The sequence below is a fragment of the Panthera uncia genome, chromosome B4 (genome assembly GCF_023721935.1).
Source record: "Panthera uncia isolate 11264 chromosome B4, Puncia_PCG_1.0, whole genome shotgun sequence".
Taxonomy (NCBI): Eukaryota; Metazoa; Chordata; class Mammalia; order Carnivora; family Felidae; genus Panthera; species Panthera uncia.
In genome coordinates this window covers 39,545,596-39,617,262 of record NC_064809.1, presented here as the reverse complement: position 1 = coordinate 39,617,262, position 71,667 = coordinate 39,545,596, and the positions used below count along the sequence as shown (strand labels likewise).

General features: G+C 46.4%; 1 protein-coding gene across 1 annotated transcript; it reads left to right on the top strand.

Annotated features, from left to right (window-relative positions):
• The first annotated feature begins 41,091 nt into the window (after positions 1–41,091).
• On the top strand, positions 41,092–70,298 carry LOC125918755 (anoctamin-2-like). The gene is made up of 3 exons (XM_049624949.1): positions 41,092–41,443; positions 51,972–52,167; positions 69,833–70,298. The coding sequence occupies exons 1-3, from the start codon at positions 41,282–41,284 to the stop codon at positions 69,946–69,948; spliced, it is 474 nt and encodes a 157-aa protein (XP_049480906.1). The 5' UTR covers positions 41,092–41,281; the 3' UTR covers positions 69,949–70,298.
• The last annotated feature ends 1,369 nt before the right edge of the window (positions 70,299–71,667 follow it).

Genomic DNA, 71,667 nt, shown 5'->3' with positions numbered 1-71,667 from the left:
GAGGGATGAGGTCTGAGAAGTGGCTGGAGACAGGATCCTGTAGGGCCTTGTTGGCCACCGCAGGGCCATTGTTTTTTATTCTGAGTGAGATGAGCAGCCCCTGCAGGGTGTTCAACAGAGACATAAGGGATAATATTTGTCCTATTGGTAGAGTTTTTGTGAGGAGCAGATGAGGTAGCTAATGTGTATAAAATTGCTTTATGAATTGGAAAGTTAGGTTCAGGAGTATTTCCAGCGTCATATAACTGGCCAGGCAGTAACCGAGCCAGAATAGAACACAGTGTCCCTGACCCCCAGGCCACCCTTCTTCCCATGGCATCCGGGTTCTCCCTCAGAAAGCGTGGGGCACAGTGTCAGTCTAGGGCCAGGCTGAACCCTTGAGCAAGGCCAAAGGTACTCTCTCCTTCGCAAGCCAAAAGGCTTTGGGAACCTCATTGACCTGGCAGCATTTGACTCTTGGAAGGAGCTATAGGGGCTTGTGATCTTAAATGGGTAGAATAGAAAGAAGGGAGCTGGAACCATCCAACGCAGTTGGGATTCAGACAGTAGAAATCATCTTAAACACAGACCTCTGCTCAGGGCTGGACTAGACAATCCAAAACACCAGGACTTAAGAGGAAAAACCAACAGTTATCATAGGCTTTGGAGAATTCCTTTAATATCTATTTAGGAAGCCACAGAGTGGCCAAAAACAATAGAGTCCGAATTTGTAAGAATTTATAGTTGTTTATATAGTATTAGGCATGGATTAAGCAGATGTAATAGTGCATGAATTGGGGTACCCAGAAGTGACCTTGTATTGTATGCCCCTCTGGAGGACCAGCTCCATAGATGGTCACATTTGGTTGAGGGCTCTGCCTGGCCCTCCCATCGTGTGAACAGACTGATAGGATGCTGGAGGGTGAAGAGGGGAAACCACACTGTGGTTCTTGGCTGGGGAGCCTGGGGTTAGAGGTCTGGCACCCTTGTCTCTTCACTGTTTATTTAAGATAGGTTTTTTCTCTCCGTCCTCCTCTTTTTCTTCCTTTCTTTCTTTCTTCCCCCCCCCCCCCCCCCCGCCCCTGCTTCCCTCTCTCTTACCGTGGGCAGAGGACATTAACCAACATTTGATTCTCCCTCTATTAAAGTTATAATAGTTCATAAGACAACTATCTACCTATTACACACCCAGAGTCCACCCCTGACAAGCAAATATCATCACAGAATCTCCATTCCCAAATAAAGCATGCCCTATATGCCTACTAAAGTGGTCCTCATAAATCACCAGCTCTTAAGAAAATAAAGTGTCATAATTTTTTTCAATGAAACTTTGTTGGATTCCAACTGTATAAAAGCCATAATGATGAACAATCTGTTAGCGAAATTATGTTTCTTAACCACAGGTATGATTTTCCCAGAAGTGACAGGCAATTGATATTCCAATTTCAATTACTTTAAGTAGGTGAGTTTTAAAAACATAACTACCTTAACGTCTGTGCATTATTCAAATAATTCTTGTTATAAGCTAGGGTTTCTTTGCCTACAGTTCCCTCATATCTGAATCTTGGTAGACTCAGAAATAGATTTCTTTTAAAAACATAGGAAACATGGGGTGCATTTGAAAACATGTATAGGATAGGTTGTATAATACACACACACACACACACATACGCGCACACACACACACACACACACACACACTCATACACATACACACATTTACTCTTGCTAGAGAAGCTCACTCGGGGGGTTTCCAAGGGCAGAATCAAGTCCAAGTGGTAAAAGTTTCAGGGAAGACAGATTTCAGATTCCTCGGGGAAGAACTTTTTTAACAGTCAAATCTGCCCACCAACAGAATTGGCTGCATCACAAAGTTCAGTTAAAAGGCTGGGTTTTTTTGAGAACTTTGTAAATACCAGAAGCTTCCAATGACAGGATTGTTCTAAAAAGAGCATTATTTTATGCCTGCCCATTTAAAAATCATGACTTATAAAAAGTAAAGAAGAAGCTGCTGTCATAGCACATGGTGAGTGTGACCTGCTGAGTGGGAATGACTGGTTGGTGATGTCACAGAAAGCACATGGACAGGGGCAGATATAGGTTGTGATCGATGATGGCAATCTTGATAATGCAGGAGTCACGAGGGATCTCAGACATTTATGTATTCTGGCAAGAGGCTAATGCTCTGAAATATTTAATTGCAATTCTGCAAATGTATTATATGCAATAAGTGCCCCCCATCCCCCGCTCTTTTCCCCCAATCTTTTTGCTCTTTTGGATCTAAGACTGAAAAATTTCAAAAACAGCACACACCCTTGTCAGGTCAGATCCTGGGTATTCCGAATAAGTAATCTTCTGTTGTAGTGAGCTCTCCACTTCTGGAAGTGATCGCATGAAGGTAACATGGATAATCACCAGAAACATTCAATGAGGATTTTCTGCCTTTGTGGCTAGAGGAAACTGATGCTTTTAAAGTTGTGAAATACTTTGAGCACACTGAAGAATTTAAAGAGTAAACTAATGAGTACCTATGTAACTGTGACGCAGCTTTTTCATAAAGCATGCTTTGTCATAAAGGACGTTTTGTTGTAAAGGACGTTTTGCCATATTTGCTTCAGATTTATTAAATGTCATTATGAATATAATTGAAGCCCTTGCTCTTACATTCTTGCTCCTTCTTTTCCTAGAGGTTACTAATCTCCTGAAATTTGTGTTTACTGTTTTCATGGATATTTGTGTGCTTTTATACTTAACATACATGCATACAAATACTATACTGTATTTTTTTGCATGTTTGTAAACTTTATCTCAATAGTATCATACTACACATATGATTTTGTTACTTGCTTTTTTGCTCAGCATTGGTTTTCAGAGAGATCATTTTGAGATATGTACCTCTAGTATCATTGAAACTGAATTACCATATTCCTTAGATTAGTATACTGGCATTTATGTATCCACCGAGGCTGATGTCTTATTTTCTACCACCTGCAATGCAGTTATGAATCCTCTTACACATGTATCTGGGAACATTTATGTAGGAATTTCTCTAGGAATGGAATTACTTACTCCTACAGGAAACACATCTTTGCGGGATATAATCAAATTGTTCTCTAAGACGACTGAACTGATTTCTGCTGCCACTAATGTGTGCATCCCTACAAGCACTTCCCGATAGCAGAATAAAAATTTTGCCAATTGCTAATTATTAAGTGGTGTTTCATTAGTCTTAAATTTAAATTTAGTCAGATTCTTTTTTTTTTTTTTTTGGATTGTGCCTCTTTGTGTTTTGCTGAAGAAATTGTTCTCTACCCTGTAAGATCATAAAGATATTCCATTTTTTCCCTAAACTTTTTTAAAGATTACTTTTCTACATGAATCTTAAATGAATCTTAAGCTACCTGGAATTTATTTTTATGTATAGAGTGCAGCAGGGACCAATTTTCATGGTTTTCTATATGATGGCTTTATTTTACACATCCTGGGTTACTGATAAGAATGAGCATCTCTTCCTAGGCTTATCATCCATGTGAATTTTTTGTTGTTTTCGTTTGCTCATTTTCCTGTTGAATTGTTTGCCTGTTGATTTATAGGATTTTTTTTATATATTGTAGATACTATCTTTATGTGTCGTATGCATTGAAAATGTCTTCTTCCAGTCTGTGACTTGTTTTTACCATGACTATGGCATTCTTTGATGAACATTGACATTATTTTGGTTGATAGAACTTGTGAAACGTGGCTCTGGTATGTATTGTTTAATTTCTTAGATCAAGTGTGCCAACTGTGGTTTTCAGATTTTCTGTAACCTGCTGAAGTTTTGCCTTCTTGCGTTGTCAGCTACTGAGTGCGCTAAGTTGAAATCTCCCCGGTGACGGAAAATTGACCATGTCTCAAGCAGGAGGCAGGTCTGAACGTGTTTTTACAGAATTTGTATTACAAAGATCACATTTCCTGAACACAGTGCAGTAAATTCAGAAATGATTTCTAAGGGTTATCAAAACTACCCCCATATCTTTAAAATGGAAAAGAAAATGTCTTCCAAAAAACTCAAGGGTTGAAAAGCAATGAGAAAAGGATTGGAATTTAATGACAGTTAAATATTGAAATTTGTCAATTTCTCATGTAGTTCTAACAATTTTTGATTGTTAGTAGTTGCCTATTCACTGAGAATTGGTGGATTGGTACATTTATTTGGAATTGTTTCCTTATTGTAGCGCCAGTTCAGGCATACTTAAAGATGTTTCATATATTTTCACAAGAATTAGTGTGTTTTCCATACTTGGAAGAGATCTGCTTCACATTTTGTTTACCATGCTGTCAGAAATGGGAGTGCCTCTTCCATTTTCTGTTCAGTAGATAGTCACATTTTCTGCAAACAATGACAATTCTATTTTTTTTCTGTTTTAATTTTTGTATTTTATTTGTTTTCTACTCTGTGGCCGTTGTTCTTTAGTACCATGTTCACTAAAAATGTAGGCTTTTATTTTATTTTGTTTCTGATTTTCAATGGAATGCTTTTAATATTTTATTCACCAATAGGAAACTTGCTGTGGTTGTTTTTTGTCAAGACCATTTATCAGATAAAAGAAGTTCTCTTCTGTTCCTATTTTGCCACGATACTTAAGATTCAAATTTCAAATGCTTTTTCAATACCAACCCAATAATCATGTGGCATTTCTCCTTTAACCTTTGAATGTAAGGAGCTTCAGTGACCGGGCACTGAAGTTAAATTGTGCATGCACTCCCAGTAGAAGCCCATGTGGCCATTATGTACTTATTTTAATATGTTGCCATATTTGATTTAGGATATTTGCCTCTATGTTTCTTAGTGAGGTTGGACCACTAATTCTTTTTCTTGTACTGTGTGTCTGGTTTTGGTGCCAAGATTATAAAAACTGCATGTCATTAGTTTAAACTGTTCCTTCTTTTTTATTTTCTGCCATATATTATCAAAGGGCAAAATTATTTGTTTCTCCAAAGTCTGATAAAACTCAGTGTAAAAACATCTGGCTCACCTTCTGGGTATTTGTGGGTGGCTTTTTAATTATGGAATTTATTATTATTATTTTTTTTTTACTGGTTCTGTTCTATTCAGATTTTTATCCTCTTCTTGTGTTGTTAAATTATATTTTCCTAGGAAGTTGTCCATTTTGTACATATTTTCAAATTTATTGGTATAAAATTCTTCATAGAATTGTCTTTTGAAGTCCTTAATCTTTGTTCCATTTGCTATCATATTCCTGCCTTTATGATTCCATATATTGTTTATGTCATCTTTCTTTTTAAAAGTATGATCAGTATGCAAGATATTTATTTTATTACTCTTTTAAAAAAACAGATTTTGGTTTAATTTACCCTTTCTAGAATTGTTTGTCTTCTATTTCATTTATTCCTGCCTTTTATTACTTCTTGCTTCCTTTTTCCTTTCTTTGAGTTTAACTCTGTTGTTCTTTGCTGTTAATGTTTAACTCACTAATTCCCAGTATTATTTCTTTTATAATAAAGCATATAAATTTATTATCATTTAACTTGTTCATTTACTCATTCCTCCCTAATTCCACAAACACATATATGCCAGGCACTATTCTGGGTTCTATGAATTCATCAGTGGACAAAACACCAAAGCCCTGCCCTCATATTTGAAAAATTCTATTTTGAATTCTTTATTCCATGAGTTATTTCTACATTTTAAAGTATGTTTTATATTTCTTCTGATGTAGGGGTGGGGATGTTGGTATCCGGGCTATTTCTAATTTGCTTGAGTTTTGTTTAGAAAATGTGGCATAAATGATACTGGTTTTGGCGGTACTTTTGAGATTTGCTTTGTGACCTGGAATGTGTTATTAGTATTATTATTTTTTGTAAAAGTTCCATATGTGCTTGAAAAGAATGCTGACCAATGATCTTAAGATCCTTTTCAACTTGGCAATACAGTGATTCTATGTCAATGTCAATAACCTTGCCTGATCTGACACGTTGTTCAAAGTTGTCATTAAAAGGGCCTAATGCACATTAGGCTGATTCAGTAGTGAGTCAGGAGTGGTGCTTGAGTGCTCTCCACTGAAAGACAAGAGTTTAATGAGGGCCAGTCCCCTTTTCCTTCTTAGGAGTAGTGGGGCGGGGAATTGTAGAATATCAAAACCAGAAAAACCCATTAGAGGCTGTCCATGGCTGGCAGCAGCCGAGCTGCCTAACTATTATTCAGCAGACACTTACATAGCACTTAAGTATGGACTTTACAAATACCAACTGTTCTACCCAATTAATACCAATGCACTTAATCTTCATACCAGGCCTTGACAGCATTCATATTATTGTCCCCGGTTCTCTGGTGAGGAAACTGGCTGGGCCTCAGAGAAATTAAGTCCTAAAGTCTCGAAGTCAGGATTGGATTCATGCAGCCTCTGATCTCAGGGACCAAGCTCTCAGTTGTTTCGTGGTGCTGCCTCACACCCAGATCTGATGTTAAACTCTTGTTAAAAATACATATTTTCCTGCCCACCAAAGATTCACACTAATCAAAATCCCTCTGGGAATAAAGTGTTTTGGGTTTTGTTTTGTTTCTTTTTCAAAACTTATTTTTTTGTGAAGTTTTTTTTTTTTTAATTTTAATTCCAGTATAGTTAACATACAGTGTTATATTAATTTCAGGTGTACAATATAGTGATTCAACACTTATGTACATCACCTGGTACTCATCACAAGTGCACTCCTTAATCCCCATCACCTATTTTAACCCCCCCCCACCCTCCCCCCTCCCCACACCTCTGGTAACCATCAGTTTGTTCTCTATAGTTAAGAGTCTGTTTCTTGGTTTGTCTCTAGGAATAAAGTATTGAATGCCATGTGCTTCACACAACTCCAGGCTGATTCTGATATATAGCCAGGTTTTGGAACCATGATCAGGCCATCCCCTTTGTTTTACAGATGGGAAATTGAGGCTAGAACAGAGGAAGGGATTTGCCCATTAGTTAATGGCAAGTAAGGAAAAATCTGTTCCCCTAATGCTCACCCCTCTGTAAGCTCTGTGTGAGGTTGGTGGGGAGTTCAGCAATCCCAGCATTGTCCTGGAAAGCCAGGCTCACCACTGTACTTGTAGATCTGAACAACTCAGCCTTTCCCAAGGAGAATCCACTACCTCCATCTGACTTTCTGTCCTTCTGTCTCTCTCTTTCTCTTTCTGCCCCTATGTCTCTGTCTCTCTGTCTGACTATCTCTTGAGTAAAGCCTTCGACTAAGGCACTGAAGCAGAGATGCTAGAAGCTTTGGGGGTTGGTGTTAGCTTTGGGGCACATTCTTTCATAGTGGAGAGAGCTTTAGAACCAAATGGGGCTGTTTCAAGTCCCGTATCTGCCACCCTCTGGCTCTGTCAATATTGGACGGGATGGCTTATTGTCCTCTCATTTTCCTCATCTATAAAGAGGGTCACCATAAGACTGACCTTGTAGTATCTTGAGAGGATTAAGTGAAGGTGCACTTGTAAAGTGCCTGGTATGTGGGAACAACAGCACATGTTGAGTGAGGCCCCACTCTATGCCAGACACAGATCCAGGCTCTAGGGATGCGGCAGTGAAAAAAAGGGACAAAAATCCGTGCCCTCAGGGGGTTTGCAGTCTAGTAGTGGGAGACAGACAATAAACTAGTGAACAAGTAAACATCTCATGTGTTCAGTAGCAATATGCCCTTTGAAGATAAAGCAGAGTAAAGGGATAGACTGAAGAGGCAGGTAAGGTGGTCAGAGGTGGCCTCTCTGGCACAGTGGCACTTGAGCTTAAATGACGCAAGTGAAGGAGCAAGCCAAGAGGTGGTGAGGGTGAAGGGTTCCAGGCAGAGGGAGCAGCGAGTGCAGAGGTCCTGATGTAGAACAGGTTTGTTGTGCTCAAGGGGCAGTGAGGGGGCCAGTGAGAGCTCTTGAGAGAGGAAGCAGCTGGAGGGAAAGGCAGGATGGTAGCTTGAGATGGATCATGGAGAGACTGTGGACCTTTCAAGGCCCCTGGATTTACTCTGGATGAAATGATAAGTCACAGGGACTCTGAGTAAGGACTGACATAGTCCACTAACATTTTTGAATGTTCACCCTGGTTGCTTTGTGGAAACTAGACTACTGGGGGCAAGGGCAGAGCAGGGAACCAGTAGAAGGCTATTGTGGTAGTCCCAGGGGAGAAAACAGTGGCCTGAACTAGGGGGATAGCCATGGGGGTGGTGATAAGTATTCTTATTCTGGCTCTATTTCAAAGGCAAATCCCTCAGTATTTGTTGATGGAGTGAGCATGAGATGTGAGGAAAAGAATGAAATCAAGGATGACTATAAGATTTTGGCCTGAGTACCCAGAAGGATATTGGTCAGGGAGGATATCTGGAATTTAGTGGCGAACATGTTGCATGGTGACAGCTATTATGGTCCCTGTAGAGATGAGAGAAGTCCCTTCGATATTTTCAGGGCACATTTTCCTCATCTGTAAAGTGGGGCGTGAGAAGACCGGCCCCATAGGATCTGGAGAGAACTAAGTAGAAGCACACTTGTAGAAGGCAGTGTGCATGGGAACAACAACACCTGTGGATTGAGGCCCCACTCGATGCCAGGCACAGACCCAGGCTGGACAGTGTGGTGGCACTTAGATGCTTTCTCAGTGGTGAGAATCTCTGAGCTCACCAAATCGGTGAGTACAGGTAGAGAAGAGAGATGCCCAAGCACTGAGCCGGGGCCTGTCTGGGGTTTAGAGACTGGGATAATAAGGCCCAAACAAAGTCTCTGAGAAGTGACAAGTAATATGGGAGGAGGAGTCCCAGAGGGTCACGTGAGGGAGATTCCTCGGGAAGGGAGGGGTCACCGATTGCTTCCCCCCGCGCTGCCATTAGACCAACGTGGATGTGTGACTGGCGCTCAGCAGTGCCCGTTTTCATTTTCCTCCTTTCTCAGTTCATTTTCCCATTCCCTGGCCAACTCTGCTCTCACCCGGGCCACCTCATGACCTTCTGGTCTGGGAATGGGCACCTAGGAAATGGCCTCTTGTTATCACTCGCAGACCCACCAAGGCCACGGACATCTTGCTAAAACCCAGGCCAGCTTGGGATGCTGGGCTTCTGCGTAAAACTGCTTGGGGGGAACACAGCACCCTACACCCAAACGTAGTTGATTGCATTAGAGCCCTATCTTGGCCTGCCCCTGGGATCTTTGAGCCATGTCATAGTGGAGGGGCTTAAGTGAATCCAGGAGTCAATGCATCTCCTTGAATTTAGCATTCAGTATCAACCAGATGTCAGCCAGCTAACAAGTTAATGGCTGAACAAGATATCTCAAATCTCCAGTTTAAGCATGTGTCTTTTTTGAATAACTTACATAAAAAAAAATCAGACAGACAAAAACTTAGAAATCATCCTTGATTCTTTTTGTTCTTTTGTACACTGTATAGATGCTCCACAGTAAGTACCTTTGGCTCTAGTACTGAAATATATCCTTCACCTGAACGCCCCTCACCCTTCTCACTCCTGCAAACCTAGTCCAAACCCCCATCACTGGGCCTGGGTTATTGCAAGAACTACCCATCTGCACTGTCTGGGGGACTCATTCCCTTGTAGTCTAGCCTCACATGTTAGCCAGGATGAGCTTTCTGAAGTATAGATCAGATGATGTCACCCACATAAAACCCACCAGAGGCCTCCCCCATTGTGTCTGTAAGACCCTGCAAGATCTGGTCCCCATCTCCCTCTCTCCTTCCATGCTTCACCTTGTTTAACACTCAAGTTGCATTCGCTCTTTTTTTTTTTTTTTTTTTTTTTTGGTCCCTGAAATAATAATAGTTCATATCCATCTTAGGGCCTTTGGTTTGCTGGGAGGTTCTTTCTCAGTGTTCTGTTCAGCTGTCTGCTCTCCTCATCACTCTCTGGAGAGTTCTTTGCCAGCCCTAGCTGTCATGGCCCTTCTGCCTTCACCTGGGTGATTTTCCTTTAGCACCTGACAGTACCCCAAACAGTCTCACTCATTTATTTCTTACCACTTTGATGCCTATCCCCTCTTTACGTCAGCTCGCGGAAGGTGGGGAGTCTGTCATTCCAGTGTTCGCACATGTGCTGTTGAAGTGATCACAGAGATGGGGAGTCTGTGACTTGTCACTGCCGTGTGCTCTCTCTCTCTCTCTGCAGTAGTGCAGAGACTTAGTAGGTGTTCATTCAATAATTTCCTGCTGGCTGGTCAATAGAGCTTCTAAAATTAATTTTAGGTCTAATTTCTGATTTTCGTTAGGTTTCCAGCTTCATTTTTATGCCGAGAATGGGGGCAACTTGTTCCAAGTATAATGAACGTTGGTGTGATTCTGCCTGAACCTTTGAGCCAATTGAGGCCCAGAGTGAGGGACCCTCTTTCCCAGGGTAGGAGTCGTGCCCTCCCACCCCCCACCCCAGCTCCCAGCTCCTGTTTTCACATGACAGGGTAACACCAGAACAGGAGGAAACCTCGGGCAGCTACCTTGGAAACTCTTGCCCTGGGGTGACTTGGCTGATGTCCCAGCTTGAGCTAGAACAGACCAGGCACAGAGCAAAGGAGAATTTCACCCCGCGGAGGATGTAGACTTTCAGGAATCTGCAGAGCTGGCCAACTTATGTTAACATGAAGCTGGCCAAGAGCTTTGGCTGCCTCGTTTTCCTCCTGGAGATCCAAAGTCAGTAGCAACTGTGGATTCCCTCATTCAGAGCACTCACTCTTATTTGGCTTTTTTTTTTTTTTTTTAAGTATGTTGTTTCAGGGGAATCCTGAGTGAGAAAATAGTGAGGCAGGGAGGCAGGCGGTTCCAAAGCTGTGGGCTTCAATCCTGGCTGCTTCGGGACTGGATTCAGGGTGGTTTGAGCCCCTTGTCACCTTTGCCTTCATGTCTCCATCAGTCCCATGCATTCATTCTGTCGTGAGTGCCTGTGTTAAGGAGTGACTTCCTCCATAGGTCCAGCCAGCCAGTCGATTCTCAAAGCAGAAAGTGCCTGGGTAATTTTAGAATTGACTTTGCCCTGCTGCGTCTGGTTGTGCAGGGCGTATGGAGAGCTGCTTTCCGCAAGCGGTCTGAGACTTAAACATGTCACAACGAAGCTCACACACTGCGCACGTCGGGCGTCTGTCTTATGTCAGCATCTTACACAAGCAACATTTTAGCTGCCTTGCTTAGGAAAAATCATTTTCCATTAGCAGCCTCCAAGAAGGGAAGAAGAATACAAAGCAGGCTTAAGTTCAGCAATTATTTCTTGAGTGTATACTATGTGCCAGACGCCGGGCTGGCAACTCCACAAGGTCACACCCTAAGCTAGGCCACAAGAAAAAGAAGAGACCGCAGCAGGCCAAGCTTCTCTCCTTAAACCTGCCCATTGCCATGGGCACCCCTGCAGGAGTCTCAGTCCACCTGCTTGTGTGTCACAGTGGGCTTGAAGGGGAGCAAGTCTCAAGGTGCAGGGCAGCTGAACGCAGAGATCCCAGCTGGGTCTGGAGGAAAGGGAAGAGCCAGTCATGGGAGCAAACCAGAGTCCATGAGAGCTTAGGAGCAAAGACCTCGGTCAGCATTGGTGAGCCGGGGCCTGGCCCTGGAGGTTACACCTTGTGAGGACCTGAGAGGCCAGGCCCGCAGAACAGATTCTGGGTTCCACGAAGAAGGTACTGAAATGAAGCCAGTTCCCACCTCCCGCAAAAAGCCTGTCTCTATGCTCATGACCCCATCTCTCCCTGTCCAGTCCTGGGCTTTTACTCAAAAATGATCTTTTTTCTTTCACATTTGTAATCTCTAAATTATCTCCTGTTCTTCCCCTAAAACCAAGTCAAAGTCCTGCTCTCTTACAAATGCCCCGTCAAATATGTACCCCCCCCCTCCCTTTAAGTATCCTTGATGTCAGTTTCTCTTACTGCCATTCTTCTGGAAGTTCCCACCTTGGCCTCCATTCATCCTATTTGCCCTTTAATAACCTTGCCATCTGTGTCCCTCCCCAAATCTTCTGAAACAGATCTCTCTAGGATCATTAGTTGCCTTCCTAATCAGTACACCCTGTGGCTCTCACTTTGTCTTTGCTCTCTGCATCTCCATTACACGACCTGAGAGGGCAAATCCCTGATTTGAGGCCTTGGCCCTTTAAGACTGGCACTTCCTGTGCCTCCAGACTGGACAGCAGGATAGGGACTTAGGAGACTGGTGTACTGATCATCTGAAATAGAAATACGAGTTAGGTAGGAGACATGGGGTGTTCCTGGTGCTCAAAAACCTCTGACAAGGGAGGGGTGCTCCCATGGGTCAGGATTTTCTTTTTAGTGGAGCTAAAGAACAGGGATTGTGTAGAAGAATGCTAGCCTTGGATGAACCAGCCACCACTGGGCCCTATTACCCTTTGACCTATTTGCAGAGTAATAGGCGAATCTGGATTAAACTGTGTGCCATTGTCTCCTAGGTTTGGATAAAGCAGCATGCCTAATTGAGATTTTCACCTTCTGGGTCTAAAACCTTTAGATCTAGGCTCCCAGGGATTTGAGTAGGTACAGATGGGATTAGATTAGTCAGTACTTTAATCCTCCCTCAAAAGGGAGTAGAGGAGTCAAGCCTTTGTTTAGGGGCAGCTGGGGCTTTAAAGATTGTAAGAAAATCCTTGTCAATGGTATAGCCAGGGCTTTGTGTTAATTAAGAGAACCCTCTGATTAAAGCAGAGAGGGGTGACTGGTCCTCCTTGTGAAGGATTGTCCTTGCTCCAGGCCTCTTGTGACACTTAGCCGGTCTTTGCTTCTTGGGCTCTTATTCAGGCCAGACTTCCTTCCCTTCATGATTTCCCAAAGCACTGAATGTTCCAAAGCCATCCCCACTCCCATGGGAGCTGATGGGCTCAGCCCATTGCTCAGGCCCTGATCCAGGGGTAGAATTTTGGCCTCTTCCTCACCACTGTTGTTGTTCCTGTGTTTTATTTATTTCTGTTCCCCCACAAGGTCCTAATCATTGAAGTAGGAACCTGGAAGGAGAAGAGGGTTTGTAGCGATGACTAATACTATTTTTTAGTGGTCTTACTGGATTTCACCGGACATTCATGATGATAATACAACAGTCCTCATAATATGTACCTTTCCCTAATGCTTCTAACTCTCAGTATAATGTCAAGGCAAAGGCAGGAGAGGGAACCAATGGGGGGCATGGGGCCAGACCACCTGGTATCCTTTTCAAAAGTCCTGTATTTGCTGTGTAACCTTGGGAAAGTTTCTTTCCTTCTCTGTGTCTGTCCCCTCACATGTGTAACAGAGATAATCATGTTGGTCCCCTCCCTGCCTCAGAGGGAAAGAGAGGATGGATGAGATCATGTCTGTAAGTGTGTGGAATTCCTTAGAGAAAGGTACTGTGGAAATTCACAGATGTTGGGTATTTGTGCAGCACTCCAAGTTCTCAGAAAACATGGCCTCGTGCAGGGGACACCTTGCATGCTGCTAGCATTCAGCATCAAGCCCCAGCATCCAAAATATGTGGGGGGGGGGGGCGCGTCCCCCAGCCTCCATGCAAGATCCCGCCTGACCAGCCCAGACTTGTGGATGCCAACTCCATTTCACAGAGTTTCTTCAGTAAGGTAATTGCACACACTTCATTGGAGGTATATCCTGGGGTTTCAAAAAATCCCTCCTGTGGGACAGTCTTCCTGGTGTGGGGCTCTCCGAACTCTCGTTTTCTTTTGCTCATATTCAAGAAAGGTCATTCATTCATTTTTATTTGGCAACTGTTCTCAGCCAGGCACAGGGTTAGGTGGTGGACAGGATAGGCCCTTTGAGCTGAGGGTCCAGTGCAAAAGGCAAATCACTAAAGAGTGTGGAACATGAACTGTGCATCATTGGAATAGGTGGAAGCAGTGCCTTGTGCAACCATTTGTAACCTAGCTTAACTCAGTTGTTTGAAGCACTGTTTATCAACTGTTCTCAGCCAAAGATATGCCAAGTATGTTGCTTCAGATGATTTTCAACCTTTTCTAGCTGGCCTTCCTCTTTTTCTTCAGTTTCTTCTCCATCCTGCACTTACCCGTCACCCGTTGTTTCCCTCTGTACACGTTCAGATGAATGCGTGCACACCCACACTTTCCTTCAGCCTCCTTTACTCAAATTTGGATGTTTCATCCTGGCCATCAGGAATATCTTTGCAGAACACCCAGTTTTCCAGAAACACTGAGTGGGCCATGGTAGATGCACATGAGGCAAGGGAACAGGGTTGGGGCATTGTATTTCCACTGTTTGCACAAGGAAGAAACTAAAGAGAATAATTAAATTGGCATTACAAACCATCAGAAAACCATTCCCACACTGACAGTGACCCTGCCAGTGTCCTCAGGTGGACTGCTTGCTGCCAGGTTTAGGTGCCACACACCAGCCTCCCAGAGGGCCCATGGGGCCCTTTAGTGTAAAGGCCCCCAGCCTTCCCTTAAGATGCCCCTAGACCTTCAAGAAAACCAACCGCTCCCCCTTTGTGCTCCCATAGCATTTAAATGGACTTCTATTTTACTACAAGTAACAGTTGACTGCCTTTGTGGCACAGTTTAATGGTATAGATCTGTTTCCCCTTCTAGACTCTGTACCCCTTAAAGGGGATGGACCATGTCTAATTTGTCTTTGTCTCTTCATTAATCTGACACATAGTAAGTGCTTAGTAAGTATTTGGGAAATAAAGAAGGAATGTAGACATTTTATATTGAAATCCATAAGGAGAGCTCTGGAAATTCCTGTCCATGGTACCTAGTTAGCACTGCAAGTTGATGAGTGTTTAAGAAAGATTTTGTGTGTGTGTATGTATGTGCAGACAATGTAGGTAGTGGTTCTGTAGGGGTCAACAGATTTGGCTGATGGCTTATGAGAACACATATATGCTTTTCATTTCTTGGAGTGCAGTGAGCAGGCAGTGGAGGGCTCTGCCAGGAGAGGGGGAGTGAAACCTTGCCATTCCAGAGAGCTGCCCCAGGACCTGATCCTGCGGGAGTCTGCCCACTGGCTCGCTATGTAGAGGCTGCCCCACCTTGTCTGGGGGGCCGGCCCCTCTCTGCCTGATACCAAAACTGTCTGTTTTCCAGATGAGAAGAAGACAGTCTCAATAGAATTATCTCTGCTGCCACTTGAGGGGGGTGCTGCTCCAGCAGAAGGATTGGGGAAATGGCCAAGTCCTCTGTGGGCAGAGCTATTTGCAGAAGCCAGGCTGGAGTGAGAAGGCCGCCACGGGCAGTTGTCCTATCCTGCCCTCAGCTCTCCCTTGAGACCTCTCTTCTCTGTTGTGGTTGGGTGGAGGTGAGTGGTGAGGGAGTAGATGGTGATGAAGGAAGGAACTTGACCTGACTGGGAGGGGTGGACTATCAGCAGCCCTCGCTCCTATGATCCTTTCCATGTTCACGGAGACTCCTGGGGACATGCCAAGAGTATCATTGGTACCCTGTAAGCCCCCAGCTTTCCTATGGCTCTTGACCCCAGTCCTCTGCTAATTGACCAAGTTCAGACAGCCGTGCAGGCCTTACTCTGAAGGTCAGGCCCCTTTCCGGGGTGGCTTAGTAGATGCTTGGGGCCTTCTCTGTCTCTTCTACCACTGGCCAGCCCAAGAGTAGAGAGAGTTGATTCCTCATAACCATGCAAAGATGGGCACAGGCAGTCTCCGACTCATACTGAGTCTCCACTGTGTACAGATCTGTCACCAAAGAACCCTGACTTCTTGAGAACATGCCATGTACATGACGCAGAACTAGACCTTTCTCCTATATTACCTTATTTAATTGCTGTTACCTTATTTAATTGCTACTCTTGGAGTTGGTTAATTTCATACATTGTATAAGGGGTAAAATGGAGGCTCACAGAAATAGGTAATGTGCCTAATATCCTAGGCTAATAAGTAGTGGAGCCAGAATTTGCACCAAAGACCCATGACTCCAAAACCTGGGCCTTGAACCATTGTTAAAGCACCAGGCTCTCTAGGACTTCCAGGGGGAAGATTAAAATGAGTAAACAATCTGGACCTTATTCTGAAGTGGGTAATGGTTAGAATGGAACCAGCATTAACTACGTGGGAAGGAGGCACCAAAAATATCAGCAGATGGGTGTGCCATGCTGTATCTTACAACCTTCGAGGGATATAGAGATTTAGGATGGAATATGGTTAGTAGGGAAAGGCTTCCTAGAAGAAGTGGTGTTTCAAGCAATGCTGAATACTAGGGCCAAGGCAACCAGAGTAGTTGGGAAGAAGTTGTACTCTTTTGGGGGAATGGTATTCCCAGGTGGAAGCTGACCCACTTTCAACCAAGAACACCGCGTGGAGCTTCCGTGGCCCCCAAAGAGGGACAGCTCCCTGTGTAGTGCTCAGACTTTGTAAACTAATTTCTTCTTACTTGGCTATTTCCCCACTGGATTATCAACTCCTCAATGGCAAAGGCCTTCTCTGTTTTATTATCATAGTGTCTGTGTCTAGCCCGTGGCCCAAACTCAGTGAATATTTGTGAATTGGTGCTCTGATCCCTTAGGGGAGCAGTGGTCCCACTGTTGGCAGTGACCCAGGTGCTAAAAACCCAAGAGCAGCTGGTATTTCTGGTGGAGCTGTTTACTGCCAGATCTTGGTGCCACATTGTGAGCCGAGGAGCCCTAGGGCCTGGTGAGGGGTGGGGTGGGAGGGACACCTGGCATGAAGGGCCCCAGGGCAGATACTGGGCCTGCCTAAGCTTTGAGTGTGACCGGAGTGGTGGTGAGGACAGTTGTTTATAGTCTCCTGTCTCCATGCCTTCCTGTCCCTGAACACACCTGCCACAGTGAATTATAGATGGTGAACACTATCCCACATGGGGGCAGAGGGAGGGCCCAAGTGGAGCAGATTCAAGAGAGATGAAGGTAGGAGCGGAGGCAAGACAGCTGCGAGGCCAAACCTTGGAAGGGCCGGACTAGTGGGTGCACTCACTTGGAGGATGGGGACCATTTCCAGGTCCCTGTCATGGCCTCCCCCATGAAGCCATCTCTGACCTCTTCTGCCTGCACTGAGATCTTCCCCCTCCCTCTTCTGAAGTTCTCTTACACATAGTATCTTTTTGACTCTTTGGCATACAATCATGGTGACTCTGTTTTCTAAACTGAAAATCAAGACATAGGACATAACGATTGATCCGGTTGTTAAAATTTAGGTTGTCCAGAAAATTCCACTGTATGTGGCCAACACAGAATTGACTCTGTGGACCCCCGACTTGCCTGTTTAAGTCTGTTATTATTTGTTTAGTGTTTAAGTCCTCACTTGTCTGAGCCTTGTCTCCTCAACCAGATTAAAGTCTGTTGAGGGAAGATGGTATACATTGCATTCCCTTTAGATTTTTTAATCTTTTACAGATCTCTGACAGTTCAGAGAGAGTGGGAGAGACATCTGAATCTTTCCTCCACTTCTTGATTTTTTTTTCCCCAAAATAAGATAGTTCAGGATCTTGCCTGAGCTGTGTCTTCTGACTTTAATTATAGGCTCACATAGAGAGAGGGCCATGAGAGAAGGCTTATGATGATAATAAGGCAGACAGCTGGAGGTAGTGTTTCTCACAGCCCAGGGTCAGGATATGCTTTTAGAATGCACAGAATAGAGACAGGTCCAAGAACACTGCAGAGAGGGGGTGGCCCGAGGGGACACTGGCTATATCATCATAGCCCTCAGTGCTACAGGGTCCTAGAGGTCACCATTCTTCTCTGCTTTCTCCTGATAAGTATAGACATCTCAGTGTGGAAAAGAAAAACTGCCAATGTTTTCTTGTCTCTCCATTTGCCTCCAAATAAGACCACATTTCACTCATTCCACTCAGGTGAGTGATCTTTGTTGGGTATCCAAATATGGTATCAACAGCTCCTTGAAGGTAGAGAACCATAGTTTATCATTTCATTTCCCATCATAGTTGGCATGGCAGTAGCCACATAGCAGAATTCAATAAATCTTTAACATCCAGGGAAAGAGATGGCCAGTCCTTATGTGTTGCCTGCTTTCTTACCTAACTGCGTTCACAAACACAGGCTCTTCAGTGCCTAACATAGTATTTCTTGGCCTGTAGGACATTACCTGAGCTGGACACAGTAAGTTCCCAGGGCATTGGAGCTGAACAGCATGAACTGCAGGACCTCTTAGCCTTGCCTCTTTCCTGTGCCTGTGGCTGCTGTGAGCATGGTTCTCTTCACCCCCAACCCACCACTACCTAGGCCTCTATCCCTCATTGTTATGACTGACCTTCCATATTCCTTCCCTTTGCCTAGCCCCGCTGAGAGAAAGAGAAACAGAGAGAGAGAGAGAGAGAGAGAGAGAGAGAGAATACAGTCGATAACTCAAGACCATAATAGTTTCCCTTGTAGATTACTCATTTATCTCTTAAAATCTCAAAAGACCAGAATTCCCAACCTACTTTCTGGTTTGGGTGAATATAGGAGTTGAAAAAATTTAAGGATCCAAAACTGTGGGATAGGAAGCCAGAAAGAAAAACACAGGTCTTAGGATAAAGAATTCAAGAACCATTGAACTTATCTCTATGCATGTTTCCTCCCTTCTTCCTCAGAAAAAAAGAAAATTCATTAAAGAGAAAGCATGAATATCACTTTTTGAATAATTTAAATAAAACAATGGACCTCCTCTTCCATAATTTTGTCCAGTTATGCCTTCTACCCCTCTGTTTCCCAGCACAGTCTATGCTTAACCTCTGGATCCAGGAAGGAAACTTGCCAAGACTGATCCTTCTGTGTTCCTGGGAGTTAGTCAAAGGAAGTGTAGGTTTGTGGATTGAACAGGGAAATGAGGGAGAATAAGGGTTGTCAAGGAAGAGATGTAAGAGCTTAATAAATAGCTTTTTGACTCGAAAAATAGCCACAGGGGCCATAAGTAGTAATGGGCTCGAGGGAGTAAGAAGAGGATATGAAGCTGAATAAGGAAGGAAAAGGTTAGAGGAAGAGAGTAAATTTCCTCCCGGGTGGAAGCGACTGCAACATCAGTGGGGGATTTGTTCATTAACTTTTAGTGGGACTTGCACTTTAAGCATTATTCCCAGGGATGGGAGTGGGAAAGCGGGGCGGGGTCAGCCGCAACTCTGAACGCTGTCCTTATGGAGCTTTTCCCCAAGGACACCCTGCTTTGGCCTCATCCTTATGGGAAATTGATTACACCTTGGGCACTCCGTCCCTCCCATGTGTGCTATGACCTTGATGTCACTGAACCAAAAGTCACAAAATCCATGAAAGTTGTAGCAAATGTGAGAGGTGGAAGTGACTAGTCAGACATATCTGTAGCCCTCCCCTCCCTTCACTGAAGAGAACGCCAAGGGTAGAGAGGGGAAGTGATCTCCTGGAAGTCCCATGGCTGCCACACTGACTCCACCCCAGATCTGTTAATAGGGATGCTATCTGTTCTGAGTTTATCTGAAGTGTCTTTCCAGCTTAGAGATTGCCCTTCCACACAGAGCACAAGGTAGTGCCCTGTTGCAAAGTCTTTAGTGCAGGTCCTGTGGCTGGTGGCAATGGCACCAGGTCCTTGGACAAGTAACGGGTACCTCCTCCACTCCAGGTGTGTCTCAGCTTGAGCCTCGTGCAAAAAGCTTTTCCATTTTTCACTGCAGAGCAGTTCTCTCATCCAGAGGCTCGTCTTTATAAGAGCTTAACCTTGTCTGTATCCTTTACCCTGAGACCACCTGTGAGTCACCTCCCATTAATCCTCGTGACCAGAATTCCAGCAGGTGGCTAGCCATGACATATCCCCTGTTTGCTTTTCCTCATTACCTGGGATTTTTTCTTGCATCATTATGTGGCCCTGAATTCACAGAGCCCCAGAGTTACGAGGGTTCCAATAAGTTCTACCATGTCTCTGATAGGTGCTTATTTAGCCTCTGCTTTAATGCTCCTAGGGATGGAGATTTACTACTTCATAATGCAGCCTGTTCCACCTTTTGATCAGGAATCCCACGATTTCCACCAGTGGGTCCTAGTGCTGCTCCCCAGGTGCACACAGCAGAGGCAGAGCCATCTTCACAAGGCAGTTCTTCTGATAATTGAAGGTGGCTGTCCTGCCTCGCTTGAGTGTTTTCCATTCCTCGCAAAGCATGCCATCTATTTCACCCATCCCCTACTTGACACTGTTTCCAGATCTTTTCCTATTCTGGTCACCTCTCCTATTTGTGAGTGTCCCTTTTAATAAGGTGCCAGAGAAGAGCTCCAAAAGTAGACAGAGTTGGACTTATTGGATTAGTTTCAAAAGTTATACATCTGTCAGTATAATGTAAGTTTTAGAGGCTGCCTCACGCTTTTGGCTTATGCTGAGCTCAGATTCCTAAGTCTTGTTCAGATGAGCTGACATTGGCATGGGCTGTGCTCACCCATATGCTTTTTTGAACCTAAATATAGGTCCTTACAATTGTCAGATTCAAACCCAACTTGTGAATTTCAGCTACTCTTGCTAGGCAACTGAGATCTTCATGGGTACTCCTACTGACAGCCAGTGTGTTATCTGTTCTTTCCAGCCTGGTGATATTTGCACAGTTTAAGCTTACTGTCTCTGTCTTTAATCCAGATCATTGATGAAAATATTGACCAGGAAAAAGCAAAGGACTGTGGCACACTATCAAGGACCTTGCTTCATTATCTCACTTGTCAACACTCTTGGATATTTTTACTTAACCAATTACCAGTCCAATTCCGTGTAATTCAGAAGAAGATGGCGTTCACTCCATATCAGCATTGTGTTCCAGTAAATGTGTTGGAAAATGTTAACCTCAGTCCCCAGCGTTCACCTTGATGTGTCTCTTTATACAGAGACTGTGGTCCCGGATATGTCCCAGGAAACTGACAATTTGGCCTCCTAACTCAGAGCCTAGAGACACCCTCGCCACCCAGTTGGTGCCCTGAAGGTTTTGGCTTAAGCATAGGTGGACTTGGAGCCAACTTGAGGCACTAGTCCAAAGCTCTGGTTGGACAGCCCTTCAAATTCCTAACATAAATGATCCTGTCACATCTGGTAGAGCTGGAGGTATAGGGATCTAGCTATGCAGCTAGTGTTCCAAACTGAGAGTCTTTCTAAATTAGAATCAGAACATCTTCAAGGTCACCCCCAGGAAATACATGTCAAAATCTGCCAACTTCAATTACCCAGGGGCCACTATCTCCGAACTGAGCCTGAGGAGTGGAACTTCTCAACAAGGAGTCGGGACCCAAAGCCTTTGATGGCTTCAGGGAAGAAAGCAATGTGTCCATAGTCTCACTCTTTTCCTGGGGTGGGTTTTCTTCCCTACCTCTAGCTGATCTTCCCTCCTGCTCATCTTCAGCAGAAGAAGTTTTAAATTTATTTATTTATTTTGAGAGAGAGGCAGAGAGAGGAAAAGAGAGAGAGAGTCAGAGAGAGGATCCCAAGCACACCAGGGGTACCTAACCAGGACCTCGGAAAAACCAGAACATCTCTCATTCTTCTGTCTGCAAAGTCCCCTTTTGCTAAGGGGGGAGGAGAGGAGGGTAGAGAGGGATAATGGATGATGCTAACAGAATAATAAGTAATAACCAATAAAAGGACAATAATTAATAACTAATAAAAGGTAAATACGTGTTGAAAGGATGATACCTTCTTGAATCTCCAAACATCAAGAAGTAGAGTAATGTTGTCTTTGCTTCTGTTCTGAAACAGGATGTGGCTTGTTGGTTTGCACTTCCCACTTGTTTCCTGTAGGTCTGACTTGTGTGTGAACAGGATTTGTCTTCCATGACTTACTCTCCTTTTGGGTGGGTTCCGGGGGCCTTCCTAGCACCACCCCTCTGACCCCAAGTGTCTCCTGGAGCCTTTCCCCTTTCCCTGCCTCGTGCCCCTCCTGAGTCCTGAGAACCTCTATCTTTTCTCTAGTTCCTCAAGCTCATGCACTTCCTTCTGTTCAATCTGGGGTCAGTTCTGCAGTACATTTTAAAAGGGAAGAACCTTTTACTTTTAGCGTTTTTATTTTCAAAATCTTAGGATGAGATGACATTTACAATAACTTAGTATTTTTTTTCTCCTTACAGAACAATGCTTGTTTACTGCAGGTAAATTAGAAATTACAAAGAAGTATTTTTTTTAAAAGCAAATGCTGTTTTTTAATGTTTATTTATTTTTGAGAGAGAGAGAGAGAGAGAGAGAGCACAACCAGGGGAGGTGCAGAGAGAGAGGGAGACACAGAATCTGAAGCAGGCTCCAGGCTCTGAACTGTCAGCACAGAACCCAATGTGGGGCTTGAACTCATGAACCACGAGATCATGACCTGAGCCGAAGTTGGACGCCCAACCGACTGAGCCACCCAGGCACGCCTAAAGCAAATGCTTTTTAAAAGCGTCATTCCTAATGTGATCCCTGTCAACATTTTAGTATATTTGCTTTGGATCTTTGTGTGCTTTCGTGCATCTTTGTCTGTATGTAAAATGGGATGTACTGCACACTTTGTAACCTCAGTTTTTCACCCAATAATTATTGTGAACAGGGAGCCACGTTTCACCTGGTTAGTTGGCTTGATGCTTCTAAAAGCAAGCAGTCTCATCCTTTTGTTGTTCATTCTTTGTCGGCACGAGACAATTGCCCAGCATGTTTGTTTCTTGGCCAAGCCATGACCGAATGTTCTTTTCATTCCTGTCTATCTGAGAGATCCCCTTTCAGTGGCTGATGCCTTTCCAAAGTGTATTTCTTACCATGGTGCTCAGAGAGCTTCTTTACCTTCAGGAGAGGTTGTTGGCAACTCTTGCTAAGAACCCTGCCTTCCTCTTGTCACCTCTTGCCCCTGTGACAGGGAAGAGCAGTGTGTCTGGTCTCTAGTAAGGGGAGGGGCCCTGTGAGGAAGGGGAGCAGAGTGGTACACAGTGTGCCATCATGGCAGAAGTGATGTGACTCCTGGTCCAGGAGCCCTCTGTTGAGGAGCGGTCTAGAGGGAAATCATGGTGCAAACCACAGGGAAGGGGGAGGTGGGACACGGACCTCCCACCTTAGAAGGGCTGTTCAGCTGCAAGTAGACCTGTCCTGCTCTCTGTGGCCCTGAGGATAGGGTGGGCACATGAGTTGCATGGATAGTCAAAGCAGATGAGAATGTAGAGATTGTAGACACCTTTATTTTACAGATCAGAAAACTGGGTTCCAGAATGGAGAAGTTCTTATAGCAAGTAACATTAGAGCTGGGACTTGGGACCAGGACTCCTGGCACCTGGGGCAGAGTTACTGCTACAGCCCATTGTTAGAGCAGCTTTAAGAACTCGCCAGAATGGTGGTGACATACTGGGGCAAGAGACCAAAGGCAAATGTAGTTCCTCGAAAAACATCAGGAGTAAGACTCAGTTCACTTCGTCTTTCCTATTAGAAAGGCTAGCATTTGGAGATGGAGGGATCTAGAGGAGGTGATGACTGGCAGCCTTTCCCCTGAAAGATGCCATTCAACCAGGAGGTGTTTCTTAAGTGCCTGATTTATGAGACCAAGAGGTCTAGTGAATAAGTAGCCCTTGCCCTTAGAGTGTTTACGAAGCCCTGCATTGTGTGGTGGAGACTTTGCATGTTACAAACACACTAGAAAAGGACCGAAAGTAGTGGGCTGTAGCTGGCAGAAAACTTTTGGAAGAAGCTGGTCTCCTAAGGATGAATAGGATATACATAGAGAGGTAGCAGGAAGAGTGTCATATCTGGACGTGGACTCACACTGACCAGAGACTCAGATTCCAGCCCCTCCCTTCCTTCCTTCCTACCTTCCTTCCTACCTTCCATCCATCCATCCATCCATCCATCCATCTACCCATTCATTCACTCATTCATGTATCCAACTAATATTGTTGAAGGGCAGGAACTCTCCTAGGTTTTAGGAACATGGACGTAGACACAGCAGACACCCTGTGCTGTCATTCAGCTTACATTCTAGTAAGGTTGCAGACTGACCTTGGGCAGCTTGACCTTTTACCCCTGAGCTTTAAAGCTGGCATACTGACCCCAACCCACAGGCTTGTGGTGAGCGAGTGAGGTGGTATGATGAAGACAGAGTGAGAGGGCCTATACAGAGCCCTTCTCGGCACCAAGCATATGCAGGTGTCACCTGCCTACTGTCCCTCTTGTTGTTATTGGGATGATTTATTATTGTTATTATTGACTAAGAGCTGGTAGGGAGACACTCTCCCAATGTCTGGGAACAGAAGATGGCTGGCGGGGAGCAGGAGGAAATGAGGACCGGAACACGATGTGGGAGAAAGCTTGGAGGGAGAGAATTGAAACCCAGGGAGCAGAGTGGAAGTAGGCAGTGGGGGTAGGGGGTGGTGTTCTGTTTTGAGAGCCACAGTCATGATGTTAGATAAGTCACATTTATCTAGCACTACCAGCCTACCCAGGTGCTCTGCTCAATATTTTGCTAGGATACTTTCACTTAGTCCTTATAACTCCTCCAGGAGGCAGAGGTTTACAGATGAGGAAAACTGCGGCTCGGGCAACTAAAACAATGATTCAGAACCCAGTGTGAGAGGTGGGATTCAAACCCAGCACTTGTCACGGCTGCAGTCTGGGTGTGGTGGAAGAGCCGGCAGCTCTGCACCTTTCCCAGAGAGCGCTTCTTCTAGGAATACGTGGCCACCGGTGCCAACAGAAGGCTGTGACCCTGGAGGGAGCCTCGTGCCAGCCATTTTCTGTATTTGAGACAGTGCTGCTTGCCAGAGCTGTTAAGTTCCTTCACTTGTGGCTGGCTGGGAGAGATTTCCCAGGGCTGTGTGTGGGGAGGGGTGACATGTTTATGTGGAGGTAATGACTGTGTTGGCTCCCTAAGGGAAAATTAGGATGAGAGCCCAGTGCACTGTTTGGGGACTTGACCTGAGATTCTCTGGTGGCCTGGAAAAGACATGTACCTTGCAGATTAATTCAGAAAATTACCAGCCAATGGAAGTTTTACTTTGCTCTCCTTTCCTGTGCTCACTAGCTACCGCAAGTTTATAATTATTTATAGTGGTGAGTGGAGAGTGGTCGCGGTCTCCAACAAAAGCAACAACTAATTTCCTGGGAGTCCTCCTTCACTTTTGGAATCTCTGAGTAAATATTGTTTTCTCCAGGGGGTCACCCTCTCTCGTACATGACTGAAGCCAGCAGTAAAGAAATGTGACTTCCTGAGATCATCAGTCTGATGGAAGACCAGAGTTGGTCTGATGGGCAAGGGCAGGTCAGGGGTGAAGTGGGGGGAAGCCAGGAAGGACAGTAAAGGTGGCCCTGGGAGAGAATTTCTCATCCCTGCCCCAAATTTGGTGCTGCCATTTCACCCCCCCTTGACCTGCCTGGCCTTCCAGCTCAGCTTTGTCCAGGGGTGGGCCTGAACATTGCCAGTAGGTAACCATTAGAATCCACGGGGTTCTTAAATGAATTCTGAAAATGAAGAAAACCACTATTTCCGATTCTCTGGCGGGAGGGTAGGAAGTGACCTCAGGCTCGAGGAAGGCTTTTGTCGCCAGAGTAAACCATCATTGGTCTGGCTCTGAAAGGAGCCAGTTCTCTGTCTCTGGATTACTGCAGATCCCATTAAATTGGAGTTTGGTAATCAATCAGATTCTGCTAATACTTATTTTATGAAGTAGCTACTATGTGCCGAGCACCGGGCTGGGGCTTCCATGTGGTGAGGCCATTTAATCATTTGAAGAGATAAGGGCTCAGAATTGATCTTTGCATCATCTATGAGGAAAAGGTTTATTAAACAAATGAGTAGTATGTGCAAGATTGCCAGGGGAGATTTTAAGCCACTTAAAGAAGTGGACAAACTGCTTCTGAGAGGCTTGCTGGGGCTTAAGAGATACTCCTTTACATGGTATTAAAAGACAAAATTGAGCGGAGTAAATTTAAAAAACCCTGTTGGCTTTATTCAGTGCCTTATGAATCAGGTAGCATCTAGCATCTAATCTGCCAGGTAGAAAGGAGTTCCAAAGAGCTGTACAAAATGAGAGGCTCTTCTAGGCTGAAGGGGACAGAACAAGGAAGTTATTAGCAAAAAGTGGATTGTTTAAAGCAAGATCTTTGGGGGGAAGGCAGGGGTCTGTCAGGTGGATTATCTCACTAGTGCTGATCAGGAAATTCCAGACTGACTGGTTAAGATCGCATTCCTGGGAGAGGCTGAAACTGCAGTTGGGTTAGGTATTAAGTCTCAGTTTGGTGACATGGGCGTAGCACAAGAGACTCCATTTTGGGCCTGTTGTCTGTTTTTTAACAGTGAGCAAATAGCAGATCCAGGAGACAGTGCAACGGGAAGGCAGCACAGTGGAAAGGACCCAAGACAGAAAGTCAACAGAACTAGCTTCCATTTCTGGTTCTGTGCCACGTCTCCACCACTGCACAGCGCCATCTGCTCCCCATTTCTCCAGCTTGTCCTCAGAGTTAGTATAGCTTTTCTCAGGCTTCACCAAAGGTACTGAACAGGGTGCATGGCGTGCCTCCTTTTGTGTAAAAGAGGGAGAAAACGCAAGTAAACGCACACACACATTTGTACTCCTGTATTCATAAGTCATCCCGTAAGTGTAGTCAGGAAATTCGTAATAGTGGTTGCATCTGGGGAATGAGAGCCAGGCAGGTGTGGACTTGGATAAGAGGAAGACCCTTTACCATGGATACGCTGGGGTGTTTTGAACCACTGGAGCACATTACCTATTTAAAAATCAAATTCATAAAAAAGCCTTCCTGAAGTCCAGAAGCGGTATTACATAGAAGTTCCAAACAAAAGGGAAGTTATGGCATTATCTGCTCTAAGATACTAATATTGGCTCTTTCTAAGTGCGTGGAATTCTCTTTGAAATTGTTCACTTCTAGACTCTTGCCCAAGGTGGATGCTATTCGTCATTGTGAGGTCATTTGGCAGAAGTTTTCGATGTATTGGGTGTCTGCTACTTTCTCTGCTTCCTTAGCAGGAGCTCATGGGCACACACACACACAGACACACACCACACCACACACATATAGGAAGCTGACTCCCTTACACCAGGTACTGACATCCAGGGACCATCCACACTAGGCCCAAATCTAACTTGAAAGAAAATGAGCCAGGCAGCATTTACTTGAAGAGCTTGATTCTTCAATCCAAGGACTATGCTTTTTAAATCCAGATCATTAGAAGGGCACAGAATGTAGAACACTGCAAGGCCCCTGTTATTCTTCACAGCACCTGCCTCCGTGAGGCATGAACAGCCTAGCCTCCCAGAGAATGCACTGACAATACAGTGCGCCTTGTGAGTGGACCACAATTACGGAGTTGGACTTGGTTTTTTTCCCCAGCGTCATAAAGTTGATACATTTTTACATATCCTTGGATGGGAGGATGGGCGGGCGGCCTGGTCATGGGTTTAGCTTCTGGTCTGCTGATTGCCTCTTGGTTCTGTGGAAAGCCCAGGAGATGCCACAGAGAATCTGGAGTATGGGGAATCCAGCCATAGCTTGAAAAGTCGCCTGATTTAGAGAGGAAGTGTGGAGGAAGCATTTAGGGGCTGTCCTTTCCAGCCATAACCACCCCCCCCCCCGACCCACCAGGAAGAGATACCCAAGCAGTGCAATGCACAGTGACGTGTGCAATGGATGTCCTGTGACAGGCACGGTGGGAGTTTCTGAGGTGGCAGAAGTGACTGGGCAATGTTTCCCAAGCTCCTTGGTGTATTCTGCTTGGCCAACCAGTGTGTTGCTGCAAGAGCTCGAGAAAAAGTTAAAATGTGGGGTGAGAAAACACAGCCCATCTGGTGACTTCCCTGTAATGGAGAGGGAGAGATTTCTAGGACGTGAGCCTTGGCAAAATATGGTCAGAGTAAAGAAAATGGTTGAGCGTGTCTCCATGCTTTCGAGTACTGTTGGTGTTACTTGTGCTATGTTGTTCTTCCTTCCAAGGGGCTATTTAGGGAAAATTGTGTAGATCCCAGTGTTGAACTTCCAAACAAACGCAAGCTGCAGCCAACTCTGGCACTGCAGATGGCCATGTTCCTAGTGTGGCTTTTGAGAAGTGTGTTTCTTTTTGCTCAGCTCCATCTATCCCCTCTTCCCTGACACACACACATGCACGTACAAAAAAGCACACACACACACACACAAACACACACACACACAAACACACACAGTTCCTTCCTTTGCAGAAGAGATGGGCAGTCCTCTCTCCATTCTAGAGCAAATCCTTTTGAAGGTGACGACTATTGTGATGATATTTTTGTCTCTTTGTACTGTTTGCTAATAAATTTAAAAGTATCATTGCCAGCAGATTTGAGGCAGTTGCTGAGGTGCAGGCCTGTGTGCTATAGCACTTTTGGAGCCTCCAGAGTTGGCTACTCAGTGCTCTTGGGGGCTCAGCAAATGTTTGCCGATGATGATTGTGACTTTGAGGAGTCTCCATATTCCTTGAATTTCTCAAATGAAATGTGGAAGGGGGTCCCTGGCATAGGAGGGGAAGGTGGATTTTTTTCTCATGTCTCCACTGTTTTGCAGTCATATGCCTCCCTTGGAAGCAAACCTGTACCTTCAAAGAACCTGTTTCTGAGGGCAAGTGTGGTTCTGAGTGAGCAGGCGCCTGCTGTGCAGGACAGTCACCTCCCCAGAGATGGGCAGCTGGGGGTGTGGGAGAATGCACAGAAGTAGCAACCTGTGGTCTCAGAACCAGCTCTGCTTTTAGCATCCTGTAGAACCCGCCCATTTCCTCAGTTCTGCCTCAGTTCCCCGTGGGTCAAGTGGGACCAGGCAGACTCGCCTCACATTGTTGTCAAGAGGATTGTTTTAAATGCATGTGTTACTAGAACATTTCAGACATACACAGAAATGGAGGAGACAGTGGAGTGAACCTTCAGATCCCCTTACCCAGCTTCAATAATTATCATCTCACAGCCAGCTTCTGCCATCTCTACCTCCATTCATGGCTTCTTCCCCACTATTACCCTCCAACACCGGAACAGGGGCACTCAAGGGAAAGAAACAATGGTGAAGTGCCTTCTAGAGTCCCTAACAGGTATTAAGTGCTTAAAAAATATCTGTGGAATCTGAACTTGTGATAGTATGAGCTTTAGAATTATTACCTCTTGGCACCTCTGTGGGTGGAGGGGAGGTGGCCAGATGCCACGCTATTTTTTGCTGCCTCACAGTGAGAAGACCTTGTGGTAGGTCAAGTGACTTGTCTAAGGTCATGTAGCCACCAGGGATTATGAGGCTGTCACCAGGTCCCTGGTCTCCCACATCCCACGTGTGTGCTCCTAGCTCCATGCTGCTGCCTCCGTGTTGATTTTTCCTTTTGGCTATCTTCTTAGAGAGGAACGGGAGACTTGTAAAATTTTATGTGGGCTCACAGTTTAAAGAGAAACTGGTTATGGGGCTATAATAACCACACATCCATGGACACAACTGCTTACTGTCTTGAAGGATCAGCAAACCCAGTTCAATTAATTCATCAGACACTTAGAGTGTAACCTTTGCCTTGATCTCCAGAAAGCAGATGAGCAAGACATGGTCTCGGCTCTCAGGGGGCTCACAGTCTGATATGCACGGAAACACACAGAAAATCAGAACAGAATGCAATGAGTGTATGTTGACAGCATGAACCGAGGGCCAAGGGCACAGCAAGGAAGGCTGTGTAGCTCCCACGCACTGTCTCCATGAAGGATTACCAAGACTGCCAGAAATTCTGCAACCCTGGCACTGTGGCAGTGTGTGTTTGCATTTATCTGATTCTAAAAGCTGACTATTACATTTAAGGCAATCCCTGTAATCTTTTCATGAAGCAAGAGCCCTTACTGGGTACGTTTCCCAGACCACTACAGGAGGAATTGCTCCACCAGTAGAAGTACCATCTGCCAATCCGTTACTCAGTATTATCTACCATAAAAGTTGAGGCCAACTATAAAGAGTTAGCTCACTTCAGAGTTAGGAGCCTTCGTCTGCACAGACCACCCTCAGCTCTGACACAGATCACAAGTCTGGCGGTCCCTATACCTCCCTTTGGTGAGTTGCTGGAAGGACTCACAGAACTCACTGAAAGCTGTTATATTGATGGCATAGTATATTCCAAGGAAAGGACATAGCTTGAAGGCAGCCAAGGGATGAAGTACATAGTGTAGAGTCCAAGAAAGCACCAAACACGGAACTTGGAGCGTCCTCTCCCCATGTGGTCAGGGCAGTGTCACTTTCTCAGCATCAGTGTGTGACAGTACTCACAAAGTAATGCCCATCAGGCAAATCAGAGCTTTGGTGTCTAGAGTTTTTATTGGGGCTTGGTCATATATACCACCTGCATGGCTGATCCTTAGTCTCCAGCCTGTGTTGGGGTAGAACTGATGCCGTGTGGCCCAAAGACCTCACCATAAATCACATTATCATACAGTTTGGTGGCCAAATATTCCAGACAAAGATGCTCCCATCAGCCATGGCATTCTAAGCAGCCGAGGGCAAAGATCAGACCTCTTTTTGGTTAAGGTTAATTATTTACTGCACAACTACCAAAGAGTCTTCATCTGCTGAAATACCAGTGGCCAGCTTTGCGGGGGAGCCTGAAGCTTTGGGAGAAGAAAGGAGATGGATATAGTAGTGAGCATAGTTCAGAAAATTAGTTTACTTTTTCAAGGTAAAATTCAGTAGTGAGGAATTTGAATGTCTTTTTCCTTTCCTTCTGGCTCCTGAATGGCACACAGCAAGTAAATGGCAGAGCTGGGGCTAGAACCTCACTTCAGGAGTGCTTCCTCAGCACAAACCAGTGGTAATGTGAGCCATCCATCCACTCTAGGGCAGCCCTGGGGTAGCTGCCTGATGCTTTCCTCCCCACACTCAGGAAGGAGGGAGAGGGGCACCTGGTGGCTCAGTCGGTTAAGGGTCCAACTCTTGATTTTGGCTCAGGTCATGATCTCACAGTGGTAAGATCGAGCCCCCTGTCTGGCTCCATGCTGAGTGTGGAGTCTGCTTGGGATTCATTCATTCATATTCTCTCTCTCTCTCTCTCTCTCTCTCTCTCTCTCTCTCCCTCCTCTCCCCCTTCCCTCCCTCCTTCCCTCCTTCCTTCATTCTCTCTCTGCCCCCCTTCCTGCTTACATGGGCACACTCTCTATCTCTCTCAAAAAAGAAAAGGAAGAAAAGGAGAGAGAGAAGTCAACAGGAGTAATTTGAAACTCTCTTTCCTTCACTTTTGTTTTCCCTCCTTTCCCAGAAGTATTTGTTGAAGATGTAGTGAAATGGATGGAAATAAGGGCAAGAAAGCAAGAGTGATGGAGGAGACTCCTTGTTTCTATCAGGCATCTGTTGCCCGGGGGCTTCCTTCCAGGTTACTTGCCATTTTCAAGGAGGTAGATTTCTCTTCCCTCCTCTGCCTCAGTCTTCACTGTTATATCAGAAAAAAATCAAAACATAATGCATCCTCCATAAATTCTGATTTAGCTCATGCAGGATCCCAGAGTACCCTGGCTGCCCTTTGCCAGGGTCTGGAGGTGGAGGAGTGAGTGGTGGAGAGGTCAGAAGAGGGCAGGCTCTTATGTGAAGCTGTGCATTTTGTTCCCTAAGTAAAGGGATGCCCTGTGCATGACCTGGGAGCCAACTCCCAGGAGATTGAGATGGGGTGACTTGAGCTCATTGGAAAAAAAACAAAACAAAACCCTTAGCCTGTGATATAGGGAGGTGGCTGTACCCTGTGGTACAGAGCAGGGAGCCTGGTTGGAGCAGCTGAGGCTGCAGATTTCTGGGCAGTCATTGCCCAACAATTCAGTGAGTCAGGGCTTGGAGTGCAGGGAGGTGACGTGTGTTGACTCTCTGGGTCAGAGGTGGCGGAACAGGGATGTGGGGCAGGGTGCAGAGTGGAGGGGCTTCCCCCAGGTGGACACAACACTGTGTCAGCCTTGGCTTCTGGTTCTTGGCTGCAGGTGGGGAGAGGCAGGGCCCAGTCCCTCTTTCTGAGGCAGTGAGTTAAATCTCTTCTGGGCATGGAGCATGCATGTCTGGCTTGGTCCTGCCAGTCTGTCTCTTTTTCAGGAAGAGAACTATGAGCAGGATGGAAAGAGACACTTAAGTACAGATAGATCTCTCTAATGCTGAAGTTGGCAGTTGAGAGGCCGAGCGTTGAAAGCGAGGTCATTATCCTGCCAGCCTAACAGTAGTACCTGCAGTGGAAGGTATGAGGCTAGAATAACCAGGAAGATGGGTGCTTGCCCCAGGCCAGTCACAGTTTGAGACCCAGAGCCAGGAGACAGGTTGAGAAGGTTCCAGTGTATGTGCAGCCCACACTTGCAGATCAAACCCCTCATTTCCATGAGGTCGTTTACCCTCTGTGTTTCGTGGAAAAGCCATGCAGCTCAGGGGAGAGAATAGAGGTGGAAGGCCCGTTGGAGAAAAACATCTTCAAGATGCAAGGGATGGGTTGTTGATTGGCATAAGGTCAAATCATTATTTGCTGGCTGAAGAAAAAAAAATACCTTGCCGGGGGGGTGGGGGGTGGGGGCAGAAGTCCTAGGTTGTAATCCTAGATCAGAAAGGGTATAAAGCAACTTTTGTCAAAAAGCCATGGGACTGGTAGTTGGCCGCCAAAGAAGTTTCATGGTCAGCTGGGTCTGGGAATGCTGGCTTAGGTGGAGATACTTCAGGTCTTCTCAGAGCCTCTGGTATTCATTGGCCTATTACATATCCTAAAAGAGAGAGAGGTTGTGCATGTGGAACATCCAGTGTTCTGAAGGACACAGTGTATGGAATGCAGGAAAGATAAAAAAGAACACTGACTTAAAATCATTCACATCTAGATTAAAATTCCAGCTCAGCAACTTATGAATGTACTAGCATGACCCTGACCAAGTAAGTAATCTTCTTGGGTCCTAATTTTCTCAGGTGTAAAATAGGTCTAAAAATTCCTATCTCATAAACTTATTGTGAGGAATAAATGAGATCAGATATATAAAGAATCCTGAAAAATGCTTGTAACATAGTAAGCACACAGTAAAGGATGGTGGGTGGATGGGTGAGTGGATGGGAGGGTAGGTGGGTAGGTGGGTGGGTGGATGGGAGGGTAGGTGGGTAGGTGGGTGGGTGGATGGATGGATAGATGAGTGAGTTGGTGGATGGGTGGACGGGTAAGTGGGTAGATGGATGGATGAGTGAGTGGGTGGATAGAAGGGTGGGTGGGTGGAGAGATAGATGGGTGGATAGATGGATGAGTGGCAGATGGATGGATGGGTGAGTGGGTAGATGGATGGATGAGTGGGGTAGGTGGGTAGATGGATGGATGGATGGGTGGGTAGACCAATGGTAAGCACACAGTAAAGGATGAGTAGGTGGATGGATGGATGGGTAGGTGGATGGATGGATGGATGGATGGATGGATGGATGGATAGATGGATGGATAGATGGATGAGTGAGTTGGTGGATGGGTGGACAGGTGAGTGGGTGGATAGATGTGTGGGTGGATGGATGGAGAGATGAGTGGTGGGTGGATGGGTGGACGGATGGATGGATGGATGGATAGAACAGTCAGTCTTGGACCACTACCTTAGTTAAGCAGAGTTACTATTCTGGGGCGCTCCCAGACCACAAAACTTGATTGTGTATACGTGTGCGTGTGCGTGTATGCACACATACATATACAAGCACTCATTCATGCATTTTCCCGAGTCTTTCCGAAGACATAAAAGTTAGGAGCACTTCCCCCATGCTTCCATGGCATCCTGGGCATGGCCACATCCCAACGACTACTCCACTGCACTGTAAGTGTTTACCCATCTGTCTCTGTAATGACATTAAGACTCTTAGAGCACAGCACAGTCTGTGCACAAAGTAGATGCTCACTAAATGATTGTAAAAGGACTCGTTAGCACCTTCTGTCAATAGTCTGGCAGCTAGGGCTACTGCACCAGTGGCATCTGAGAGGCCTGACCCCACCAGCCTATTAATGTGTCATAACCTTTCTTGAGTGTCAAAAGCAAATCCTTTGAACTCAGTACTGACTGGGAGCTAGAGGGGCTGATGACAAGGTCTCTATATGGGTGAGACGAGAGCAGGAGGTGCAGCAGTACAGGGGGTCTGCTGATAGCAGCAGGCCCCAGATCCTTCCCTTCCTCACCACATGGCCTGGTGGCAGTCAGTGCAGAAGCTCCAATTGCCCTCCTGTGCTGGGATCTGCACACACTTAGTCCACCCAGTAGCCCTCTGTGGGCAGAGCCCCGTCCTGGGCCCTGTGGTGTTACTAGCAACAGAGGAAGCTGGGCAGAGACCACCTGTGCATTCAACCACAAGCAACAATCCTCTCCCTTCCTCCTCCATTTCCTCCCCTTTCTAGATTTTCTTCCTGTCGTTTGCTTCACTCCCCTGTCTGTGCCAGAGCCTAGTGAGGCATGCCAAGGACACTGCCTTCTGTTATGGTCCTGTGGCTCTGTCCAGGATATCCTCAGCCTAACAGGACAGAGCCAACTCCTGGTCACGGAGGGCACCAAACCCAAAGAAAAAGCATGCATGGCTGGGGCAGGCTCTCACCTTACCCACAGTCCATATGGAGGGAGACATCCCTTGTGTGGATTATTTCACTTTTTAATTTCAGAACAGGATGTGTTTTAGTGGCTCTGGGTGTGTCTACAAGGAGGTGCCAGGGCCAGGGTTGGAGATTACTGTTCTCCTGAAGCATAATGGAAGACACCTTCCTTGACTGGGCCCCCCCCCCCCAGGTTTGAGGAAGATCTAGGAAGTGCTTCTGGGTGTCTTACCCAATTTTCCTTGCTGGGGTTCCTTTCCATTTGCTCTGACCTCTGTTTTTAATGAAGAGGATTAGCAACTAACCACTGTTGTCTACTAGTTAACAAAATCTGAAACCAAACCAACAAACAAACATTGCAGGCTCAAGTTCAGTGTCACTAAATTCCACAGTGAGAGTTAATTACAGTGTCTTTTTGCCAGTGTACTGTTGTTGCAAGTTCCTGAACAATTGTTTCTCATGCAGACCTAGTTACAAGCACCAGTTTAAATGTATGCAATCTAACAGTCTAACTGTGGTGTGAGAGTAACACCCCTGTCCCTGGCTTGAGGCCAGAATTTATTGATGTTGTTACTAAAACCATGAACAAAGTGCCCTTACTCAGAAGAGTAAAGTTCATTATTTACTCATTTGCACCTGAAATCTTTCAAAGGGCGCAGTCTTTAAATAAAAGTTACCAACACAGTTCCGAATGTCATTTTTTTTTCCCCCATGCTGAGAAGCCTGTCACCTCTGCTTTTGAATGGAGGGCAGGGACCATCCCCTAATATGGTGTCTATTAAGCTGCTCTGCACCTAGTGGGGAATTTTAAAGCTCAATAAGTTCACAAAAATGCAAGGTAAACTTTGCAAATGAAGCCAGGTAATCAGCTGCTAAGTCTTCTCTGACTTGTCCAACAAATGGTTTGCAAACCACACCAGGCCTCAGCTACTGGCCTTCCAAGCATGGCTGATGCCTAGGGCGTGCGTTCTCCTCTGGGTTCTTGCCAACACAGTGCAGTAGATCTGAAATTTATCCCCACACTCGAGTGTGATGTGTGCCTGCTCCATCTCTGCAGTCAGCCTGCGGGTGGGCGGGGAGGGTGTGGATGGGAGCCAGTTGGCAAGTTGTCTGGGCCAGCAGGGCAGCTGACATGACACATTCTGTGTGGACACTCTTCTTATGAGGGAATTGTCTCCAAGCTTGCTTCCACGCTGTGAGCTCCTCTCCGAGACTGTTCACAGTGGGGCAAGCCACAGGAATATGGGCCCTGGAGCAAAACAGCAAGGGAGGGGTGAGTCTTGAAGAGTAGTTCCCAAATTGGGCTGATCTACAGCATCACCCATGAAGCATTTTCAAAAACTGATTCTTTCACCCCTAAGATTCTGATTAAGTAGATCTGGGGCCTGGCCAGGAAATGGTGTAGTTTCAAACGCTCCCCAAGTGGTTGTGATGATTAGCTAATGTGGGAGCCAGTGACATCACCGTGGGTGTCCCATTCCAACCTCACGCCTGCATAGCAGCACCCATCTTCTCTTTGCCCTGAGCATCTATCTACTGGGGGATGAGCCCCCAACCCTCTCCTGTCCAGTTTCTAAGGCTCAGGACCTACTTCCCAGCCCCCTGCCCACCCCAGCACTGTGAGCTATGGATACCCACCTATAGGGCCATCATGGTACAGAGGGAGTAGATACAGACGGGAATGCAGAGCCATACGTGTTTGGTAGAAAAAAATAAGAATGATGAGTATGGAGCCTGAAGAAAGCAAGAATAAGGGGGGATTTCATGAAGAACTTCCAGTTTGTAAGCAAATGTTCTACAGATCAGTTCTGTCTTCTGTGGGCTAGAACATCAGGAAAGGGTCCAAACTGAAGCTAGAGGCTTGTAGGGTACAGTAAGATATAATATGTGACCCAAAGGGACAAGATACAACCAGGAGGAGCTAAGTGTGGCTGCAGGGTCTCTGTCACAGAGATCTTCCTGATGAGCACAGGATGGCTTGTGGCCTCCTAGCCTGGAGGCAGGAAGATGGGTCAGAACACCTCTGGTTATCAGTCACAGGCTAAAACTCTTCCCTGTATTGTTTAGCGTGAGAAAAGCTGTCCTCAATGGCGCGTGCCCGTGGGACACGTGCTTGACTGTTTTTTTTAAATGTTGAAAGGTTACCATGAACCATTTGATTTCCCCCTTAGGTCTTGGCACTGGTGTGTAACTCGAGGCAGTGGCACAGCATTGTTTTGTGGGCTCCTCTTAATGTGGCACTAAATTTGTCGCACTCCAAGATTAAATACTTGGTCCCAACCTTGTGAGCACAGAGCGCTACCAGAATGAGCTAGGCTGTTGTTTGCAAGCTGATATTCACTCACTGAGTCCTACTTGCACGTGAACTCCATGGGCCAGGCTGACCACAGCTCCGGAGATCCGGTGCAGAAGTAGACACAGAAACTGCCTGTCCTCGTGGAGCTTCTGTTTTCCTGAGGGAGACAGAGAGGAGATAAACAAGCAAGATAACTTCAGATAGTGAAGAGATGTGATCGAGAATGGAAAGGGCCAGGGGATGGACTGGAGCACTGGGACAGAACTCATGGCGGGAGGGGTGCTAGGACTGAGAACAGGAGTGTGAGCAGAGGGCCTAGCTGGGTAAAGAGGTCAGCGAGGAGTCTGACAAAAGTCTTGGGGTAGAAACCAGCTGGGGTGTTCAGTGAGCAAGAAGGAAACCAAGGGGCTGAAATGGAGTAAGCAAGGGATTAAATGGTAAGAAATGAAGTTCGAGAGGAGCCAGACCCCAGATCAGGTCAGCCTTGGAGTCTGGCACAGGGTTTAGACATATTCTAAGTCCATGGTCATTCGGCTTAAGGCCTTTGTGTGATGTTATAGCTGAGGTTATATCTTAAGGCCTCACATATATTACTAGTGGAGGGGCTAATGGCTTCAGCCCAGACTCCCTCCTTTTACAGGCAAGGAGGCCTGCCAGGGGGTCAGTGTAGAAGAGTGTTCCCTTGAGAGAGTGAGTAGGGAGGGGCTGTCTCCATTCTGAATCTGGGCAGAGCACACAGTGGAACGGTGGGGACCAGGGTCAGGGAGAGAGAAGATCTCAGCCCAGCATTGGAACCCAGGAAGGCCAAGGCAGCAGGCTGAGAAACAAGAGAAAGTGAAGCAGCAAGCTGTGTGGGGAGCCAAGAGGGCAGAGTAAGCAGGCTGGACCTCAGGACAGGAGACAGGGAGCCAGAGTCTGTTTTTCTATGTCTGCTGGGTAAACCAAGCAGTGGGAGGATTAAAGAATGTTTTCCATTTTAGCCACAAATTACACTGCATTCAGCCCTGGGCTTCAGGCATGCCTGTAGACTTAGGTGCTGTGCCATGTGACTGCCTCATGCTCCTTTGCCAAGACTTCCCTCCTCGATTGAGGCCCTGTCCCTAAAAGTCTTTATCTCTAGAGTCTCTAGATGGCTCTGGGCATCAGTCATGGGCAAGTCCACAGGGCTGAGGGGCAGGAACTGGGCTCAGCCCAAGAGGCTGTGTGTGCTGGAGCTCTGGGGACCAAGACCAGTTGGGGGTGGGGGTGCTCAGGCTCAGTGAAAGGAGGGACATGTACTCAAAAGCTGGCCTTACTCTGGTCAGGCTATGAAGGGTTCCTGGAGAAGGAACTATTTTTGGAGACAGAACTAAAAAGAGAGAATATGGTAAAGTTGGTGGGACCTCTGTTTCTAAAGTAGATGTTTTTGAGAGTTCTTGAGCACTCACTCAGCAGAGGGAACATTGGGCAGCTATGTCTGAGGGCAGAGTGGCACCAAAATGGCAGAATGAGGCCACACAGGATGGTTGTGTAGCTCTGGAACAGGAAGAGTCGTCCCTGGGTCTGAGCTATAGGAAGTATTGCCCAAAGTGAATTGGGGTTCCTTTGCTACTTTGACAAGGAAACTTAACCTGATATGTTCCAGTCATGGCCAAGGTCCATGGTAGATGAAGCCATAATAATGATGGTAATGATATTAGGTAGCAAATACTGGGTTCTAGCTGTGTGCCAGGCACGGACCCATACAGATTCCCATGTGTTACCTCATTTCATCTTCACAGAAGGTGTCTTGTACAGTTATCACTGTTCTCAGTCTCGTTTCTAGACTTACCCTATGACTTAGCAAGCCCATGACTTGGTAGTTACCTAAGTGAAATGAGAACCTATTCTCGCACCAAAACCAGTACACCAGTACTTACAATGACTTTATTCATAATCATAAGAAGGTGGAAACAGTCCAAACACCTCTCTGCTGCTGATTGGTAGGTGGACCATGGCACATCCATACAATGAAACACTATTCAGCAATGAAAAGGAGCAGACTTCTGGGAATGCCACATGGATGAGTCTCAGCTGCCATGTGATGAGTGAAGGAAGTCAGGCCCAAAGGCTCCATACTCTCTAGTTTACTTATACGGCATTCTGGAAAAGGCAAAAACTAAAGGGACACATGGCAGGTCATGCCAGGAGCTGGAGATCGGGGAGATGGACTCCAAAGGGACCTGGGGTTTGGGGAGGGTGGTATTGAGTGAATTGTAATTATTCCTTGTCCTCATTGTGCTGTGGCTACACAGCAGTCTATGTTTATCACAACTCATGGAACTGCACACTAATGAGGGGAATTTTGCTCTATGTAAATTATACCTTAATTAAAAATGAAAATACAACTCAGGGATGATTGGCCGCTTTTCAAACCTGCTCCGGAAAGATTTTGTTTACATAGTATTCTCACCTGCTACACTGTCAGTGCTCCCATTTCCAAAGGGCACTTTGTTGGTTTCAAGTGAGTATTGTGGCTGAGCTGTTTGCTATTTGGAGACTTGGAAGTAGGAGCCATAACCCCGGAGACAAAGACCCAAGACAGAGACAAAGAAACAAACACAGAAGACAGCTAGCCTTGTATCTTAACAATGGGGACATTAGCTAAGTGCTTCCTAATCCTTTGATACCTTTGACATAACCATAAAGCTGATGAGATCTTACTTTTGTCTGCTACCGCCTTATAGCTTACAAAGCTCTCATGAGGCATTCACTCCTGATCTGCACAATGCCTCTGCCACTTAGGTGGGACAAGTGTTGTCATCTCCATTGTTAAAAGAGGAGGGAGGTGCTGAGAGTTCTTACCTCTGTGTGTGGGTGCATGCCGCTTGGCCCTCACCACAGGCTGGCTAATCAATCTAAGATGCATGGTAATCTGGTGTGATATTACTATTTTACTCATCCTCACTTTTCCTCATCAAAATCTCAAATATCACTGGTGTGAGTAAAACTAAGAATTGACACTGAAGGAGAAAAGTAAAGGAATGCTAACTGCCTCTTAATGTTGGCCTAATTTAGAATATGAACACGTCTTGTTCCAGTCCTAATAGTAGTAAGTTTACAAGCTCCCACCTGTTCAGAATGGTCTGACCGGTAGTTACCTGTTCTCACTGTGTGATGGAAAGTCTGCTGGGCTCAGTGTCTAGAGCCTGGATTGTGTCATGCCATCTATGAAATATGAGTGTCACTTACTTATGTCATCTGGGAATGACTGTGCTAATCACTGAATGGCTTCTGCCCTAACCCTCACTTCCACCCCCATTTATTGAGCCAGTTCAGCCCTGTGCTCAGTTTCAATGTGCCGTGAGGAAGACACACACCATTCCTTTTTCAAGTTGCCCACAGCCTCACTCCTCAGATAACCCTCTCTCCCAAATGGCAAGTGCTTCCTGAAGCTTTTTGGTGTGGGTGTCCCTTCTGTGTCATCTGACTGTGAGCCTCCCAGGGCAGTGACCATATCTACTTTCTTCTGTCTTCCCACCACGCCTGGCACCAGGGTCTGCACACGGTGGGCACCCACTTGTCTTTAGAAAGAAGTCTTTTAGGCCAGGAGGGCCCTTAGCCTATAGTACAAGCTCTCACAGGCTAGATGGCACTGTTGCTAGAGTCAAAGCAGGTGTGTTCTGAAATAAGAGGGAGGAGGGAAGAGAAAATAGAGCAGGAGGCCCTGGGCCGTTCACTTGCTGAGTTTGACTCAGACACATTGCAGAGACGCAGGGGGACTCCTGCCTCACCAGCATGGAGCGCTTTGCTGTTCCAGGGCATCTTCACCAATGTGGCTTTAGAGGGTTTTCCCCACAACCTTGGTAGTAGGCAGGACACTGCACCAATTCTAATCTTATAGAACGGCAGCTTGGAGAAATCAAGTGCCCGGGCAGAAGTTAAGTGGCAGCTAATTGGTAGAGATGTCTTACATCCATACCTTGCTGACATCGCCCTGCCAATGCGGGCCCCTAGAGTTTGTCCAAGGTGGATGACTGTGGTCAGGAGAGTGGCCTGGGTGACCTGGACCCAGTCTGAGAAGGAAAGGTGGGGTTCGCAGACAGATTGACTGCAAGGCATCAGCCCAACCTCTGCCTCAAAATGTTTGCTTTTGTGACCGGGGGCAGAACATAGTCCTTTCAGAGGAAACAAACGATCACACATGCAGGTTCTTTGAAGAACGGCAGTTGTGGGTAATTTGTACACTTACTAGGATCTACAGTGAATGGTTGATGTTTTATTTAAAGAATGATCTATTTGGGGATGCTGCTCTTTGGGTCGGGTTCTGTCTGTCATCTGTCCGTTGCTTTATTACATTCACATATTTCTCTTTAAAATGAAACAAAGTAAATAAAACCATCCTGTGCATTAGGCAGAATGGGTGTCATGACCGCGCCCATTTTACAGATGAAGAAATAGCGGGTCAGAAATGTCAAGACTTGTGTCTGAGATCACACAGCTGATAACTAAAATGTCAGCTCAGTTTGAGGCAAGGATCACCTCTTGTCCTCATTTCGCCTTGGTTTTTCCAGGCTATGTAGAGATCACAGAATTAGGAGGGCTGTTGTGGCTATCAGAGACTAGGAAAACACCTATCTAGAGTAATGAATGACTAAATATGCAGATTGGTGCAAATTTGAAAGAAAATCGATATATCTGTTTGTGCCTTCTGATTGTACTCTCCTGTTTCCACAGGATGATGAAGATAAGCTGACCTGGAAAGATCGTTTCCCAGGTTACTTGATGAACTTCGCCTCCATCTTGTTCATGGTAATTTCCTTGATGGAACACCTGCCTGTAACTTACGCATGTAGATCCTGTAGAGCAAATGGTATGGGTGGGTTATTCTAATATGCTGTGGGGATAACGAGGACTAGTAAAGATGAAGCCACAGTCCTGTCTAAACAGGGAAGATCTTACCTGATAGCGAGGCCACTACCGCCATCTGAAGAGGGAAAGGTGATTCCCTTGGACCTGGGATGGGGGTCAGTGGCTTTCAGTGGCTACAGAAGGGGGCTCTGTCTTCCCAGCCTTGAGCCCAGGTATTTGAAATTGGAACTTCCGGGGGTGGGTTGTGATGTGGTGCCTTCCGCATTGAGACAGACCAAGACCTTGGAAGAAGTAATCCGGGTAAGCTGGCTGCAGAATTGTGGCAGCCTGTTGGGGCTGTGGGCTGGCTGGCTCTCCCTGATGGTTTGTGGAAGAGAACAGAGCCTGGAAACCACAGAAGACAGCCAGCTTTGGCTCCCTGAGCCTCATTCTTCAGCCTTGCCATGTTTACTAGAGTTGCCATGTTTACTTCCCTATGTTCTCCCTTAGAGTTTGGAAGAACCTTTTCAGAAGACCCAGATGGTCTCAGCTGTGTCAGCAAAGATCAGGAATAGGTCTGTGATTCAGGCTCAAGTCAGATCAGAAAAGTGGTAGCTGGTCATTCTTGGGAACCAGGATGTGAGTGGAGTGAGAAGACCTCAGGAAGGTGAAGCTCAGAAGGGCTCAGCTTGGGTCACTGAGACACCTGCCCCCCCCCCTTTCTGTGTACATTCCTTCTAGTGTTCAAGACTGGAACTTCCGTTTTACAAAGGAGAGTTGGGTCCTTAGAGCATTTCTAAGCATTTCTAAGCATTAGTTGTGGGTTTGGGGAGGGATTGCTTATTCTGGGACTGAAATCATAATTATTTTCTGGTGACTCTGGCAACTCTGGCCCTGATCTGAGATTATTATTGCCATTATTATGGTCACTGTGATCACTGGGGACAGGAGCCATGTCTTAATCTCAGAAATTGAAAAAGAGAAGGGATCCTAGGCACCACCTATTCCTGCTCCTCATTTCACAGAGCAGTACAGAGATGATGTACAGATCTTCTGAAGTACAGAGGCGATGGGTGCCTCGCCAAGACTTAGAAGTCTGCATCTGTTACCTTAACAAGAGCAAGGCATATAGAATTTATTCAAGAATATGTGGCAAGTTGCAGGGTGTTACACAGGAATGATACAAAGTTTAGTTTTGCATTTCAGAGCCTCCCACAATATGCATATTGTCATCACCAAGTTTATTCATTCATTCAAGAAATGTTTAACAGGGCAGGTGGGGGAGGCACCCGGCTGGCTCAGTTGGTGGAGTGTGCGACTCTTGATCTTGGGGTTGTGAGTTCGAGCCCCACATTGGGTGCAGAGATTAAAGTAAAATCTTTATAAAACACTATTAAAAATATATTTAATGGGTGCCATCTATGTGCTTGACACTGTTCTTAGGCACTGGGGATAGAGTAGAAAATAAAATAATCCCTCCTTTAAGGAGTTTACAGATGGCAAATACATACATAAATAAGAAAATTGATAAGTAAAATAGACTTCTATCTCCAGTAGTGGTAGGTTAGTATATTAGTAGCACCCCATCTTGCTGAAAATAACAAAAAATACTGGATGGATTTATTTTTTCATTCTTCCTAAAGGCTTGGGGGGCTGATAGGTTAGTAAAGAATACTAGGCGATTCCTTTCTTTTTAATTTTTAATGTTTATTTATTTATTTTTTTGAGAGAGAGAGAGCGAGTGTGTGAGCAGGGGAGGGGCAGAGAGATATTGAGACACAGAATCTGAAGCAGGCTCTAGGCCCTGAGCTGTCAGCACAGAGCCCTATGTGGGGCTTGAACTTTTGAACCGTGAGATCATGACCTGAACCAGTTGGATGCTTAACTGACAGAGCCAGCCAGGCACCCCAATACCAGGCTATTCCTAATATGGATCCATCTAGGGGAAACTGATAACCAAGAAACAAATACCTGGGCATTAATACTGCTTTTACTTTGAGGACGTTTTCCCATGTAGACAAACTTGGGCTTTGGTTTTGGTGGTTTTATGGGGCAAGGAGGATAGAAATCAGAAGATACGGCTCACTCAAAGTGGGGATGCTAACAGGAAGTTCTCACCAAGTTAAACTGGAACTCCACAAGGAACCACACTCTCAGAATAAATGTAAAATAGAACTAAACCCACCCCCTCCCGACTCGTGTGACTGTAGAGAACACTGCTCTGGTTCTAAGTAGAACAGGGAGAAAAGAGGAACAAAACCTTGTCTCTGAGAAGTGGTCATGGATGATCCCCATCATGGACTTACAGCATAGTTTGTCACTTGAGAGACCCAGGGAACCTCGGGCTGTAAACTTGGTCGAGGACAGGCAGCCCTTCCAGGTGCCTGGCAGAAGCCAACACAGATTCTCTGTAGGAAAGCATATTTACACCAGTCCTCAAAAAATCCCCCAGAATTTTTCCAGGACCAAAAAGAGAACACAGTTAAAAACAATCAATTGCACAAGAAGCTGAAGCACTCTGAAAGAGAACCAGTGGGGATAGACAGAAAAGACTAAAGGTCACAGGTTAAGACAGCCAGGTTGAAAATAACTGCCAAAAATAAGAAACTATTTTAAAAATGAGCTAAAGATTTGAAAAGCAGCCAATAATCTTCTAGAAATGAATATATATTGATAAATATGAATATATAAATATTTAATAATGAACATATGTGATATGAATATGAACAGGAGTATATAAATGTACATAAACATAATATTACATATATATACACACCATGGATGGGATTAACAACAAATTAGACATAGCTAAAGAGATAATTTGTGAAGTACAGCACAGGTTAGAAAAAATTATCCATAATGCAGCATAGGGAGACAAAAGATTGAGAATTCAAAAGAGAAATTAATAGATTTGGAAACAGACTGAGAAAATTTAACATGTATTTAATTGCACTGCTGCAAAAGGAGCGAGAATAGTAATGAACAAGATACACTAACCGATGGTCACCTAACTGGCTAATTCTGCTAACAGAATTCCAATTTGGAGATTGAAGAATCCCAGTGTGGCTCAGTCAGTTAAGCGTCTGACTTCAGCTCAGGTCTTGATCTCACGGTTTGTGAGTTCGAGCCCCACGTCGGGCTCTGTGCTGACAGCTCCGAGCCTGGAGCCTGCTTTGGATTCTGTGTCTCCTTCTCTCTCTGCCCCTCCCCCACTTGTGCGCGCTCTCTCTCTCTCTCTCTCTGTCTCTCTCTCTCTGTCTCTCTCTCTCTCTCCAAAAGAAAGAAAGAAAGAAAGAAAGAAAGAAAGAAAGAAAGAAAGAAAGAATCCCAATGAAATTCAAGCAGGAAAAATAAAAAGAAATCTATGTTTACATTCATCACAATGAAATCATAGAATATATAAGACACAAGAAAAATCTCAAATATGTTCAGAAATCAAAAGATTACCTTCAGTGAAGAGACTGTCCAATTAACCATTGATTTCACATAGCAGTTGGAAGTCAGAATATACTGACATGCTGTCTTCCTGTGCTGAAAAGAAAACACTTGATAATCCAGAATTCTGTACCCAGGAGAAATACAATATAGAAGTATTAGGATAAAGATATTTATAGTGAAACAAAAACTGAGGTTTGCCACCAACTGATTCTTTCACTAAAGGTAATCCTAAGAATGTACTTCAGATGTGATCCCATATGGAGAATTAGAGTTTTAAGAAGTGAAGAACAAAGTGGTAAATATGTGGGAAAGCCTATGTGTACCTTGGCTGTGAAAACAATAATGATGGTGTCTCATAGGGTTAAAAATAAGGTAGAATCGGGGTGCCTGGGTGGCTCAGTCAGTTAAGCGTCTGCCTTCAGCTCAGGTCATGATCTCATGGTTCATGAGTTCGAGCCCCACATTAGGCTCTGTGCTGAAAGCTCAGAGCCTGGAGCCTGCTTCAGATTCTGTGTCTCCCTCTCTCTGCCCCTCCCCAGCTTGCACTCTGTCTTTCTGTCTTTCTGAAAAATAAATAAGCATTAAAATAAAAGTAAATAAGGTAGAATTACAGTGTACACAGTAATAATAGCATATAAGTTGGGTGGCCATTAATGGAACCATAACAGTGTTAGGTCTTTTTATTTTCTCCCTGACAATTTATATGGAAGGACAAAGACTAAGAATATATCAAATGAACACTTATTATAAAACAGTAATAAATATGATGGTGTGGCATTGTTGCCAGGATATAATTAGACCAGTGGAAAAAACAGAAAGCCAAGAATCAGAGCCATGCAAGTGGCACTGCTTATTCTTGGAGAAAAGGTGAATCCAAAAGAATTTCATCATACGATGCAAAACAGAGGGAAGTCCACCATGACTTTAAGGTTCTTATCCTGAGCAATCAAAAAAGCTGGAGTTATCCCTTACTGGGATAGGGAGGAATTCTGGAGTTGCCTTCATGATGGATATAAATTTGCAGTTCAGAGGACTCCTCATCAGATGGTACTGGTGGTATTTACAGCCATGAAATTGTATGAGATTACCAGGAGGCTGAGCGTCAACAGAGGAAAGTCCAAGGGTTGAGTCCCAAGACACTGCCATGTTCAAGTTTGGGAGCATGAGGAGGATCCAAAAGACAAGATTAAAAGTAACAGCCAAAGGATTGTAGGGAGTTGTGGAAACCAAGAAAGTATTGCAAGGGGAGGGCAATCAATTATGTCACATGCCAGTGATCAGTCAGGCAAGGAGAGCACTGAAAATAGAAGCTTGTCTACTGTCTGAGAGAGGAGCTGGTATCATCAGCATCAGTGTCAACAACAAACAGGTTACCTCACCACCATGGACAAATGAAGGCATACCTCTGTTTTATTGTGCTTTATTGCGCTTTGCACGTGTTACATTTTTTTATAGTTGAAGGTTTGTGGCAGCCTGCTTTGAACAAATCTCTTGGCACCATTTTCCCAAAGCGTTTGTTCACTTCTGGTCTCTATGTCATAGCTTGGCAATTCTTGCATTGTTTCAAACCTTTTCATTATTATTATATTTGTTACGGTGATCTGTGATCAGTGATTACAACTGACTGAAAGCTCAGATGGTTAGCACTTTTTAGCAGGAAAGTATTTGTTAATCAGAGTATGTATGATGGGTTGTTTTTAGACATAATGCTACCGCACACTTAATAGATTACAATATAGTACAAACATAACTTTTATATGTACTGGGAAACCAAACAATTCATTTGACTTTCTTCACCATAATAACTTGCTTTATTGCGGTGGTCTAGAACCAAACCCGCAACACTCTTGAGGTTTGCCGGTACTGAAAACTGGCTCAATGGTGGGTCATCTCCCCAAAGTTCTAATTTTTTTTTTAATTCCATGGAGACCTCCTAACTGGTGTGGAGTTTTTTCTGTGTTGTTTGGAAGTAATATATAATTATATCTTTGATCTTCCTTTTCCCAACCCCACCCGACTGACTCCACATCTCGATACAAATGGGAGATTCTATATCGGAACCGAGAACTAATTGTTGTGTCTCTCTACACCTGGGGTCCCCCACCTGTCATCAGCCAGTGCCCAGAACTGGACTACATGAACAGGAGCTAGGAGGAGAGTGGTAGAAATAGGGCAGGACCCCTTTAAAGATCACCCCTTTACAGTCAGGCGTGCTTGGGTTGACAGAAATAAAGATCAATAGCACTCCTTCTTACTGTCAAAAGTATTATGGGTTGGACCATAAATTACATAGTCTCATACCTATTAGATTTTTTAAAATCTTTATTTTATGCTAACTTTTCCTTATTTTTTTTCATTGAAAAAAAAAAAAAAACAACTCTGTCTTCTAAAGAAAAGGGCTTGGCACAGCCCTAGAACAAGGTGTGGAGTGGCACATAAAGGGGCAGGGTGATGTTTCTAAAAAAGTGGGGTTTGGTTATGGAATTAGGGTAAAGCCAAAGGCACATACTGCAACACATGTGAGTACTGAACGTCCTTCTCTCCTCCACCCCCTGTGACTAAACGTTGGCAGGAGAGGTCAGGACCACGACTGTGGGGAGGGTTTCAGGGATGCCAGTCTGCCAGATCAGCTGGGGATATTTTTCATGGGATGGTTGAGAATAAGGCAGTGCCCTGCTGCTGTGTTCCTCTTCCCCAGCTGTGACAGAGGCCAGTGTGGGACAAGGTGAATTTTCTCTTTCTTCTCCAACCCAATGTGTTGAGCTACAACAGTGTTTTTCCTTTTTGAATTAAAGCTCTTTTGTTTTCTTTTTATGTGGGAGGGGATTATCAGAAGCAGTGTCCTGGCTCTAGAGCTAGGTGCCTGAGCTTTCCTTCCATGCCCAAGGCAGTCATTTACTTCCACTTGTGTGTTGGGGACCAGCCCCCAGAAACCCTCCTCCATCACCTGCCTTATTGTGGTGGCCTCCCAATTGTGCCCTTACAGATTAGTCAGCCTGTTGAGGTTGTTCGCTGGCTCAGCTGATCGAGCATGCGACTCTTGATCTTAGGATCGTGAGTTCAAACCCCATGGTGGGTGTAGAGCCTACTTTAAAAAAAAAATCATCAGCTTACTGATCTTTTTAAAATCTGGATCAAATCATGTCACTTCTCTGCTTAAAACTCTCTTAAGGCCCTGCATCTCATGAGATGTAGAAGCCAGCATCCTTGTACCACAGGAATGACCCTCCTCCTCTCCACACCCACCTCCCCCTTTTATTCTCCTTTGGCCACCCTCTGCCTGACAGCCCCTTCCCTCCAATTTCCCTCTTTAGGGCCTTCCTGAAATATCACCTCCTCACCCATGCCTTTCCTAACCAGATATACTCTCTGTTTGATGCATTTTAGTAGTTTGTTGTCTGTCTTTCCCCACTAGAAGATCAGTGCCACGAGGGCAGACACTCCTGGGCAGTCTGCTCACTACTATATCCCTGACACTTAGAATGGTGACTGGCATGTAGAAGGTACTCAAGACATATTTTATGAGTGGCTGAATGAGAAAGTAAGGTAATTAATCATTGATAAGTTGCCAGAGACGATCTATTTGTCAATGATAAAGTCGATAGTGTGTGTGTGTGTTTTAAAATTGAGCTACTATTACGTGCCCTGCCTCAGACTGGCTATTCTCCCACTGGTTCAGCCAAGATTGCTTCTGACTTATCTGTTTCTACATTTTTGTTTTGTTTTGTTTTTTGTATTCTTTTCTCCAAACCTTTCTCATAGGAAACTGTCCCAAAGCTACTTCTGTGGGATTTTCTCTGACTAATCCCCCTGTGCTCTGCTTGGCACATATGAAGCTCATGAACTGAGCCTGTACTCTGTCCACCTGCTATTAGGCTCATCCTTGTACATGTGCAGTGGTTTTCTCCACCGTGATTGTGAATGTAAGACCTGGAGCGTGGGGACCAGACCGTCTCTCCTTCCTATGTCTCATAGCATTAAATAGGACTCTGGACTCCATAGCCTGGGTTCTGTTGCAGTTTGGCTGTGTCCACAAGTAAAGCTATGGGATCAGAACACCAAAAGCAATGGGGACCATGGTGATGTTCCCATGTTCTGGAGAGCTAGGGTCCTAGAGCCAGGGACCAGCAAATCTTTACCAAGTAGGTTCTGGAGTAAGGCACCGCTGTGAAAGGGCATGAGGCACAGAATGCAGTCCAAGACAAGTCCCCACTTTTGGCCTATTTGGGGGGAGACTGCTCATAAACATGAAATATCCCCAGCACATATTTCCTGAATTTACTAAGCAACATCAACACCGCAGCCACAGTGGTGAAAACAGTGCTGGATTTAGTACTACTAGAGGACCTGCTTTCTAACATCAGGATAGGATGAGATTGTAGACGTGGGAGCCACAGAGCAGGGTTCAGATCCTGGGCAGTCAGTAAATGGCATCCACAAAAGGCATGTTTTACATGATTGTTATAAGGATAAGTGCTCAGGTAGATGTGTACTGAATAACGCAATCGAGAGGGCACCACCATTAGCATCCCAGCTTTGCCAGGAGCTGTCCAGACCCTGGACCGATCACATTGCTGCTTCTTGGGCCTCAGTTTCCTTACATATGAAATTAGAGGCTGGACGTGGATGACCCCTGAATGCTAATATCCTTTAACTCCCATCAGGATTCCAGAGGCTAGGGTTGTAGGCCACGCCTTGTGACCTTGAGCAAATCACTTCACTTTTCATGCCTGTTTCCTCATCTGCAAACTGGTCACAGGACTGGGCTGGTGTCCTCCAGGCTCATCTAGCTTGAGGAGTCCTGAGGAGCCTGCAGGGACACTGAAGGACAGCTTCAGACCTGGTTGCTGTAGTGGAAGGGAAAATCAGGAGCTGAGAATCTAGGATTGCACAGAACAGCACCAGAGGGCTGGGGAGGGGTGTGTTGGAGGTAGGGCCCAGGAGGACAGGAGGCTGGGACAAGTGAGTAGAGCAGTGCCTCTAGAACTTAGATAGGAGTCTCGTTCAAGTGCGGATCCTGAGCCACTGGATCTGGAGCTATCCTGGAGATGCTGCATGTTGACCGAGCTCCTGGCCCATGCAGCAGGTCCATGGATCACACTCCGGGTAGCAATAAAGAATTTTCTTCCTTCCCCAGTTTAGCAGCTGGGCCTCTTGGAGAAGAATAGAAGCCGATCTCCTTCCCCCTCATTCCTCCATGCCCCACCCCCAGGACCCAAAGCAAAGGATGTTTTTGCCATTGTTTTCCCCCCAGTCATTCCCCCAGAATCCTCCAGAATGCTCACACACACTCACTCTTTGATGCCCTGGCCTCCCCCGCCTCATCAATACTTCCATCACTGGCCTTTTGCTGCAAAAGTGATTTCGGGGAAAAGAATCTCACACCACGTTTTCCAGGCCCTTACTGTCTGGCAGTGACAGTCCCAGAGGAACGGGAAGTGAAAATGTCTACATTGTTGGAGAGCGGTGATGTCATGTCCAGCCTTTCCTACTTACACGGTGCCCATTCCTCCGTCGTCCTGGAGGCTGGGGCTTCTGCCGCTCCCACTCCCTCTAATGAGGGTCTCCCACACGGTGTCATTCCCATGTAACCTCTTCTCCACCCTGACATACACACATGTGCGTGCGCACATGCACGCACACACGCCCTCTACCCAGAGAACGTTGCCATCCTGCCTGCCTTAGGGAGGCCTCCTTTTTCACACTGTGGCCCACAGGGCAAATGCTGATATTTGTACAGCGTGCGGGGGTAACAGCTGAGGCTGCCACCAGCACACCCCCAGCTCCGGCAGCCCCAAGCGCCCCCCAGAGGCCTGAAGTCGTTCATACCTTGACACATCTGGAACCCATTCCCCATTCGCCCACCGGTGTCATACACAGCTTGCAAAGCATTGCTTGAACCAGAGCGCCCCCCCCCACCCCTGCTACCCCCTCTCTCCTCCCCTCCTTTCTAGGGAGGGAACGTGTAGTCCAGGATACTTTGTATTTTCAGAGGGAATCTTTGCTGTCCCCAGCCAACGCCAACCACCCCCCTCCTGCCCCCGCCATCCCCTGATCCCAGAGGAAATACTACCTGAACAGCCTCCTGTGCAGAAAGAATTCTAAGAAGACTTCACTTGACTGACGCAAATTAGAGTTTTGCTCTGAGCAGGTTACACACCTAGACGTTCAATCTCCTTCCTCTGCCCTGAGAGCTTATGCAGGGCACTTTCTTCCCCTGACATCCTTCTGCTTCATGGAAATGGTCCTCCCTGGCTCTGATGGGAGAGGAGAGGGCCTGGTCTGGGAGAGTGAGTTATTATTCTTAGGTTCTAGAAAGAGGAAATGGGGGGCCCTTGGAGGTCAAGCGACTGGTAAGCTTTCCTTTCAGCCTAACAGCCGGAGATTTCTGCACCAAAGGAGAAATCCGAGTCCTCTATTACAGTTGCCTGGCAGAGAAATCTTACAGTGATATTTTGTTCACCCTGAGGACCAAGAGTCTACAAATCTCATGCCTGGTTTATCTCTCTTTATTCTTCTTTGGGCAGCTTTCCCACACACACACCGCATGAAGCTGACTCACCGCTTCTCAGCTCAGACACCTTCCATGGCTCCCTGTTTCCTTTCACCGAGAGCCCAGTTTACATCCCATTATTCCCCTGATCTGCTTGTTCCTCTGTACTCTCAGCCCCTTCACAGAGCATGCAGTACCTCTCAGGTCTCATTCACTGTAAGAGTTCAGCTCTCCTCCGTGGTCAACTGGAAAACCCCCTAATGAAAGAAATAACATCACGTGTGTTGTACGCACCTCAGCGTCCAGTGTTTTCATCCTTAGGGGTTTGTATGTATTAGAGACCATTTGGCATTTCGTAAATGGAAGACAGTCTCCATGGACAGTGCACCCCTCCATAGAATTTGCACGAGAGTTTAGAGGGTGTGCCGCCCCCTTGTTGCCTACTGGTGGACTCCAGATTAATAGTACCTGACGTAGCGAAGAGGACTGTTGGCCGACCAAATAATAGCTGCCCAGTACTTGTCTGCTGAGCCGTAACTCTCCCTGTCTCTCAAACAGATTGCCCTGACATTTTCCATCGTCTTTGGGGTCATCGTGTATCGCATAACAACTGCAGCAGCCCTGTCTCTCAACAAGGCTACACGCTCCAACGTCCGGGTGACAGTGACAGCCACAGCAGTCATCATCAACCTCGTGGTCATCCTCATCCTGGACGAGATCTATGGTGCTGTGGCCACATGGCTCACCAAAATCGGTACTGTGTCACCAAATCCCATGTCTGCCCTAGGCCCCCTTGAACGAAGTTGGCTCAACACATGCGAGGTTTTTGGTGGTGGTGACTGAAAACGAAAAAAAGAACAGGAACAAAATGCTTTGTAGAGTGCATTTCAGTTGGAGAAATGAGGAAGTACCAAAGAAGTTACGTCCTTGCAGGGCCTGCCAGGGGCCTCCCCTCAGCCAGAAATCCTCCTTAGGGCATTCTCTATCAGTAGTCTTCCAGCCCAAGTTGATTGCCTCATTGTCGCCAAAGAATCATTCATGGGACCTATTCTTTTTAGCCTAACCTAAGAAGCAAGATGGGTTCAACACTTCCTGTTACAAACTACAGAGTTTTAGCCTTTCCTCATTTTCCCAGGAGTGTTTACAGAGTGGAGAAAGCTCTTGATACTTGAGCCCTGGAGGGTCTCATCTATCCCCATATTGCTGAGGCCCCAGAAAATCCACACATTCCCCACACACTGAGCAGACTTCAAAGAGGCATATCAGACTTCCCAAGCTTCAAGCCAGTGAGAAAAATGTGGTGGCCTCAGTATTCAGACGTGTCATTTGAGCCACAACCTGCTGTTGCCTGAGCACCATTTTTTGGCATTTGCGCTTATTAGACAGGGGAGAGCTGAGAACTGAGACCCTTTCCTCATGGTACTTATCCTGGGTGGCCTTGGGGCATGCACCTCTTTCCCTGGTGGAATCTGGGGACTAGGGCTGTCAGCTTCTGACTATCCTCAGAAAAATTGAACTAATAATTAGATGTCTTTAATTCACTGACTAGTTAAAAGCTAGACACTTGACAGGATAACCCCCTTGTCAAGAGAGCCTTCCCTGGAGGATCAGAACATTCCAGAAAGGTTTCACTAATTCCAGTTAAAGGGATTCTTTCAGTGCCTTTCCCTGGCTTGGCCTCTACTCACAGTGGGCATTGACTTTTGGTCTCCATGTGGATGTAGAGGTACCATCTGGAATGGAGGTTCTGCTTTCTTTAGGCATGTGCACATTAATAAGTGTTACCCGTCCGTGTTCCTTCATAGGTTTCTGGAGAAGAGTCAGCAGAGAATGTTGCTTCAGGGTGTTTAGTGGTATGTGAGATTCTATAGAAGTACTTAGGGGGAGCATCCTGGAGGGCTTCTGAGGTATAAGGGCATCAAGTTGGATTGCTCACAGATAAGTGGTATATAGACACATAGGTGCAGAGGGAGGGGGAAGCGGGCAGGAGGAGAAGAGGTTCCTGGCAGAGGAAACAGAATAAGAAATCTGGCAGTGAAGGGAGAAATTAGACCCCTCAGGGTCAGAAAAGGCACAGGGGGGGAGTGCACAGGGGCTAGGCTTGCACAATGGGCACAGCTTTGGTGCCAGGGGAGCCGAGGGGGCAGAGAGCTCAGCGTACGGAAGAAGGAAACACGAAGCATGTCCAGGATGCTACAGGAGTCCAGTGTGGTGGTTCCTCTAGGGTCTGCAGCATGTCCAGGGCATAGCAGAGTGAGAAACTAGGCCCAGAGCATTGACCCAGACCTGATTTTTCTGTAGAAGACCTTGAATGCCAGGCCAAGGATGCTGCTAATTTTCATAGACATGGGAAAGTGTTTGCTGGAGTTCGAAGAGTCATCCAATAAAAAGTACCTATCTTTCAGCCCTAATCATTGAATATGCTAAAAAGTAAGATGTAGGCAAAAGCTGAGACTTCACTTTTAAAGCTAAAATAGGCTACATGGGAGGAAACAGCTTAGCAGGAGAGCCAGATAGCCTTCCTAATACAGGATTACAGACAGACGTCCCTCCCAGTGGCCAGCAACGGAGGGCAGGGAAGCCAGGCAAGTCTTAGGACGTGGAGGGGCAGGGCATAGACCCTTTCCTCCCCAGAGGAAGGGCAGAGGGGGTGGACAGATGAGGCATGCTGGTGTCACCCTCCAGGCTGACTAATGAGATAAGCTTCTGTCCCCCAAGAGGGTAAAGGATGAGGTGGGGGAGACAAGTTAGGGCATTACAAATAACACACTCCTTCCACATCGGGGAAGCATCAGGAGTGGAAAGAAACGTCCCCCATCCCCCTCAGTGGCTCTGGCCCCACACCACTGGGGGACTTTCTGAAGAATGCAACATGATTGGAGCTGTATGTTTGCAGAACTATCCTGGCAGGGACATAGGATGCCACAGAGAAGAGAGAGGCAGGAAGGCCTAATGTAAAGGAGATTAATGAGTGTGTGGGCAGGAAGTAGGGAAGAGAGGAACAGGAAATCGGCGATGGTACAGAAATGTCTTCCTGCTGCCCATTTGCATTACTTTGTTTCACTTGTGTTCCATGGCTTTAGAGAGTGGTAGGGCTAGAAGATAGAGCGTGGTCCACAGTCAGAACCTCACTGACAAGGGTTTAGTGAGCACCTCCTGTCTACAACGCAGGGCAAATTCTCTTTGCATTGGGCCATAAAACACCATCCACACTGTGAAGCTACATCCACTGTTCCTAACAGCGCTTTCTCCCTCACCCACAAAGTTCAGGCTCCCCCACGCTGTGCAACCAGTGGCTGGTAAGGAAGTCTGTGCTCTGGAAAGGAGATGAAATCCTGGCAAGTACCTTTTGTTCTTTGTGATAGCGATACTCATAAAGCGACTTTCAACTTAAAAGAGTTCTGTTATCCCATTTCATCCTCACAGAAACTGTGTGCGGTCAGCAAGGAGAGTATTATATCCTCATTTTACTAAGGCTCAAACTCAGATTGTCCCTCTGAACTGCAAATACCTTTTGCGCTCTGTCGGTGTGAGTTTCTTACTGTCTGGACCAAAGTGGTGTATTGGGTCTCCATGCAGGAACCCATGTGGGCCTCGTCCTAGGTTGCTGCTCTTGTCTGCCTTGGACTGGATGTTCTCAGAGGGTCAGACAGGTGTTTTTGTATAGTGGAAGGGCCACTGAATTCGGGAGCCCAGTGGAAGGAACCTTTGAGTTCTGGGCCTGACTCCTTCTCCCTCCCATCCCCAGATATGTGGCATTGGGCAAACAGGGAGCTTTTCTGGAACCAGTTTTATTGATCTTTCCTTCATTATTTCCCTCCTTCCTGTCCACTGATCATCACCTCTGTGGGGACTGTTGTCACAGCCTAAGGACTATGCCCTTGTCTTTAGCCTCTGTCTATGGGTCTCCTGCTTGGAAATCCCCACCCAGTCAGTCTTTTCAAACTTTCTCCTTGGGCTGGGGGAGGGGAGCACCACTCCATGCCCCCACAGACAACTTCCATTTGCCCTTGGGTCAGATATAAACTAGCATTTGGGGCCCTTGTGTGTGGGTTTCCCAGTCTTAGGGTAGACGAGACTCTGCCAGGGTGATAAATCTATCTTAAAATCTCAGGTGCATAATTTGGAGTTGTTTACCTGTTCTTGCTCACGCTCCATGTCCAGTGCAGCAGGGCAGGGGCTCTGGACCCAGACTGATGGAGGCCACATGGACACCAGGGAGGCTGTGAAACACGCCATCTCTCACTTCTGCTCACAGCACACTGGCTGGAAGCAGCCTAATTGTGAAGCAGTGGGAAGATGTGTAGAAGTGTGTGGACACTCCATGGACAGCAAGGGTCTCTGCTGCTGGCTCCAGCCAGGCTACAAAGCCTTGGAGAATAGCTCCTCGGTCTTATATTTCCTTTTATGTCCCCCATAGTGCCTGCCTCACAGGAGATCTGTGAGTTTGCTGATGCAGTTATCTCTGTCTTCGTTTATGCATTCAAAAAATTTTTTTCTGGGGAATGCCCATAGGCTAGGCATCCTGCAAACCACAGTGGAAGCTACCACGAGCATGTATGCATTTGTTATTTCCTACCTTCAAAAGGATTTGCAGAAACATTGAGATGAATAAGGTAAATGTGAAGTTGGTTTGATGGGACAGTCACTGAAAGATGCAACAAAGCTATCAGAAGACTTAAAGTGTCCTTAATGGCAAAGAGTGTGCACACTAACCCACTCACTGAGGTGGTCGTGCACAGCAGGGGTGACCTGTGCACCTTCAGGCAGAGGTATGACTGCAGAGTCCCCCCAGGCCTGCATGGGGTCAAAAAGTTGTGAATAAGGCCACCTAATGGAATGAGGATTCTGCCAGGCTTAGGGGTTTCCTGTGCCATTCTCACGCTGGCTTTAATACCCGTCTGGCCTTTTGCCTCAGATCTCCTGATTGCTGAGGAGCATATGACTACCGCCTTGCTCACCAGGTGCAAACAGCTGGTGTAAACAACCCCAGTGAGTTCCCAAGTGTTTCCTGCAAAGGCTGGGTGGTGAAGACCGATTTCTTGGGAGCATCTCCCAACAGGCCCAGACATCAGGCCCATCTGAGGTCCCTTCTGGCCACAAATATTTGTGACAGACTCCAGAATATGTTAAGAGTTGGCTCAGCAGTGGTAGATAAAGACACAGTAATTGCCTCCCTGGCTGCCATGGTAACAGTGGTCACAGGCTCGGGTGAAAGGCACACTGTGAGCTGGTGGCTGTATGGCAATGGTGGGGCAGAGACTGAGCTGGGACCTAGGTGGTGGGATGGGGTTGCTAGGGGAAAATGAGTGAAGCTTGGGGCCTTGGTGGCCAGAGTCTGCTGTGCAAGGTGGGTAACCCCCTTCAGCAAGCATCAGTAATTAGTTTGTGAGGATCCCAATGAATAGGTGGGACAGTACGGTCCCCAGTGATCTGTTCATTCCCGAAGGGGTTCCAGGTGGTGGTTTATAGGAAAGGGTCTGGTTCCTGGGATGGGAAACAAGCAATAGCTGGGCAGGACATCAGGACCCCAGATGTCCAGGAAAATCAGACCGGGCTCAGATGTCATGGGAGGCCAGGGTATGAGGCAAGGTGACAAGGGTCACCAAGTAGACCCTTGAGTAGTAGCTCAAGGCATGCTTTGGTCCTAGCCTGTCCAGCTGCTATCACAGAATACCACATAGTGGGTGTCAACAGCAGAAATGTGTTTCTCATGCTCTGGAGGCTGGAAGTCTGAGCTCAGGATGTCAACAGGGCTGGGGAAGGGTCCTCCCCCAGGTCCTATGGCTGTGTCTTCATATGGCAGAGGCACTAGGGGCCCCTCTGGAGCCTCTTTTACAAGGGCACCCCACTCACTTCTGAGGGATCCCCCTTCATGGCCTGAGCACCTTCCAAAGGCCGCACCTTCCAAAGGCCCCACCTCTGAATACCATCACAAGGGGGATTAGGTTTTCAACATATGAATTCTGGCCAGGGGTGGGGTGCACAAGCATGCAGACCATGCTTTTTCCTTGGCACAGGGATAGACGGTGCCTTTGAGGCAGCGAGCTTCTGAACCCACACATGGGGAGCAGGATGTCCAGAGCTCCTGAAAACTGTAGGGTCTTCTCGTGACCAACATAGGCATGGGTCAGGCTCGGCCCAGATGGGGAGCATGTCCGCACTCCAGCTGTGAGAGGGGCAGGGCTGCCAGCAGGCTTCTAGCCTTAATAACCAAGATGTCAGCAGCTTGTTTTTTATCAGGATCATTCTCGATCTCTAGCTCTTCCACCACCACCTTCTCTTCCTCTCCCTTTCAAAACTGTGTGCGCAGCGCTGGCTGTGTGTGGAGCTGTGTGGTTCACCCTTCACTCTGTGGTGAGCCTCTCCTAGTTTTGGGGTTGGGCATCTTGCAGGTGCTCAAAGGATGGTGGTGTGCCAAGTCAGAGTCTCCAAGTTGTAGGAAAATGGCTGTGCTCTTGAGTTGTTTAAATACTGACGATGCCGTGCTTCTGAGTGTTGCTGCCCCGGGGCCACTGAAGTGGGGCTAGGAAGGGAACAAAAGGAGGGATGGGGTGAAGGACTTTTGGGGGCACCTGCCATGTGCCAGGCACTGGTAGACATTGTACATACATCATCCCACAGAATCGTCACCGTAGAGCTGGGAACTGGTCATGGCTTTCATTTTACTTCTGGGAAGCCTGAAGATGCTTAGGAACTTTACCCAGGAGCATCTGGTTAGTGGCATGTGTGAGTATGTGTATGTATGTGTATTAGAGCATGCCAAGAGCTGCTGTAAGCACTTTCTATTTATCAGTATATTTAATCCTCAAAACAAGCCCCAAAGGCATCAGGACTCTTAACACTCCCATTTTAGAGTGGAGAAGACTGAGACACAGAGATAAACAGCTAACAGGCCCGAGGTCATGGGGCTGGGAGGTGGTGAGTCAGGCCTCAACTCTAAGACTGTGATGCTCTACTGTCTGGTAATATATAGCGGTCCTGGTTCCTCAGGGAACTTTAGATGTGTGGAGAAAGCCAAAGAAAGCACACCAGAGGCTCCAGAAGGTTTAAAAGGCAATGCTCCGACCCATGTGAGTGGCAGGTGGTAGGGGTCTCTGAGACGATCAGGGAGACTTGGAGGGAGCAAACTCTGAGCGCATCGTCACCTGCCTCCTAGGTCTGCGTGCATCAGGACACCTGCGCAGGTTCACAGACTTTGGGGTCCCTCATGCTTTATTAAATTTTCTAAAAAAGCTTTTTTCTGAGGAATTGAAATGGCTCAGTCTAAAATCCAGTTCTAAGCTACCATCAGGAAAAGCCAATGTATCACTACTAAAGAGAAAAGAGGGAAGAAAGGAAAAAAAGGAGACAAAGCTTGCTACCAAAGGCTGCCAGGCCATCAGAAATTCTTTAAAGAAGAACATTTTGGACATACATGGATAGATCTAATTTTCCATCAAATATGGGCAACGTGTGTTTTCAGAGTTAGGGGGGACGTGCTGGCTTTGTTGGCTCAGAGCCCTGGGACAAGGGGAGTGGGCTTTGCTGCAGACTGAGTCTGCTCAGGAAGGTACCTCCACAGCGAGGACACGTGTGGATGCGGGTGGGTGCGTGCAGGCCAGGACCCGTGTCTTCCCGAGGACGGGGTGGGGGTTTGGGGGTGGGCGGCTGTAGTGCTGGTAATTTGAAATCCGGCCTGAGTCAGGTCTGTGGGGTTGTATTTGAGCTCCTGACTCTCTGGGTGGCCTCAGGCAACTGGGGAGGAAGAGCCTCCTGCCTGCCCATCTGTGAGGCCAGGGGAAGGGTGTGGCGAAAGTGGATTCTGCCATTGTCTGAGGGCCCCCTCGGTGCTGCGGGCACGAAGTATTGTAAATGTTGTCTGGGAGGGTCCTGGATCACGGGAGGCTGCTGCTAATAATAAAAAAGACCTGATCATGGTTATAGCCCAAGTTCGTGGAACAATCCATGCCAGTTATATGAAACTATTATTAGCATCATGCTACTTATAATAGTTTCATATAACTGGCAAGAATTTCCTCCCAAATTTGAACGGTAACTATGAACACATCTCTCTCCTTTTTCCAGTTAGTCACTGAAGCACTCATATCTCCTGTTAGTGGGAAGTCCGATATATTTCTCTCCCTTTCTTTGAGTTTCTAAGAACCCAGACTCAAGACTTAAGCCACAAGAAGAGAACGGAGTATGGTGGGCATTCTCTGTTTGCCTTGTTTTCTCTCCAGACCCCTTCTCCACCCTTTTGCACCATGTCCTGCATCCCTGAGGCTCTGCCGATGGTATCACTGGGGCCCCCTGCTCTGACTTCGATAGGAAACCATGGAAGAGCAGAAGGAAGCTTAGCAGGCACAAGGGAGAATTGGGGGTAGTTCTTCCCTGCTTCTCCCTCATCTCTGACAAAAATGCACCCTTTCTGGGTGCCTGGGTGGCTCAGTTGGTTCAGTGTCTGACTCTTGATTTTGGCTCAGGTCATAATCTCATGGTTCATGGGTTCAAGCCCCACATCAGGCTCTGCACCAACAGTGCGGAGACTGCTTGGGATTCTCTCCCTCTCTCTCTGGCCCTCCTCCGCTCACACACACACACTCTTTCTCAAAAAATAAATAAATAAACATTTAAAAAGCTTAAAAAAAACCTGCATGTATCCACAGATTCTACAGAATGAGTCCTCCCTCATGGCCCTTCTTGGGCTCCAGTGACACCACTTCTTCTCCTTGCCCCCTCACTGTAGTAAGTAATACCTTCATTAGGGTCACTTCCTTTGAACCAGTGAGGGGAGTTCTGCTTCCTGATGGGATCTTGACTCATAGAGGCAGTCAGGCCAACATCCACATTTAAACAGGGAAGTCAGACCTGCACTATGGCCAGCCCTCCTCTCATTGCTACACAGCATTGCTGTTGGATGCTGGCCCTGTCCCATCTGACAGAAGAGTCTGGGCCATTGCTGAGAGGGTCCCTCCGGGTTGCAGGCCCCGGGCAGGCCACTGCTCTTCAGGGAGGATGATCCTCCCCTCTAGAGTGAGCTCAGTCAAGGGGCTGCAGCCGTCAGGGTCACCTGCTTTCAAGACACCCGTCTATGCCTCTACCCCCATCTCCAGGATGCCATCCATCCTGTAGGCTCCGGGACATACAGCTTGTCTTCTTAACCTTCAAAACACAGTAGATCTGATACTATCCCTTTGAATCTCCCTCAGAGAGAGGTTACCCTGGTGACTCTAGGGGCCTTCACCAACCCAAGTGATGCCCACCCCGACCTTCTAAGAGGACTCTGTCAAGATTTTTAGGTAACCTGCAGGTACCTGTCTCACTAAAGAGGAGGCAGGTGTAGAAATTAAATGTCTGCTAGAGTGCTTTGGTACATAAAATAATAAAAGCAATGTTGGAGCCCTTACTCTATGCTTGGTGCTTTCCATACTTTATCTCCCTCAGACTCTACAAGAAATGTTTAAGGAAGGTCCCATCTTAGGAATGAGGACAGTGAGGTGCAGAAAAATAAATCCCTTATCTGGGAACACTGGGACAGAAAAGTCCTTCCGGCCCAAGGTCTTCCTGTGTTCTGTTACAGCCTTGTGAGTTGTGTCACAGACAATAGAAAAAGACCAGAAGCAGGAAGCACTTGGGATATCACAGGGTGTGCCCTCCACCTGGGGCCATGACTTGCTCAAGGCTCTGGTTCCTTGAAGCTAGCTGGGTACCTTTGAAGGATGGTACAGTTCATGCAGTGCTCCATCCCACTGGGAGCACGGCCCAGGGAGGACAGAAGCACAGAGGTCCAAGGACTCCATGTGTCCAACTTTGAATTCTTAATTTTCCCTCCAAACCTGTTAGTTCTCACCCACTTTTTTCCCCTCTCAGGAAGTGGAACCACCAACCACTCAGATGCTTGTACTAGAACCCAAGTGTCATCCCGGACCCAAACTCTCTCTCTCTCTCTCTCTCTCTCTCTCTTTCTCTCTTTCTCTCTTTCTCTCTTTCTCTCTTTCTTTTCAAACCTAGAGTCCAGTCTGTTAAGTATTGTCCACTCCACCTTCAAATATACCCCAGATCTGATCACAGTTCACAGGTTCCATCCTAATATTGGCCATCTCTTGCCTGGACCGCTGTGCACTCCTCATTTGTCTCTCTGCTTCCATACCTATCTCCCTCTTGACACACATATACACAGCCCATCTTCTGTGATATTTTTAAAATATAATCTCGCTATATCCCTCCCCTGTGCAAAACCTCAAGGCGACTTCCCATTGTGCTTCCAGTGAGGTTTAAGTCCCTTCTGTGGCCTGTGAAGTCCCATTGACCTGCCCCTGCCTTCTCCTCCAGTTCTACTGCCTAATAAATGCTTTCTCCTTGCTCAGAATGTTCAGTCCTTGGGGTCTTTTCATTCTCTACACATCTGTAGGTCTCTCCTGTCTTCTGCCCTTTCCTGTGGTTACCACCCGTGGCTCCTCCCCAGCTCGTCCGTGCTCCCTCCACCACATCCCTGGGGCCTCAGCTGAGAGGTCAGCTCTCCAGAGGCCCTTCTTGACCACTCTGACTAAAACCGTCTTCCTGCCCCCTTTTCTTCTCATCTCCCTGCCTTTTATCCTCATTGCTCTCCAGAATGGTCTCATTAATCTATGCCCCTCTTCTAGACTGTAATCTCCTCATGGCAGGGAGCTTATTGGTTTTGGCCACCACTGTATTCCCAGTGCCTGATGCCTGGCACACAATAGTCACTTGATAAACATTTGTGGAACTAGGGAAGGATGAAAAAGATAAAAGCATTCCTTCTGAGCTGCCTTCCCTGGAAAGGCATGAGGAGATGGGCTAAGGTGGAATGATTCCCTTCCTTCTCACCGGGCTTTTCCAGACCTGTGTGTTTGCAAGATGACCCACTGGTTTCGTGGGAGTGTCGATGGCCACAAACCAGACACACCTACCTGTTGTCTCCCCACTCCTATCATTGCCATGGGGAGACAGTCCTCACAGGGCAGTGATAGCAATCACATGGGGAATCCATGGCAAGTGCCTGTATAATGCCCGGCACATAGTGGGCACTGAGCATGGGGTTTTCCTGATTGGCCCATAACAGTATTAATCAGTCTCTCTCTCTTCCTCTTCCCCCTCCCAGATGCTCCCGTCCTATTTAGTCTCCTTTTTTTTTTTTTAATTAAAAACAATTTTTTTAAATCTTTATTTATTTTTGAGAGACAGAGAGAGACAGAGCATGAGCAGGAGAGGGGCAGAGAGAGAGGGAGACACAGAATCCAAAGCAGGCTCCAGGCTCCAAGCTGTCAGCACAGAACCCGACATGGGGCTCAAACTCACAAAATGCAAGATCATGATCCGAGCTGAAGTCAGCCGCCCAACCGACTGAGCCACCCAGGCGCCCCTAGTCTCCTTCTTTTTTAAAATGAGATGCCCTGTGATGCTGTCACCTTGGGCTAGGCTGCTAGACAGCACAGCAGATCTCACGTCCCTTAGTCTGGGATCAAAAGTCATCTTCCTGACTCTAAGGGAGGGATCCCTTGCACTAAGGAATTCTCTAGGGTTCAGGCATATCTCAGGAGTGCCCTTTCTTAATCTCTAGTTCTGGGGCTCTCAGCTCCCTTAGGCAATGCTCTGGCTGCTTAATTACCCAGCTGGCTGGTTTCTCCTAAGGTGATTCCTTTCCGATGACACAAACAAGGCAACAGCATCACATTGGAGGCTGAGACACACCTACCTCTGCCCCTGCCCCCAACACACACACACACACACACACACACACACGCACACAAACAGACGGAAGGCCAGGTGGTAGGGCTGTCAGAAAATGTAGCTGTTTGCAGAAGCTGGATCTGCCCTGGGGGAGAGGCAGGGAGAGGGGCAGGCACCTCTGCTTTCTGACTCAGCCACACAAGTTCAGGCCCTCCTTCCTTCTGCCCAGAGCAGTGCCGGGGCTGGTACTGCCTGAAACATACACTTGGACATCTCATTTCCTTTTGTCACCATCATTCTATATCTGCTGGCTGGGTTGCTGGGGGCTCCAGTTACCCCGAGCTGCTTTTCGAAAATTCAGGTTCTGCAGCTGGCATCCTCTTGCTGGCCATACAGTTTCCATATGATTAGGATGGAGCTCTGGGGACTTTGGATTCTGAGCTGGCCCCCTGGGACTAACTTGGGCTTTCATACTAATTATTTTCCAAGGCAGTTTACAGCTGGGTCATTTGTACTCATATTTTTTCATGACACAACACTCCAGAGGTTTAACACTTAACAAAAAGGGGGGCTGGGTAATGGCTCTGCACAGGAATTCCATGTGGTTGCCCTTCCTGGTCCTGGATAGAGTCTGCCCTCTGTTGGAAATCTGCTTCAACAGGTTGGGAGCAGGCAAAACCCTCAGAAGGCCTCCAGTCAACCTGGGGTGACTTTCTGGGGGATATGGGATTTCAGGAGCATATAATGACAGAGAAGGGTTGCCTTCTACTTACCCACACTCTCTCTGTGTTGACTCCCTACTTCACCTCCCTGTAGCGATTGTAGCCTAAAGGCACTGGGCTTGGAGTTTTATGAAGCATAAGGCTGGGCTGTTTTCTCATGGTCTTAGATTCAGACCACTCCAGAGGTCTGTGTCTTATGAGGGGATCCTGCCCAGTGGCCTGCAGTACAAATTGTTCTGCTTGGACTGAAGACACCATCCCATCCCAAGTGGACCCTGGGAAAACTTGTTCTGTTTCTTGAGTCATATAGTCTCTGTCATAGACAGATGAGGTTCCTAGTGTTGACTACTGAGACAGATCCAATAGTCTAACTGGAGCTTCAGGGCTTTAATACTCCCATCCCCACCCCCAACCCCACCCCACTTATCTCCATCCCTGGAAGGTATTCCCTGGGAGCCTTCCCTGGAAGGCTCTGTGAAGCACATTACATGGCTGCAGAGCTTCTCTGAGGTGGGGGCATCCAGCTGATTTAGTGGCCTATCAAGTGGATTTGGATTGTTTATTGGAAATGCCCATTATTTATGATGGCTCATGGCCCTAAAGGTGCAGGCAAAGGCTGTTTTCAGAAATAAAACTAATAAATAATAACTAGGCCCATGATTTATCAGTAAGGAGGAAAGGAGCCACTCATTTCCAGTTGGAGTAAAGCATCCTGAAAGGATCAGATTCTCTTTCCCCAGAACTTGGAGGAAATTCCTGCAGGGATTGGGAGATCTGAGTACAAAGAGTTCAAAGGAGATTATAAAAGAAAATCAAAGACACATGCCTCTCTGTTCCTCATTCTTAATCCCCTTCTAGCCACATTTACATGACAAGTTTTCCAAATTTTCAGCTCCTTAGACCTGAATACTTATTTTGGGGTGACATCAGTTTTAATTTTCTTATACCCAAACTATTTTAAAATGAGAGACAAGAAGTGGTTGTTACTGTTAAATTGGCTGCCTTAGGTAAATGGGGCAAAGGCTCAAAATCCTACTGAAAGCCTTTGCTTCCTTCCTCCCCTCCCTCCATCCCTCCTTCCCTCCCTTCCCTTCCCCTCCTCTTTCCTGTCTCCCTTCCGTCCTCTTTCCTCCCTTCCCCTCCTCTCTCCTCCTCCTTACTTTTCCTCTCTCCCTCCATCCCTCTCTCTCCTCCCCCCTTCCCTCCCTCCTTCCTTCCTTTCTTCTGTCCATCTCTCCCTCCTCCTTCCTTCTTTCCCTTTCCCTCCTTCCTTCTCTCTGTGTCTCTTTCTCCTCTGTAACACAACAGGGCACATGGTGGTCTCTGTTCATGACCTGTGGTCATGTTGAAGCAGGACTCAGTCCTTTGGCATATCCCTCCCCTAAGAACAAACCCAGAATTCTTTCAACACTGGTGAAGAAAGCAGGTTTTAATGCATCTTTGCTAAAGATTCTGTGGAGAGGCTAATGATGGGATCCCACTACAAATGACAGGGAAGTTAACATTTCTGCTGGGTGCCTCTGCCCCTCCCCCATCACTTACATTTCTTCTTTGGCAGAGAGCACCTCACCTCCTGTCCCTCCCTGCCCCTCACGTGGCATGGGCATGGCCCTGCATCTAACCCCAATATCCCCAGCTCTTATCTTGTGGATAAGGTAGGGAAATTTAAATCGATTAAATTAAATTGAAATTGAAATTAAGCAGATCCGTCTTTCTTGTGACTCCATACCCACAAACAGTGGTTCTTGGAATATGACAGGGAATTTTTAATAAATGATAAATATTTTTTCACTATTCCAAATCATATTTTTTCATGTCATGTCATTCATTCATTCATTCATTCATTCTTTCAATAAATATGCTTAGAAGAGTACATCTAGTGATAGCTGTGGCCTACCAGAAGGTGTATCTGACTATGCTCATTGTTTTGCCACCCAAACCATGCATGGTGAGGGGAGGGTGGCATGGGGCTTGGGAAAGTGAGGGTTAACAGTCATATGGGGGTTCACAGTTATGAGATCTTTTTTTTTCAATGTTTATTTATTTTTGAGAGAGAGAGCACAAACCAGGGAGGAGCACAGAGAGAGAGAAAGAGAGAGGGAGAATCTGAAGCAGGCTCCAGGCTCTGAGCTGTCAGCACAGAGCCCAACACGGTACCTGCACCCACGAACCATGAGATCATGACCTGAGCTAAAGTCAGACGCTTAACAGACTGAGCCATCCAGGCATCCCTATGGTTATGAGATCTTAAAATGGAAAGTGACCTTAGAAATTGATGGTAAGCATTTCCTGGGCCTCAGCATTTTTTTCTTTTGTCAAGGAGAATAGGAATCAGACGGAAGAAAGGGATGTGGATCTCGAGCCCAGGGAAGACTTGAGAAGCATAAATCAAACAGGGATGCACTGGCCTCTTTGTCAGGCAGAATTTGTAGCAGGAACAGAAAAGGCCTTACGGTTTAAATATCTGAGGGGCTTTGCTGATGTACATAAACTAAAGAAGAAATAGCAGCTGAGGCAGTGTTCACTGTAAATGGTGAACACAGATCATTATCCAAATGCTTATTGGGCAAGGCAGTGTGGGACTGGCCCGGACTTCTGTCTCATGGGCAATGCCATGTCCCTCCAGGTGTGGAAGGAAGGAGAAAACTACCAAGCTGTCTGCCAGCTGAGGGATAGCACGGTAGACTTTTCCAACTTCATCTCCTATAAAATGAGGACAGTGTCTCCAGATTCCCTGGCAATGTTTATTTTCATAGTTGTCTGGAGAACTTCGGGAAGCTTGGGTGGTGGACTTCTGCAGAGGTGAGGACGGGCTGTTTCGATTAGATTTTCCCAGCTATGTGCCAGCAGGATCACCTCCTCACTATCCTCCCCGTTGATTGGTAGAAAGTGCTCATTAAACAACATGGAAAGGATGCCCAGAACCTTTGGGGCTAAGACATGTGCACAAACACCTGGCCATGGATGGCCCAACCATGCTGCAGAAAGCAGGGCTGCCAGCTTGGAGGAGGTGATGCAAGAAGAGAACACTTTAGGACAACAGGAGCTATCCTTGATTGAGGTCTGGCACTTGCCAAGTACTAGGCTGAGGGCTTTCTAAGAATCCTATGCAGTTTTCAGGGCAACCCTGTTGGGCGGATGTCATTATTCTTTTTATAGAAGTTCAGACCTCTAATTATGCTCTGCATTTGAAATCAGGTGTGTCTGATGCAAAAATCTGCCCCTACAGCCACCTCTGGAGTAACACAATCAAATAGTCACTCCCCTCAACACACAGCGAAGCCCAGAATAGCGTGACTCGGTGCTCTGTAGGTTCGGCATGGCCTGCCAGGGCCTCTAGGACTGTTCGTAAGCATAAGCAAACTCAAGTAGGCTTCAGGATGATGAGGCACTCGGAGAATGAGCTGGTTTTCCGTGTCACTGTCTGCCTAGGGATGATGCCATGTTTCTTAGGGCTCATGGGGGCTAGGACATGACTAGACAATGAGTAGCTCTCATCTCCCAAGGCTCTTTCAGCCTAGAGAGAAGTCAAGGCCAGATCACAATTGTGATCACTACCTGCATCTCTAAGCTTTTCCATTCTCAAGGCCCCTCCCAGGGCCATTCATCCCCAAGAGCTCACATATGCCTGTGACTGTCTCTTTAGTAGGTTTCTGCTTGTGCTTGGACCACACCGATGATGTTGGGCACTGTCTCTTATCCTCAGGATTGTGTTCTAAGATTGCAAATGAATGAGGGGCGCACTGTGCTGTGTGGGAAAACAGATCATGGAAATACAGCATTCTTTCCCTAAGATCCCCTTCCGCCATGACCTGAGAGGAAATGATACCTTGCCATTCATAGATTCAATCTTGAAAAGACTTAGCAGTTTGCAAAAGGTTTTCACAGAGACCTTGCTAAATTAAGCTCTTTGAGGAGTGTGAAGTCTTTATTCATCCTGGCATCATATGGCGGGTGTTCAATTAATGTGGACTGAACAGTCACAGATATTTCCTAGGTATATATCATGTTAGACTGCGGGTGGAGGGTGGGGAGGTGACAGAGGATGTGCGATGTAAACAGTAATCAAAGATCTTGATTTCACAGTGCGGCAGAGTAAAAATTGTCTTTGAAGACAGGCAGATATGAGTTCAAAACCTTAACTCTTATGTAACCCATAAGAGCCACTGTGGCTGTGTGATCTTGAGCAAGGCTCTAATCTCTCTGGATCTGAGCTGCCTTTATTTATAACAGTGAGATGTACTGTCTCCCCCCCCCCCCACCCCAACACAAGTAGGTAGGGATGACGTGAGATAGCAGACGTATGCAACGGGTGTGGAGCAGATCAGAGCAGACACTCCTGCATAGCGCATGATCCCTCTGACCACCCAGGAGGTCACTGCAGCTCCCTGCATGCAGGTGATCTCTGGTTGTGAGCATGCTCAGCCCATGCATAGGACAAGGTGGAAGTGCTAGGGAGTCAAGTCCAGCAGTAACCTTCAACCAGGTAGGGGCTCCACTTGCTCTCACTCCTCAGTGTAATAATTATGAGGGGGGTTTCACAGTCTCTAAGAAGACCCCCCAGTGGGACTGAGCCCTGATAGCCTGCTGTATTAAATTGTTCGTGAACACATCCGTGCTGTCTTCCCCACTCCTGTCTAACTACCCCAAGCTTCCTGGGAGCACTTTCCAAATAAGCCACTTACTCCCAAACTGCTTACTTCTTGACACAGAGGGCCACCCCAAGTAAGACAGAAGATTAATTAAAACTACTGTTGTGATTTTCAAAGGGCTTGGATGTGGGTAATTAATACAGAGAAATCTAAAATACTGCAGGGGAAAAAGAGATTTCTACCATCTGACATCATCTGGGAAGGCTTCAGGAAGGAGATTATAGGCAACATCTGATCTGAATGGTAAAGGATATGAAGGATTTGTACATAAGAGGAGGGCCCAGGGAAAGGAATTCCAGGGGAGGGAACAGAGTTTTATGTCCACTTTTCCAAAGATTCTGACAAAAGCTATGTGTGAGTCAGGTGGGCAGACAAGTCAGGTGGGTCCGTGTGTCAGCCTCATCTGAACACGGAACCTCCTGGCTGGCATGGTCCTGGTACTTTGGCCCTGTGCTCAGCACGCTTTCAGGCGATACTTATCAGTGCACATGATACAGGGCTGGTGCTTTCTTTCTGCCCCTGAAATGTGGCCCTTTAACCTCCTATCTTTGCCAAGCCATTTGTCACAGTCTATGAAATCCCCATCAAACACTCTGCCTAGTTGTCCACCGAGCATCCCATGGGTCTCGGGTCTTCCAAAGGCATCAGTGAGGTTTTCTGTTCAGTATTTCTCAGGCCCCTTTGGGGATTATCAGCTGGCTCCTCTGCTTGGACCTCATAGAACTCAATGGGCCTGTGACCCCCGAGTTTGAGACATTATTAGGCTTGTGCTTATTTCACTTATCTGATGATCCTTCATCATTTGAGTGAGTGCATGCGAAGTGTCTCAGCCTATCCAGAGAGCGCACAGATCCAGGCTGTCCTGCTAGAAATGGAGGAGGCAGAAAAGAGGAACAATGTCATGGTACCCAAGACAAGTCTTTGCTGCCTATTGACTGTTGTTCATTGGTTAACAAGCCTTTTTCGTCAGGGATTTTGTTCAGATAAAATCTTATGGAAGCAGCAATCACACAGGGAAAAGCTGACTACCCCTCGATGAAGAGAGGGTGGTTGGAGAAAGTTCTGCCAGCCAAGATCCCCCTCAGAGGGGTATGGTAAGAGACCATTGCTAGAATGGGTAAGAGGAGGGAAGTGGAAGGAGAAAGGTGATGATTATATGTACCCTTGGCCTTTTGTAGCCTCATAGTATCTGGTAAACCATTTGGGACTCCCAGATGACTTCAGTTCTGCTGTGCTAGAGAGACAGGTCTCTTGGTTTTTACCCTGAAGCAGTAAGAGCCAAGAGACCAATGGCTTATGTAATAGGGATTAAAACTCTGAAGAGGTGAAAAATATGCCTCTCAGTCTTAGCATCTTTGCTCTTATCTTTCAGAGGTTCCAAAAACAGAACAGACTTTTGAAGAGCGCCTGATACTCAAAGCTTTCTTGCTAAAGTTTGTCAATGCCTACTCGCCTATCTTCTATGTGGCCTTTTTCAAGGGGCGGTGAGTATAATGGTGTCACACGTGGTGACTTGTCACTAAGACAGGGGCCCCTGCTAGAGTCAGCTTGTCCCTACTGCCCATTCACACCCTCAGTCCTATTCCCCACTTCTGCCCCCACCTTGTTATTCCTGAAGCAATGGCATTCGCACCACATCATTTTGGATTAGAATCTTCAGATTCAGGTAACCAGGGAAACTGCAGGGATTTGACCCTGGGCCCCAGAGGGTGAGTCTTGGAATAATCTGGGCATCCCAACTTTGAGGATGAGATAGGAGGAAATTTCAGGTCTGGTGAGTGACTTGGAAGTCTTTCAATGCATTTCTGACACTAGCTACCCTGAGTTAGCACATACTTCACGAAGTAAGGGCATGATCTTCCATGAGACTGCTCACTCCAGACACTAGCTGCAGGCCCTGGGGTTCCTATGCCACTCGTGATTGGTACCCACTGGCTACGACCACTAACTCCTCAGGTTTGATAATTCTCTAGAATGACTCACAGAACTCAGGAATGTGTTGCACTTAAAATTACAGTTTTACGATAGAAAGGGGGTACAAATCCAAACCAGCAAATGGGAGAGGCACATAGGGTGAGATTTAGCAAGGTCTTAAATAGAAGCTTCCATGTCCTCAAGATGGATCAGTTTCCTGGCACGTTGATGTGTACCACCAACCATGAAGCTCATCCAAGCCTCAGTGGCCAGAATTTGTAAGGTTGCGGTATGTAGGTAGGTATGATTGGTTAGATCATTCACCATGTGACTGAGCTCAACCTCCAGTCCTCCTTCTCTCCCTGAGGTCAGGCTGCTATTACATGGATCAAAGGTTCAACCCTCTAATCACATAGTTGGTTTTTCTGGCACAGCCTCCCCCATCCTGAGTGATCTCATTAGCATAAATTTAGGTATAGTCCCAAGAGGCCACCATGAATAACAAAGAGACTCCAACCAAGAAATTCTAAGGATGTAGAGGCTTTCCCAAGAACCAACAACAAAGGCCAGTCAGATTCTTTATTATATAACCTGTCTGGATGTAAAATGACTTCTGATGAATACTTTTCATGGTTAGATCACTTGGCTACCTATAAGGAGATTTCCCAGTAATGATTAACTTTGTCAGGAAGCTTTCCTATCACTAAAATCTCATCAAGCAGGCATTGATAGCAAGAACTGTTCTTGTACATATTTGATAGTTTCTTATAAATGTTTTTTGACCAAAACCACAGCGTCCTTCCTGGGATCTCTGCTCTTGACTCTTATGAAATTATAGTAGTAGAGAGACTGTCTGTATTAATGGGTATATACTCCACTGGTGCTTTGTCTCTAGATTTAATATCCATAGCAAATTTTATACATGGAAATTCCAGGCCAAAAAATAGGGTCCCCACCCTTAGGTAAATTTGTGGCAGATTGAAAAAGATGGTCTTGTCAACAGCACACTGCAGTAAATACCATAAGAGAAGTGTTAAGAAAGTGATGGGGAAATACATAATTGTGAACAGAGACAGTAAGAAGACTTCACAGAGAAGGAAAGATTTGAGCTGAGCCTTAAATAGATGGGTAGGATTTCAACATGTGGATGAGGGGCTGACATTACAAGTGAAAAGGAATCTTCTCATTACCTGTCTGGTTCCATGATTGGCTTTTACCTCTCTGCTTCCCCCCCACCTGCCCCATCCTCTTGTCCCCCAGTAAAATAGACCCTACTTGGAAGAAGCATGAGGC

Bases quoted from the DNA above. Each gene is read 5' to 3' on its own strand.
- LOC125918755 (XM_049624949.1), top strand. From the start codon at position 41,282: ATGACTAAATATGCAGATTGGTGCAAATTTGAAAGAAAATCGATATAT. The intron at 41,444-51,971 runs GTAATTTCCTTG...TCTCTCAAACAG, and splicing joins TCGCCTCCATCTTGTTCATG to ATTGCCCTGACATTTTCCAT. The intron at 52,168-69,832 runs GTACTGTGTCAC...CTTATCTTTCAG, and splicing joins CACATGGCTCACCAAAATCG to AGGTTCCAAAAACAGAACAG.